Genomic DNA, 72,089 nt, shown 5'->3' with positions numbered 1-72,089 from the left:
CTAATTCTAGTTTTGCCTTCTAGGGATAAATACTATATTAAATCACTCAGATCACTCTTTTAAGTCATAGACCTTCTAATAATTGTTTGTTGTTGTTGGGTCATTTCAGTCATGGCTGACTTTCCATATCCCCATTTGGGATTTTCTTGGCAAAGATTGTGCAGTGGCTTGCCATTTCCTTCTTCAGCTCATTTTACAGATGAAGAAATGAGGCAAACAGGATTAAGTGAATCACACAGCTGGTCTATGTCTGAGGCTCCATTAGAACTCAGGTCCTCTTGACTCCAGGGCCAGTGCTCTATGTCCTGTATCACCTCAGTACTTCAAAAGAGTAATTTTGCCTCCCCTTTACTATTTAGCCGAATATCTTCAAACTCTTTGAACTGACTCTCATATGGAATGAACACAGACCTTTACCATACCATACCATATCTCTGGGTGCTCACTAGCTAATCAGTATTCTTTCTAAACTCTGATGGCCAGAAATGAGCACAATATACCATATGTTCCTCCATAAGTTCCTTATTTCTGGATGCTATACCTTTTTTAATTCAGCTTAAAATCCCATTAGCTTTTATGCTTTCCATATCATACTTTCATCTATTCATCTTGATCTAGAGTTCTATTAAAATTCCCAAATCTTTTTTTCAGATAAAATTCAATATAGGCACAAATCCATCATTTTGGATGTGTGAAGTTGATTTTCAGAACTTAGTAGATCCAGAGTAATATCTACCCTCTGAGGTAGGTAGTAGTGAGATTATTTATAAGCATTTTATAGATAAGAGAATTTAGGCTTAGTCACTTGACTAGTAAAGGTCAGAGACAGGATTCAAGCATAGGTTATTCACTTTGAATTTAGCCCTCTTTCTACTAAATGCTAAGTCAACTCCCTATGTTAAATGACTTACCCAAGATCGCATGATTAATAAGGGACAAAAATAGAACTTAAACTTGAGTCATTGACTCCCAAGTTCAATGCTCTACACAATGCATTTTAGAACTGTCCAATTCCCCATGCTGCATTTGACATGAGCCTAAATATACTATTCGGTCATAAAATTTTTCTCTCAGACAATGTTAGAAATCATACTGAAGGCATTTTGAAACTAGAAAGTCACCTTCTACACTGTGAACCCTGACTAAACTTGACTAGATAACTTATGGGACATAGAAACTAGGAAGGAAAAACTTGCAGACCAGTTTCTTTCTTCCACCTGCCCAGGTCTCTGGTACTGAAATGAAATTCACCCTTCTGTCTCACTTTTGCATATTTGTCCTGGGATAACATGAACTCTGTAGGAAGCACTGAAGCATGTATTTATTTCTCCTTTACCTTCCAGCAGCTAGATTGACACCAGGCATTGCTTGGTTCACAAGAAACTGAGTACCAAATCTCTAAATTGGCCTGTTCTTGGTGCTTGTTGTGCTACATTAAGCATATGAATGTTACATGGTGTATTTTCAGGACAACTCAAGATGGTAGGAGAGAGAGCTGAAATCTGATAAGATAATCTTCTTATCTTTAGAAGAAATGTTTAAATAATGTGAAGCGGACAAGTCTCACTTTTGAAAGATAAATTAATTTGATAACACTTTGGCTTTCCAGAGTCCTCAGGGAGTAAGTGGTTCTGAATAGCTGAATTTTCCAGATAGCTGGAGGATTTCCACTTAAAACACTCAAAGGACTTTCAAGTCATAAATATTTCTAAACTACATTACACATACCACTGAATTTTTTTTGAGGGGGTAAGGCAGGGCAATCAGGATTAAGTGACTTGCCCAAGGTCACACAGCTAGTAAGTGTGTCAAGTTTCTGAGGCTGGCTTTGAACCCAAGTCCTCCTGACTCCAGGACCAGCACTCTACTCAATGTGCCACTTAGCTGCCCCCGCCCACTGAATTTTTAAACCTATTTCATTGAACCTAATTTACCATATCCTTAATGTCTCAGGATAATTATTATAAATTCTGGGACTGTTTGAGTCCAGCTTTCTATGCATTTTGAGTTATTCTGTCTGATTTTGCTAAAGTCACCAGTGATCTCTGAATTGTAAATTTTACTGGCTTTTTCTTAGTGTTCAACCTTCTTAACCATTCTGCAGCTTCTGAACCTGTTGATCAGCCTCTTCTCGATATTCCCTCTTCTCTAGGTTTTTGTGACTGCTCTCTCCTGATTCTCTTCCTACCTTTTTAACAACTCCTCAGTCTCCTTTGCAAAATCTTCAACTAGTCGTGCTCAGTAACTATGGGGTTCCCCCAAGGCTCTGTCCTGACCCTTCTACTCTTCTCCTTCTATGGTCTTACACTTTGTGATATCATCAACTCCTATGGGTTCAATTAGCATTTTAATTCAGATGATTTCCAGATCTATTTATTCATCCCTAATCTCTTCTCTGAGTTTCACTCTTACATAACTAACTGTATTTTAGAACTGGATGTCCCCATAGGCACCTTAAACTTAACATATCCAAAACAGAACACACCATCTGTCTCCTTCAACCCTCCCCATCTCCAACTTCTCTCTTGATGTCAAGGATATTATAATCCTCCCAGTCACACAGGCTTTCATTCTTGAATCCTCTCTCAAACTTATTCCAAATATTCTATTTCCCAGTATTGTCATTTCTGCCTTCGTAACAGCTCTCACACGTACCCACTTCTCTCCAATCATACAGATACCACCCTAGTGGAGACTCTCATTACAATGTATTATTGTAAAAGACTTTTCATTTCATTCACTCTCAGTTCTCTCTTTGAGTCATCTACCTTCTATTCAGCTGCCAAAGTAATTTTTCCTAAAGCACAGCTCTTGAACATGTCTCTCCACTACTCAGTAAATTCCAGTGGTTCCCTGTTGTTTCTAGGACTAAATATAAAGTCTTCCAATTGGCATTCCCTTATATTATAAGCTCCTTGAAGGCAGGAACTGTCTTTCTTTTATTAATTGTATCCCTAGTGGTTAATACAGTGCCTGGTACATAGTAGATACTTAAACATGCTTACTGGATTAGATTAGAATGCCATTTAAATTCTTCATAACCTCACCTCTTTCATAATCTATGCTCTTTTCCCGTCCTGTCTTATTTATATTCTCACACTTTACTCCCCACCATGGACTCTATGATCTAGCGACACGCATTTGCCTTTCCTTACACATGACACTATTTCCCAATTCCATTCTGTCCCTCATACCTGAAATTTGCTCCCTCCTCACCTTCACCTACTGGCTTCCCTAGCATCCTTCAGCACTTACCTTAAATTGTACCCTATATAGGAGGACTTTCCCTGATGTCTAATGCTTTCTTTTTAAAGATTACTTCCCATCTATTCTGTATTTATTTTACAACAAGATCCTTGAGAGCTAGGACCATGTTTCTGCTTTTCTTTAGTTGGTGCTGACTGAATTTTCAATTCAACAAACACGAATTAAATGATATAATACATAAAAGATTCTGAGCTAAATATTGTGGGTGCATTGATTTACAAGTAGTATAGTTCTTGTCTTCAAAGAAGTGATAGCCTAGTGGAAAGATTCATATATTCAAATATATTCAATGTAAGACTAGTACAAAGGAAAAATCAGAGTCAGGTAGGAGGATCTATTCCAGACATTTCATGAGGAAAGCAGGTAAGGTGAGTAGTACAGATGGCTGGATTGTATAGTCTTAAGTACAAAATAAGGAATTTTTACTTTTTCAGTAGGCAAGGGGAGCCACTAAGATATTTTTCAAGTGGTAAGATTAAGAAGATTATTTTGGCAGCTATATGATTAATGATTGGAGAAGCAAGGTACTATAGTCAGGAAAACCTGTTAGAGGGATGGTTACAATAGTTCAGTAAGAAGTGATTTGTATTTAAACTAAGGTAGCTACACAAGTATTGGAGAAGAGGGAAATCAATGTGATATATACTGTGTAGTAGAATTGTCCAGACTTCTATAGGATACCTTTCCTTATCCTCACAACTGCTAGTGCTCTCCCTTGTAAGGTGTTTTATAGTTAACTACTTCCCAAGCTAAATAGTTCCCTATGTCACTTTGACTTTCTCACTCTGAAAATTCTTCTCCCTTTATGGGTCCCCTTCTCCCAATGGTGAGTTTCTCCTAGGATCTCCATTTTGAAGAAGAGCTCAGGTCAACCATCTGCAGTCCTCTCCTGGTTCTTTTTTTTTTTTGACTCTTAAAACTTTGCCACTACCCTCAGCTACCTTCTTATCCTGGAAGTTCCCCGAGCCACTTTGGTGTTCTCACCCTGGAACATCCCTCTCCCTGTGAAGCTTCCTTCTTCCATTGGTGAGTTATTCAGGGAACTTCCACTTTGAGGAACTGGGGAAGTCAATAATTGAGGTATACGTTTAGGGATTATTTCTATCAACATGATAACTGAAGTTGTGAGTTTTGATGAGATTTCCAAGGAAAGTATGGAGAGGCAAAAGAACAAGATAAGCTCCTGACAACACAAATATTTGGGGAACAGAAGGAAGATGAAGAGCTGACAAAGGGGAAAGAAGAAGCAGTCAGAGAGTATGAGATCATAAAAGTTGATTCATGGAAATCAAACAAAAGGGTATTAAAGAAAGAATGGAACACAATATAAATCATCTCAAAGAAGTAAAGGAAGAAGTAGGCAGAAAAAGGTCACTGGATTTGGCAATCAAGGGCTCATTGTTATTATGGAGTATACAGCTTATGTGGATTAGTTGTAAAGAAGGCCAAATGAAAAGGAGATAACAAATATATTTTTTCCCTTAAGTCTGGCAGTGAAGAGAAGAGGGACAAAGAATAATTTGATTACATAATAGCACCAACATGAGCTTTTTAAGATTAGGGACACCTGCATATTTTTAGGTATGTGAGAAAAAGCCAGAAAGGAAAAATTTAAGATATATGAAAAACAGAGGGAAGAGCAAGAGAATGAGTACTTACATAGATTCTACCATGCATGAGGCAGTGTATTAAGTGCTTGACAGATATCATTGCATTTGATTCTCTGTAACCTTACAAGGTAGATGTTGTTATTATTCTCATTTTCCAAAAGTGGAACCGAAGGCAAACATATCAAGTGACTTGCTCAGGGTTACACAGTTTGTAAGTGTTTGACACTAAATTTAAACTAAGGTCTTTCTAACTCAAGGCCCAGCTCTCAATCCAGAGCCACTTAGCTGCCTTTGAGAGTGGATGATTGATGGAATAAGGTGAATTAGGGAAATGGAAGACACAGGAGCAATTGCATAAGTAAAGGCATTAATCTTGTCAAACAGTCTGGTGACCACATCTTCATCAAGTGACTAAAAGCAATGAAAAGAGGATGAGTTGAGAAAATCAGGATACTGACATAAAGGAGGAAAATTGAGTTAACACTCTTAATATACACTCAGAGAGAGCTGAAATACCAATAGTGCAATTCAAGAGAACATAGCACTAACAACATTAAAGCGATTCAGCTTTTTGAGGAAAGATACTCACAAAATGGAGAGAAGTCAGAGAAAATGATAGAAGAAAGTTAGTTGGGCTCCTGCGTACACACACACACACACACACACACACACACACACACACACACATATATATATCAAGAAAGAGAAACTCAGACACAGAAAGAAACCCACACAGAAAGGAGATAGTAGAGAGAGAGAATAATCCCCTGCCGATACAAATAAAAACAGCAATATAGTCCCTGCCCACACAGAGCTTGCATTCTATTGGGGTAAAGATAATAAATTTAGAAGGAAATTGGAAAGGGAAGGAGTACCCCATGGTAGCGTGGCTAGAAGTATCCAGGAAGCATTATGTGAGTAGAATACATAGCTACTGGGAAAGGGGAGTCAGAGAGGGTTTCCTTCATCTACCTAGACAAAAATTTGATGGAGAGTTTGAAGAGACCCAATACATTTGAGAAACTGGAAAACAGACATTGAGAGATATTATAGCTATTCCCTTTAAAGATAATTTTTTGAGCAACAACTCTTGCTTAACTGCACAATCTTCTTTGATACAGAACCTTCTTCCATCATGAGAACCAAGAGGCCAACCACCACTTTTCAAAATCTAGAACTCAACCTCAAATTTGCATTGTCAATCATCCCCAACCCTGTGATCTCATCAATCATTAAGTCTTAACCACTGTAACATCTCTTGCATACATCCAAAGCCTTCTTTCTATTAACACAACCACAACTATTATTTTGGGCTTATAACCTTTAATCTAGGCTATTGTGCTAACTTTTTTATTAGTCTCCTTGAAGCCGGTATCTCCCCTTCCCAAAAGCTTTTAAATTCCTTCACAATCTAACTCCAACTGAACTTTCCAGGCTGAATAAAAATGTGCAATGCTCCCTCATACATTCTGCATTATAGCCACACTACCCTTCTTGAAGTTCCTTACACAGGATTCTCTATTTTGCATCTCATTCTGTGCATTGATATATACACATATAGAAAAAGAGGTTGGGAAGAAGAAAAATCTGGGCAGGGATAGTGTTCACTAGTGAAGTCATGCTTTAGGGCTTATATTTGCATAGACAAAAGATTCAAAACTCCACTATCTAAAGGCGTCTATAGGAGAGGCAGAATGGTGAAATGGATAGAACATTAGACTGGGAAAGAAGAGATCTTTGTCAATAATAAAACATGTGCCTTGGAGCACATCTCAATGTCAATTTCCCTCAATTTTGCATCTGAAAATGAGAGAATTAAAGTAGATTATTTGTAAGCTCCCTTCCAGCCTTCTAATATGCCATCAGAGAATGTAAAAGGGAAAATAATGATGCCTGCACTTTTTTGGTGAGCTCTTCCATTTTCGTGATATCAACTATTATCTCTATCCTAATGACTTCCAGAACTTAGTCCTGATTTCTTGCCCAGACTCTAATATTGTAGTTCCAATTTCCTACTTGTCATTTTCACTCAAATATCTCAGCATCACTTTAAATTCAACACATCTCTCTATTCATCAATACCAAGATCTTAACTTCTTACTTCTGTCAAGACATTATCAAGATTCAGAAAACCTGAAATTATCTTTCATTTATCCTTCTTCTGAATCAATAAAAAGCAAAACAAAAACAAAACACTGGACTTGTAGGGGAAAAAACCCATCCTGGGTCCAAATTCTGGCTTGAAAAGTAACCAACTGTGTGACCTTAGGCAAGTTGAGACTTAAGTTCCTCAATTGTAAAATTAAGACTTTGAATCTGATGATTCAAATGTCCCCTCCATTTCAAAATTCCATGGATTATCCATTCCTTCTCATGGCTGTTGCCCCCAACTTCATAGAATAACCATCTCAGAGTAGGAAGGAACTTCCATCATGTTCAATTTGTTATCCAGTTCAATTTATAATAGAAAATAAACACACACACACACACACACACACACACATACACACACACAGAGTAGGTATCTACCTTTTCCTTGATGATCTCTAATGATTAGGCATCCAGTATTCCCAAAGCAGCTTGATCCACTTTTGCACATTTCAGATTGGTAGGACATTCCTTCTGGATCAAGCCTTTGAATTTTTTTTAACCACTGAATAGTTCTACCTTCTGGAGTCAATAAGCACAAAGATAATACCTCTTTTACATGATAGCACTTTAAATACTCAAACTATTATCATGTATCTTCTGAGATGAGAATAAATTATAAAGAAAGATGAAAAGATAGCCAGTCACAGACAGAGAAATTATAAAGTTCTTCATCATGGAAGGTGAAAATTTATGAGTGATAGTGGGATCGAATTATGACCAATCCTGTGTGAAGCTGAGGTATAATGAAAGTGTAAGTCATGGGATTTGAGTATATTTTCTGCATAACATTTCCCTGATCAAAAAACTTCAGAAGTATAGCCAGGAGTCAAGGAGAGTACTTTGTGAAAAAGGAAATATTTATCAGCTGAAGTTTAAGAGGGGAAGAGTTCTAACTCCCTATCCTTTTCTCCTAATCTTTGGAGCGTAAACATTTACAATCCTACTCACCTTGAATTGCCACCAGGCATGATCTACCCTCTGATCTCTGCTCTTGGCTCAATCCCATAAAAAAAAATTCTTTGTATGTTTTAGTGGGGGGAAATGGAGAAAGCAACCTTACCCCCACTTTTACATAACAATGATGAATGTATCACTTTTCTGGAAGAGATTTAAAATTCCATGTTTACCTCATGATAGAATTCTCTCTCTCTCTCTCTCTCTCTCTCTCTCTCTCTCTCTCTCTCTCTTTCTGTATGCACACAAACATATGTTCAATAAGATTCTAAATCTATTTGTTATTGTTGTTCAGTCAGTCATTTTCATTCATGTCTGACTATTCATGATCCCATTTGGGGTTCTCTTCTTAAAGATACTGAAGTGGTTTCCCATTTCCTTCTCTAGCTCATTTTACAGATGAGGAAACTGAGGCAAACAAGGATAAGTGGCTTACCCAGGATCACACAGCCAGTAGTTGTCATACATTGTGGACAACTGTGAGAGAAGGGCATACCTGTATTTATTGCAATTTCAATATTGGTCCTGTCTTCACAAGTTACCTGGTTCGATGAATGATATAACTTTGTTAGTCTCCAATGTCTGACTGAATAGTTCTCTGCCACACATCACAAAATCTTTAGCTATTAGGAACTCAGAATTACATGTGCCTTACTCCCGTGCTTCCTTCATTCATTAGCCAGTTGTGTATTTGCTGTTCTCCTGAAAATAAAGATCCAGTGGGCTTCATATAGCTTTGTGTCATATAGCTATGACTCCACATTACCAAGCTCAATATTTGCCAAAGCTTTTTTTTTTCTTTTTAGGAAAACCTTCAAAGTTGAATAAAGGTGCAACCGTATTAATAAAGCAATAAGAGAGAAATAATATTCCAATGCATCAGCTTTCCAAAATATGAAGCAAATTCTTTATGCTAGAATCAAGTTTCTAAGATCCCTAGAAATTTAGAAGTGATATTTTAGTCACCGAAAGCTGCAATATTTTCCTATTAATGAAGGGAAAACGTCAAAATATTTAAAATTAAAAATCAAATAGAATATAATTGTTCTGAAGCTCAAGGTTCTCTTCCTAGTTTAAACTCATACATAATAAAATTGTAGAAGTCTTTATGATTTTAAACCAACCTTCCTTCATCATGCTGATTTTCAAGGATGACTTTTCCTGTAACCCCCTAAATTTCTCCTCTAAGAATCTGGATGCTGTAGCACTTGGCACATATATGTTTAATAATGCTATCACTTCCTTGTCTGTGGTGCCTTTTAGCAGGATGTATTTTACTTCCTTATCTCTTTTAATTAGGCCTATTTTTACTTTTGCTTTGTCTGAGATCAGGATTGCTACCCCTGTTTATTCGTTTGTTTTTTACTTCAGCTGAAGCATAATATATTCTACGCTAGCCTTTTGCCTTTACCCTCTGTGTATCCCTCTATTTCAAGTGTGTTTCTTGTAAACAACATATTGTATGTTGTTAATCCACTCTGTTCTCCACTTCCCTTTTATGGGAGAGTTCATCCCATTCACATTCACAGTCATGACTACTATCTATGTCTCTCCATCCTATTCCCCCCACGCCGTTTGTGTTTTTCTTTCTCCTTTCTCCCTTTCAGTCCTCACTAGAGTTTTGCTATTGACTACCACCTCTTTCAATCTGCCTTCCCTTTTATCAGCCTCCTCCCACCCTTTTCTTCCTCTTTTCCTTTACTACTTCCTCCCTCCCTTCTATTCCCCCTCCCTTTTCTTTCCCCTTTTCCCTTCTACTGACTATAGGGCACATTAGCTTTCTATACCTAACTGAGTATGTTTTTCCCTCCAAAGATGACCTTTAAACAAAATATTAGGTTTCAAAATGAAAGCAAACTAATGACTCTTTAGGTCCCATTTTTCATTTCTAAGCCACATCCTCTTTCTCAAAAAAATTATAATTTCTTTGCTAAATGGTATCAAATCATTACTTCTTGATAAAAAAGTATAAAATTTCAGTATTTGTTATCTTAAAGGCACTAACATGTGGTACTCATCAAAATCATTCTTCTATGTATAGTAACAGAGTTATTATTTCTAATTAAGTTTCGAGTGATTACATTGGTGTTAATATTGTTATAAAGTATGGCAAATTTATAGTTGAGTCATTAGATTCCTATATGGGAATGATGTTTGGTGGGTCTATGGAATAATGGAAACAGAGCTAAGACACTCCAGGTTGTTATAAAACTTAATATAACCGACACATTGCACATTGCTACTTCTCCCCTAGGATCCGTAAGAGCAAAACCGTTTGCCTCTCCTGAGGCCAACATTATGGAGAAAACATTTTAATGAAGAAAAACACATTCTAAAAGGCAATTTTTAAATGCAATATGAACCTAATTTTCTACACTTACAGTAAATGAAGCTATAAGAACTAAAATTCCCTTGAATTCAGATGGAAATTAAGCAATGTGTGGAGAGCTATACATTTTTAAAAAAAATAAGCAAATGACAAGTAGAAAATTTGGAGGATCAATAAAAAATATTTAAAAATAATTGGGCAAAATTTCCAGAAAAGACAATACCATGAAATGGTCTAGCCCAGCCCAGCTTCCTCTACAATCACCTCAGGATCAATGGCAAATGGCAACAAATTAAGAAGAGCATTCTTGAACAGGAAAGATAAGCTAAGGAAAAAAAAAAAACAGTGAAGCAATATTCATTAAAAAGAAGAAAGAAAGAGAGAGACAGAGACAGAGAGAGGAAGACAGAGAGACAGACAGAGAAAAGAAAATGAATCAGGTTATATGCTTTAGTTTTTAGTGCAGCAGCTGTGAAGTTCTACCTCATACACATCAGGTTGTCAAGATGGATGGAAAAGGCAAATGACAAATGTAGAAAGATTTGGGGAAACAGGAAAATTAATTCACTGAAGAGGAGCTGAAAACTGGTTTAGCCATTTTGGAGAGCAATTGACAAAAGAGAGTGACAAAACTGTTTCTACATTTTGACCCATATACTCCATGGATAGCCATAAGGTCAATGATAAAAATTAGTAAACCCATATGCACCCAAATGTTTATAGTAGTGTTTTTGTGGTAGAAAAGCACTTGAAATAAAGTAGATTCCCATCAATTCAGCAACGGTTAATAACGTGTGATTCATGGATGTAATGGAATATTACTGGACTTTTAAAACTTAAATATGAAAAAAGAGAAGCATGGGAAAGAAGACACATATGAACTGACAAAACTGAGGTAATTAGAGTAGGAAAACAACATACACATTGGTTTACGTTTATGTAAGTAAAAGAACAAAAACAAAAAGAGAGTCATTACTTAAATGTAAAATAATAATGACGAAATTTGGCCTCAATAAGAAGATCTGAGAAACCATATGACTCCCTTCCTTATAAAGATGAGGTAGCATAGGTGTAGAACATTGCATAGCATATCAGACTTTTTAGACATGTTGGTTAGTTTGGCCAAATATTAATTTTTAAATTTTATAAGTGAAAAAGGCCCCAACTAATCTAATTGATAATATACTCTATGCAATGCCATTATCAGGTAAGAATGACTCTTTTGGACAGTTAATGGATCAATCAAAAGCATAAAATATATGTCAATCATGTAGGGAAGGAATGTAGTGCTTTGCTTTTCTGATTCTGGAAAAAAGTCATTATTCATTCATCTAAACTTGTATGAACAATTAAATTATGAAACGAACCTATGCCTTGCAATTATATTCTTTGCCCCACCCCATACACACCGAAAACCTAAATAACTTGAATCTTAGCTACTATGACCTTTCAAACCAGTTTGATTTTCAAACTTAGATATTATTATTGATCCTAGATGAAAAACTCACTGCATCATTTTAGTTTATATTGTAGTAAGCTTAAGGGATACTAAATAGCCTACCTTGCTCAGCTGTGGATATTTTTTGTCAAATAAAATGTTTATTGAAATGATTAGGTATTGCTGTACATGTCAAATGTTTATTCCTTAGCCTAGAGAAGAACACATTCTCCATATAGCATAACAGTTTCTTTTCTGGAAATATGATTTTCCTTTTCATTTTGAAAGCATTCTACTCTGGATTGTCATTGCTTATTGTTTTTAAGATTTGATACCAATTCCGAAATGAAAACTACTCAGGAAAACAAATAAACCAACCCACAAACCTTGCCACATTCGTATACATTAGTATAAACTGATGTTGAGTCTTATTCTTAAATTTTAATTATGTAATGATTAGCAGCTGCCAAAAACTACTAGAAAGAAAAATGGTAAGAAAGAAACTGAAACCATGCTTTAATTCTTCATTTGTGTCTAACAATTAAGGTACTATGTTTTGACCTTGCTTTATTTAATCAAAAGCAGGTATGGCAGAGCCAAGAAAAGACAAAAATGAAAGCAAAGATGGTGTCATTAGAAAATATTTATTGAGCATGTAAGTCAGGCTCATAAAACATAACAAAGTTGCAGTGCCTTTGTCAACTAACTCATTGTTAAATAAGAATACTAAATCAGACCTGCCCCCGACTATGTTCTAATTATACCTAATGTGTCCTTATTAGTATACATATGAAGCTTAATTTTGCAGCATGATCTGTAGGATCAATAACTGCTCTCTAGTAATTTTCAACTGAATTTTGTATGCATATTCGTCTTTTCAGTTTTAGGAATATAAAGATGTAAAGCCAGGTTTTATTTTGAGAACGTCAAACATTGCTGCTTAATCAAAAACATTTTGGAAGTTAAAAATGTGAATGAATTCAACATATTGCAGCATACTGTGAACAAACACTGGTATAAATTTCCCATTGCTATTGTTGTGGTTATCCCAAAGAAAGGGAGAAAATCTGAGTCCAAACATAGTTGAGAATTCTCTTCAACTTCTTGTTCTCATTTTCTCTTAGAATGTACAAAGAAGTATTTTCCCCTGTCTATTTAAGGAAAAATAAAGCTATTCTTCAAAGGAAACCAAAAAAATTTCATGTATGAAGGCTTAAAATGACATTATAGACTTCTGAAATATATATATTTTAACATATCTCTTGTCCTTTATGCTGATATAAACATGTGCTTCAGTGGATTGGAATGAGTTTCTTCCCATGAAAGCAATTAGAATTTTACTGAAGGAAAGTTTTATGGTTCACCAGGGACCTCATAATCCTGGACTCCCTGAAAAGCACCTAACTAAGGCAAAGAGTTAGGATGATGTCTAGCTCTCATTTTTAGGAAACCTGTTTCCTATTTCTAAGTCCCCACACATAGTTTCTGAACATGAGCCTTTTTTTTTCAAGATATGTAATTTTATTAAAATAGGAAATTATCAGTAAGTTAATTTCCTCCACCAATGAAAAGCAACTCCTCAGCCACCTAAAGTCTTGGCAACGTCATTGAGAAGTTAAATAATTAGCCCAAACTCATCATACAGCCAGTATAGAGCAGAAATGGGACTTGAATCCAAGACTTTTTCACTATGCCATACTGTCTCTGTCTCTGCCTCCTCTCTCTCTCTCTCTCTCTCTCTCTCTCTCTCTCTCTCTCTCTCTTTCTCTCTCTCTCTCTCTCTCTCTTTCTCTCTCTCTCTCTTTTTCTCCCTCTCTGTCCACACGCGCGCGCGCGCGCACACACACACACACACACGAACACAAAGCTTTTTTTTTTGAGAGAGAGATTGTATGGCATATTGTCTGGAGAATCAAGAAGATCTAGATTCAAGTCCTGTCTCTACCATGTATTGGCTGTGTGTTGATGATTTTCAAGTCATTCAACCTTGCAATGCTCCAGGCAGTTATCTAAGACTAGATTGCAATAAAAAAAATAACTCTGAGATACCATCTTACTGCTATCAGATTGGCTAACACTACAGAAAAGACAAATGATGAATGTTGGAGGGGGTATAGAAAAGTAGTTACACTAGTGCCCTATTGGTAGAGTCATGAACTGATCCAACCATTCTGGAGAACAATTTGAAACTATGTCCAAAGGGCTATAAAATATGTTTTCCATTAACCCCAGAAACATCACTACCCAGTCTGGTGTCCCAAGGAGATCAAAGAAAAGGGAAAATGACCTATTTGAACAAAAATATCTATAGTTGCCCTTTTGTGATGGCAAAGAATTGGAATTGAAGGGATGTGCATCAACCGGGGAATGGTTGAACAAGTTGTGGTATATGATTGAGAGTGAATACTATTGTGCTATGAGAAACAATGAGCAGGGTGATTTCAGAAAAACCAGGGAAGTCTTATATGTACTCATGCAAAGTGAAAGAGCATAAGGTGAACATTACACATAGTAACAGGAATATTATAATGATAATCAACTGTGAAAGGCGTAGCTATTCTAAACAAGAAGATGACCCAAAATAATTTCAAAGGACTCAGGACAAAAAGTCCTATCAACCTTCAGAGAGGGAGGGAGGGAGGGAGAGAGACTGAGAGAGAGACAGAGAGAGACACACACACACAGAGACACAGAGAGAGACAGACAGAGAGAGAGAAACAGAGAGAGAGAGAGAGACAGAGAGAGAGAGAGAGAGAGACAGAGAGACAGAGAGACAGAGAGAGAGAGACAGAGCTGATGAGCTCTGAGTGCAGATTGAAGCATAATTTTTCACTTTAATTTTTCTTGGGTTGTGTGTGTGTGTGTGTGTATGTGTGTGTGTGTGTGTGTGTTTTCTTTTGCAACTTGGCTAAAATGAAAATGTGTTTCCCATGACTTTACATGTATAACTGATATCAAATTGCTTGCCTTCTCAAGGGGTGGAAGGAAGAGAGATAATCAGGAATTTTAAATTTTTAAAAAAATATTAATTTAAAATGTAATTGGGAAATACTGAACAAAATAAATAAAATACATTTTAAAAGACTTGCATTTTTTAAAAAGTTGCAATGAAAAAGCTTGTCTGCATTGTTAGAGGAATTATCTCTCTCTCTCTATCTGTCTATCTATCTATCTATCTATCTATCTATCTACCTATCTATCTATCAGTTCAGTCCTCCCTTTGCTAACAAATAAACATTTGAATTGAACAGCAATAATTAGGCATTTATCAATAGTTATCTCTCTAATAATGCCATATTGTGCTGCCTATTAGGGAAAAATTGGAATAAATGACTTTCATATAGAGACCCCACCAGTGTAGAATATTTGTCTCCTTGTTTCTGCTCACACATTATTACCTAAGATTTGAAATAATTAGACTCCTAAAAGGCTTCTTTGGTCAAAGTTCAAGTATGCTTCACATATACATCAATGATTTCCTGATGAATATTTTATGCTACATTCTTTATGTGTATTGATCAGCATGAAGAGACGAATTTTCATTTCTAACAACTTCAATCAATCAGTCAAGAAGTATTTACAAAGTAGTTTCTTTGTCTGTACCAAATATTTAGGTCTTAACTGGACTTGTAAGAAGGAAAAAATATGACAATGGTGTGGGGATGGGTATGATACTGTTGGGAGGGGTGGGGTGGACTTTTAACAAAATAGGAGACTTCCTAAAATTCTTGATGATAAGACAGGAGCTGGAGAGAGTGAAGATGAAGAGAACCATAAAAAGGTAAAATAAATGAACAAAGATAAAGGGCTAAACAGGGATAAACTGCTTATATTCAAATATGGGGAGATGATACATGGTGTCCCACCTAGTCACTATCATCATCAAAGTTCATAGAGTGATTTCAGTTAGACAAGACCTGGAAATGACTTGACAATCTTAAGAAAATAATGGAAAAGGAAGAAGAATAAACCTGAGATAGAACATGGAGGAAGATTAGATAAAATTACCTGACATAATGAGGCTACACAGATAGACATGTGTACAAAGAATGAGAAGAAGGTGGGAGAAGAAGCTAACACTTGAACCTCGCTCTTATCAAAAGAAGGAAACATACACACAGAGTTAGGTACGTGAATCCATTCATTTTACTCAACAGTGAAATAAGAGGGAAAGGGGAAAAGCAGGGAGTGGGAATTAGACGGAGGTTAGATTAAGGGAGTGCTAAGCAAATATATATATATATATATATATATATATATATATATATATATATATATATATATATATATATACACATATGTGTGTGTGTGTGTGTGTGTGTGTGTATTCTAAAGATGTAAAAATATTTATGGCTGTTTTTGAGGTTGCGAAGAATAGGAATCTGAGGAGGTACCCATAAATTGGGGAATGGATAAACAAGTTATAGTATATAAATGTCTTGTAATACTATTATGCTGAACTCATATCAGTGTAATTCCAGAGGACTAACAATGAAAAGTGTTACCTATGTCCTGATAAAGAGGTGACAGACTCTTTAAATATGTGGAAATTTGTTTTGTCTGACTATACATGTATATGATGTTTGGTTTTTTTATCTTCTCAAAGAGGGGAAAGGGTTGAAGTAGGAGAGAGAGGTGGATCTTGGCTGATTGAAACTGTCTATCTATCTATCCACGAAAACTTGGATTGTACAACATACCACAATTCTTTAGGATTGATGAGGAAATAAACTTCCCACCTGCTTAAATAGAGGTGATGGACTTAGAAGAATGGGATGTATTTTTCATTTCTGAGGTATGGGTAATGAGAATTTTTGTTTTGCTTTACTATACACGTTTGTATCAAGGGTTTTATTTTTCTTGCTTTCTCAGTAGGGTGGAAAAGGAGAGAGAGACAGAGACAGAGAGTCAGACAGAAGGAGGATTAGTCTTTAAAAATAAAATAAAATTTTTAAAGGTAGATTAATCTGTAGATTTTATTTTGCATGTAATGTGCACTTATGACACAGTAGAAACAGCAATTACAGTAAGAGAATTTGAGATCACAACTTGAGAAATAATTTAATTACTTGGTGCCTCAGTTTCTTCATCTGGGAGATCGAGATTTGAACTATGCATTCTTAAAGGTGCTTTATAGCTCTAAGCTCTCCAAATCTATGATTATGGCTTAGATAAAGTCTACTGTTTTGCATAAGATTTTTAGCTATTCCTTATTACATTCATTAAAAACACTTAGTATCTACAATTTATGCCCTCACTGGCACACATAACAAACTCTCATAACCAAGAAGAAATATTTGACACATTTTATATCTAATTATTTTAAGTAAAACATATGTCTGTTCAGCTGGATCATTCTGCAAGAGGCTTGGTAGTTTACAAATGGATTCTAAGCCTCTGTTGTGATATAATTAGATTAGTTTTATTTGTGGCATTATTTATAGCTTTATAATCTTTCCTTCCCATAATGTATTAAGGTTTAAAATGTTTCAGTGACTGGAAAATCATGGATTATTACAGTAGGTTAGGAGAAAAGTATAGTGGGAATTAAGCATCATTTTCAAGGTGTATTAAAAATCACTTCAGTTTAACATTTGCCTTGGCATTTTCGTTACCTTTTAATAATTGTTCAGTTTGTACAACTTCTTATGCAGTAGTTTACGCATTTGTAGTAGAAAAAAATACTAGCAATGAAAGTCTTCCAAACCTACCTTCTTCTATAAAGCCTTCCATACTGTTCAGTCTTTTGTGATCACTCCCTTCTGAACTCATCAAAATTATTATCTATACCAAGGGTCTCCAAATTTTTTGATAATACCCTCCTATGGGAAGAATATTTTGAGCCCACACTCAATATGTACATTCATGCCTTATATGTGTGGACTATTATACTAATATTAATTCATGTTATAAAGCTTACACAAAATAGAGGGGTTTTTTAAATGACATAATTGAGGGGCTTGATATATTACTTGATGCTAAAGTCAATAGAAAGGCACAAAAGTTTAATGAATGTGGAATAAGGGAGTACTGCATTTGTCCAGCCATTGTAATCATTCCAACAAGAAGTGAAGAGACGCTAAGGGTGATGGCAGAGTGAGTAGAAAAAATGAGATATATGTGAAATGAGATAGGTTGTGAAATGAGAGATAAAAAGCTTGGGCAGCTGATTAGATATGGGATCAATTGACAATAAGGAGTTGAAAGTAACAATTGGGTGATTTGAAGGATATTGGTGCTTACAACAGTAATAGGGAAGTTCAGAAGGGTAACCTTAAGAAAAGAAATAATGAAATGAGATCTGAGATGCTGACTACCCTCTATCCATGCATATTTATTCTGTAAAATTTACTCTTCCTACGAAAATATGATGGGGCAAGAGTAACAGAAAAGACTTATATTTGCCCATCACCAGCCCAGAGTACAACACTGCTGAGAGTTGCCTGGTATAGCCACAAGGTGATCTGGGAGGAAAGATGCAAACATGCTTGACAAAGAAAAGTAGGTATGAAATTTTCTAATGGCACCTGCATAGCTGCTAATGTGAATGATTACATTGAGATTAAGTTATAGCTCCCCAAGGGAACCATGTTGGAATAGAAGGATAGAGATTTTGAGGTTGATCAGAGAAGGGAGGGGTCAGAATGAGGAAATATGATTGTGCTGGAGACCAGGCCCACAATTAGTTATGACAAGGAAGGTGAGATCTTAGCCCAAATGGTATGTGATTGACCAGAAAGTGGGAACCCATATTTCTAGCCTCTGACTACTTTATCACATACAATTTGGACTACTTACACAGATACACAGACTCTAAGGGAGTAAATGTCCTAACTTTGGAAACCATTGGCCTTGCTACTCATTGGGTACTTATGTTACCATCAATTATTAATGACATATTCTATTTACATCCAATCTTCTTCAAGTAATCTATGCCCCCTGCAAAAAAAAAGGTTGTCATACTTCTTTTTTTTCTTTATTGCCAGCACCCTAGCAAGTTTAGTGATGAAGAATTTGATTTTCTGTTTTATTCTTCTAGTGTGAGGATATTTCTACATCTATCAATAAAGCAGTCCATTATTGAATGAATTCACTATATTTATGATCACCTTTCTTCTCTCTTTTTTTCTCTTTTTTTGGAAGGGAGAAGGGAGGGAAATTGGGGTTAAGTGACTTGCCCAAGGTCACACAGCTAGTAACTATGTCAAATGTCTGAGGCCAGATTTGAACTCAAGTCCTCCTTACTCCACTGCCGGTGCTGCACTCACTATACCACCTAGCTGCCCCTGGCCACTTTTCTTGAAGTGGATTTCACAATGGCTGATTTTCACTTTTCTTCTTCTGATGTCTCCATTTTCTTTTTAAATGGACTTCAACTTCACAGGATGTCCTGTATAGGAGTCTTAGGTCATTCTCCTTAAGAATCATTCCATTATTGCCCATAAGACTTTTTAGTGCACTATTGTTGGAGCTCTGAACTGGTCCAATCATTCTAGAAAGGAATTGGAACCTATACTCAAAAAAGCTATTAAACAGGGCATGGCCTTTGACCCAGGGATACCTCTACTAAGTCCATACAACAAAGATGAAGGAAAGAGGGAAAGGATACATGTGCACAAAAACATTTATAGCAGCTTTTCTGTGGTGGCAAAGAATCGGAAACTTGGGGGATGCCCATCAATTGGGGAATGAGTGAACAAGTTATAGTACATGCATGTGATGGAATACTATTGTGCTGAAGAGATTGACTTCAGAAAAATATGGGAAAACTTCTATGAACTAATGCAAATGGAAGTGAAAAGAATCAGGGTAATAATTTATACAATAGCACCAAGATTATAAAGATAATCAATTTTGAAAAAATAAGAACTCTAATAAATACACTGACCAATCATAATTCTAAAGGACTAATAATGAAACATGGTATTGACCTCCAGAGAGAAAGCTTATGATCTTAAAGTAGTGATTGAAGCATATTTTCTTTTCTTTCCTTTTCTCTTCTCTTTTTTCCTTCCCTTTCTTTTCCTTCTGCTTATACCTAGATTTGGTTCATCTTGCCTTCTCAATGTGTGGGGAGACGGGAGGAAGAAGGGAGAGAATTTGGAACAGAAAATAAAATGTTATACAATAAAATATAAGTTGGTTGGTAACTTCTTTCAATATCCACATGAATTTCTTGATGTTTTTTTTTTTTTACTTTTTCTCCTCAATGGTATTGTTGCTTTTCATGTCTTCAAAATTCCATTCTTCATCATGCTTTTTTATTCATGGGTTGACTTACTCCATGGAATTCTACTTGTCTTTCTCTGAACCCTTTGAAATATGCCTTCTTAACATTCTAGGGTATATGGCAGACTGTGCCCAGTTTTACTCTCCTTTATCATAAGTTTTTGGATGGAGCGATTACTTGCTTAAAAGATTCCTATCATTTTCACTCCAGCAACAAATCCTCCTCCCCTAGTCATGACAATCATATCCATAATGGAATTTCTTTTTTTGTTTCTTCTACATTTTAGAGATAGAATTATCCCTAAGATAACTCAAGAGCTTACTAGATTATCCACCATTTCCAGAGAGACAGACAAAGACAAACACAGACACACACACACAGACATACACACACATAGACACACACAGACAGAAAGAGAGAGACAGACAGAGAGAGAGAGAGAGACAGAGAGAGAGAGAGACTCAGCAGATGTTTGGAAATTAAAGATCCCCATTAGAGTTATGCAGTTCCCCTGTGTCAGGTTTGTATTCTATTTCCCAGACACCTCATTTATTTCCCATTTCTGTCCAGGTAATCTGTAGTGTATATAAATGACAAATTTCATATTTATTTCTACCTTCCTCATTCCCCTCCCCCAGTTTCCTGGATTTTTATCTCATGAGTATACCTTCTTGATATACAGTCCTCTCCCTTCTGTTTTTTCCTGTAATGTTTCTTTTGTATGTGATGTATCCATCAAGAGCCACAGTCTAATCATGAGTTTTATCCAACCAAGACTCAGCAATGCCTCTAAGGTCAAATCTCCTTCCTTGTTTTGGGATGTCTCCTTATATTTGTTGCCTTAACATGGAATATTTGCATATAGCCATTTGAAACTATGACTTTTACTCCCTCTTCCTTTCTTGGGTTTTATATTCTGGATATTTCTGATATCTCAATCATTGTTTTCTTTGAAAGTCTTCTTCTTCTGAATTTCTAAATTTAGAGATAAGCACAGGCATTCTCTAGATATCCTGCATTATTTAAAGATTCAATTTGCAAGCGCCTGGAAAATATCTTCTTACCAACCTTTCTTAGGCACCCTCTATGCCTTGTCAAGAAACTGTCAACCCCTTACTGTAAACCCTACAATCCAGAAATCTAAATCCCATTATCAGACACCACCTTCTTTTTAACAGGTTTTTCTTTCACTTACCAAATAATTTTTTTTATCTCTTCTGCATCCCTTTCCTTCAAGGGAAAGAAGTAGGAAAAAAACAAAACCTGTGCCCCTATCATCTTCAGTTTTCATATCCAGAAAAAGAATTCTGGGAAGATAGCTGAACAAGACAGGAAACACCAGGCTCTCCAAATTTCTTCAACAAACAAGATTTAAAAAATACACATCAAAGTGAATTTTAAGTAGCAGAGACAATTAAAAGTTGGGATAAAGCAGTGGTCCTCCTGAGACAACTTGAGAGGACTGTAGGAAAGACCCAACCTCGAGGGGAGGAGATTTCATTCCAATTTAAATACAAACATTTACAGCCAGACTCTACAGAATTGACAAAAAACAAGCCTGAGGGGAGTTGGGTCAGGTGATAGTCTGGCTTCAAAATTTTCAACTCACAGTGTCGGGGCCAGACAGCTGAATAGGGAGATATTGAAGGTCCCTCCACTGCTGCAGGATGCCATGTACAGTTGTGTTGACCATATTCGGCCCTGGGCTAAGGCTGTGAGGGAGGAGGAATGAGCTCATGTCTGATGAGTGTGGTTGCAGAGGGGCAACATGGCTGGGATCTGTAACAACAATGTTGCTACTTGCTGCTACTACAATTGTGTAAGGCCAATAACACCAGCACACAGGAGGGCTGCTAGAACAAGTTCTTTGATCTGCTTTTCTAAGGAAAGCAACTTTAAGGGGTTTATAATCTCACTTTAATTAAACACACATATAACGTTCACTTAGTTCAAGGGGAAAAGTCAGCACCCTGAACTTCAGACCAAATACAAACAGAAATTACAAGCTGAAATTATATAAAGAGAGCAAATAACACAAATCAACAGTAAGGCTTCTAGCTGCCTAACCAAAGCTAGACATACATAGTTACCAGAGAGAAGCACCAACATCTGGGGTTTTCAAAGCCAAGGGCCTCCTTAACAGCTACCCAGAATCTCCACACCAATATTCTTCCAATGAGTGTGCCCCCAAAGCAAAACCTCTTCTTCCACAGTTCTGAGAGTTCTAGCTTAATGGCTACCCTCAGAGTATACATACCCTTTTTCAGGGCCCGAGGGCTTCACACCTTTCATGACCTAATTAGCAAAAGGGTATGGGCCTTCCTACAAACAAAGGCAAGACTCAGTCAAAGGCACTTGATTGCCTTAGTGCTGAGAAGCACTCCAAAAGAAAAAAAAAACAGGAAAAAGTCCCACTTTGCTTGCCCTTCCAGGGACCTGGTCATGGCTCAGGGTCATAGAGGAGTGTCAGAAGTTAAGCCCCCAGGCAGTGCTGAGAAAACTATAGTACAAAAAACTTGAACCCTGAGTCATCACCCTTCAAACTTCAAGACTAGAATTTCACTATAATAATATGCCACCATAAAAAAAGTACTAAGTACAAAAAGGAGAAAGAACCCAACCCTAGATAGCTACTACAGGGATAGAAAAAATCTCAGTTCATACCCAGAAGATAGGAAGTTAAAAATCCTCTACTACTTCAGGGAAAATGTCAAATGGGCACAAGTACAAAAAGAGTTGTTGGAAGAGCTTAAAAAGGACTTTAAAAATCAGATGTCATTGAGGAAAAAAATAAGACAAATAAGAGTAATATAAGAAAATCAAGAAAATAATAAAAAGTCCACCAATTAGAAAAAAGTGGTCCAAAAACTTTAGGAAGAAAATAACTCCTAAAAAGCTAGAATGGGGAAGGAAAAGCTAATGACTTTATAAGAAACACACACACACACAAATAATAAAACCAAATCAAAAGAATGAAAAAAAATAGAAAAAAGTGAAACATGTCATTACAAAAACAAGTGATCTAGAGAACAGATTAAGGAGAGACAATATGAGAACTGTTGGACTAAATTAATATTGTGAATTCAAAAGATTCTAGAGATGATATTACAAGAAATCAATAAGGAAAATTGCCCTGAAGTTCTAGAATGAGAGGGTAAAACAGAAATAGAAAAATATCCATCAATCATCATCTGAAAGAGATCTCAGGATTAAAACTCACATGAATATCATAGCCAAGTTTTGAAGCTCCCCAGTCAAGAAGAAAATACTACATACAACAAGAAACATAAATAAATACTACAGAGGTACAGTCAGGATAACACAAGATCTAACAGCTTCTACATTAAAAAAAGTGAAAGACTTGGAACATTATATTTCAAAGAGCAAAGGAACTGGGTTTGCAAACTAAGAATCACTTACTCCACAAAGCTAAATATAATACTGAATGGGAAAAAATGGATATTTAATAAATTGAAAGACTTTCAGGTATTTGTCAGAAAAAGACCAGAACTCAACGGAAAATTTGACATATAACATCCAGGAAAATTGTAAGGTAAACATCAAAGACCAATTACAAGGGATTCATTAAGGTCAAACTGTTTACTCACATGGGCAAATATTATCTAAACACTTAAAACATTCCCATTACTTGGGTAGTTTGGAAGAGGATACATACACAGGGTTGAGTTGGGTATGATGGGATGATTCTAAAAAAAATAAAATTGGGTAGGGAGAGGACAAATGGAGCAATTATCTCATACAAATGAGGTGTGAATGGAAGAACTGATGCAGTGGAAGCAAGTAGAGATGGAGGGCTGCTAGGGCTGGAAGTTTATTATCATTGGAAGTTGGTTAAAGAGAGAATAACATATACATCTAGAAGGTTATAAAAGTCTTCTAAATTAAAAAAAATAGGAAGGTGACAGGGAAGGATAAGGGATAGCCTTTTAGAATGCTGTGTAAATCAAGAAGTAGGAGGGTGGGGGAGAGCATAAAGGAGGGATTCATAACGAGGTGGTAGATTAAGGATTAAGAGGGTAAAAGGGGAGAATAGGGAGGGATTCTTTAAAAGGGTATGGATTAGGAAGGTAGTGGTTAGAAGTAAATCAGACCTGTGAAGAGGGATGGTGTAAAGAGAGAGAGTGAGAAGGATGATAAGAAGGAAAAATGGAATGGAGGAAAATGGACAACTAGTCATTAAAACTTTGAATATGAAAGTTTTTGCATGCAACTGGAAAATAAGATACACAGGCAATGGGGCATAGAAATTTATCTTGCCCTATAAGAAAGGAAGGGAAAAGGGGATGGGAGACGAGTGGGGTGACAGAAGGGAGGGCTGACTGGGGAACAGGGCAACCAGAATATACACCATCTTGGAGTGGGGGGGAGGGTAGAAATGGGGAGAAAATTTATAATTCAAACTCTTGTGAAAATCAATGCTGAAAACCAAATACATTAAATTTAAAAAAAGAGAAAAAAAATCTCATTTCTAGACCTCTTTTTCTTTTCTTTTTTTTTTGCATTAGCTTCATGACACATCCTCTTTGCAAATGTGTATTGTGGTATACTGTGTATGTGTATGAAAGTCCCAGTACAAAAATAAATTGAACTGTTTTGTTTTCCAAAAAAAAAAAAACTTTGAATATGAAAGGGATAGTGGAATGGCTTAAAAATCAGAATCTGACAAAATGTTGTTTATAAGAAACATTTAAAAATAAGAGATGGATACAGAGTTAAAATAAAAGGCTGGAGTAGAATGTATTATTTCAGTTGAGGTTAAAAAAAGCAGTGGTAGCAATCATGATCTCTGACAAAGTCAAAGGCAAAATAGATTTAACTAAAAAAAATAAACAAAGAAACTACATTATTGTAAAAGGTGCCACAGAAGATGAACCAATATCAGTACTAAACCTTTAAGCACCAAATGCTATAACATCTAAAGTTTTGAAAGAAAAGTCAAATGAATTGCAGTTGGAAATAGATATTAATACCATAATAGTGTGGAAATTTTAATCTTCCTGTTTGAGAATTAGATAAATTTAACTAAAAATTTTTTTTAAAAAAAAAGAAGTTAAGGAGATAAATAGAATCTCAGATAGGCTAGATATGATATATAGTTGGATAAAATTGAATGGGAATAGAAAGGAATACACTTTTTTCTCAGTGGTTTATGGCACCTATACAGAAATTGTCCATGTATCATGGTATGAAAATTTTGCAGTTAATTGCAGAAAAGTAGAAATATTAAATGCTTCCTTTTCAGATCACAAAACAATAAAAATTATATTCAACAAGGGACCATGGAAACACAGATTAAAATTAATTGGCGACTAAAGAATGAGTGGATTAAAAATCAAATCATAGAAACAATCCTTAGTTTCATTAAAGAAAATGACAATAATTAGAAAATATATCAAAACATATGGGATGAAGCAAAAGCATTAATCAGAGGAAAATTTATATCTCTAAATGCTTATATCAATAAAATAAAAAGCTGACCAATGAATTAAATATACATATTTTTAAAAAAGGACGAATTTAAAATCCTGAATTAAACACCAAATTAGAAAGCTAATCTATTCAATGCAATTCCAATTAAATTACCAAAAATTATTTTATTGAGCTAGAAAAATAATAACAAAATTCATTTGGAACCAAAAAAGATCAAGACTATCAAAGAAATTAATGAAAAAAATGCAAAGGAAATGGGGTTAGTGGCACCAGGTCTTAAACGATAATGTAAGGCAGAAATTATCAAAACTAACTGATACTGGCTAAGAAATATAAAGGTAGATCAATGAAGCAGAGTAGGCATAGAATACACAGGAGCAAATGATTATGGTAACCTTGTGTTTTACAAATGTAAAAAAATAAGCTTTTGGGATAAGAATTCATTATTTGGTAAAAAAAAAATTGTTTAAAATCTGGAAAGTAGTCTGGCAGAATTTAGGCATAGACCAATATCTTACATCATTTACAAGATGAGGTCAAAATGCATACCTGACCCAGATTTATACCTGGGGAGATATCATAGGAAAATTAGAAGAATATAAAACATATTACCTATCAGACTTATGGATGGGCGAATAGTTTGTGATAAACAAGACATAGAGAACATTCTAAAGTATAAAATGGATAATTTTCATTATGTTAAATTAAAAAGTTTTTCTGTGTATATATGTGTGTGTGTATATCATTATATGTAGGTAGAATTCTCTAGGGCAGGGTGGGGGGTGAGGAGAAAAAAATATTAAAAAGTACACAGGAGAGAACAAAAGAAAATTTAGAAATAAGTACGGAAAAGCAGAATACATTCGAAAATGATATGCATTATATATTACATAGTTTTTCAACAAAAATAAACAGTCTGAAATAGAAATATATGGTTTTATATTGAGTCTTCTTTTTATTTTGTGCTGTGTACATGGAAATTTTGGAGGTTTGTGGAGTTTTTTGCATTCAGGTTCAAAAAGAATATATTAAAAAAACAAATTGTCATGCCAAGACTGCATAATTATTCAAAATACATTTTAGATTCCTTACAGCAGTGTCACCTGTGCCCATGTAAGGCATCAAAATTGAGTAGTTGATATCCATCACCATAAGTTTGGGAAGGTTCTTTTTGGTGTCTTGTGAGATATACACCAGGAAAACAAGAGACATCTATATTGCTATCAGGCTAACACATAATTGCCTTACTATTCCTAAATGTGGAATCACTAAGCAGTGTAAGGGGTTGGGGCCGACCCTGGGGCTGTTGGGACCACTAGCACTTGGCCTGTTTCCTGGGTAAACCAGACAGGCTTAGTAAGAGTGGAACAACACGGTGCCCGGAGGAAGGGCCTCTGCCCTTGGGAAGCCCCTATGGTCTACCTATACATACAGGCAGAGCCTGTCCATGAGGGAGACATGAGCACAGAAGGAGAGACTCAGTTGGCCATTACCTAATGCTTCTGAACCATTACCTAACGCAGTGCCTTGTTACTTTACTTACTAGGACATCTTTGATACTTTATGGGGACATCCTGCCTTGTGTCTCACATAGCCCATGTAGCTCTGATACAGAGAAGCAGATACCATATTGCAACATGCCCAAGCATTCCCATGCCCCTGAAGATACTGCATTGCAACAGTCCTGATCCTTCCCATGCCCGGGCAGATACTGCAACATTTCTGTTCTTTCCCATGCTGTCATCCTTATGCTTATTGGCCTCCTGCTTATGATCACGCATTGCAAACCCTATAAAACTGAATGATTTCCCCCAACAAATCGGAGTTGCTTCCATCTTAACTCCCGCCTCATTCATCACGTACCAAGACAGGTCCTTGCCGATCAAGGACCCCCAGAGGAGACCGTAACAAAGCAGTATATCCATTTCCTATTTGCTGAGTCTCATAATACGGCTCTCTTATAACATCTAACTCTTCCTTATAAATTTGTAAAAGTACACAAACTTGTAAAAGTTTGTAAAAGTAAAAAGTATATTGAAAGATATTCATAGGTAGTATTATTGCTTTTATTTCTAGAGGTTATGGCATAAGGATTTTTTTTAAGGATGACTTTTTTAATATCATCTAAATATTTCCTGATATCTGTTGCCTTTTCTGAGTGTCACTCAATATAACAAATATTTTTAGACAATAAAGGAAAATAAAAGCAAAACTGATCAAGATGTTTCAAATGTATGAAGATATATTTAATTACTACCCTTGTGTACATCACAGCAGTGCCAAGGGCTGAAGGTGAGGGTTTCTTACGTATTTCTTTTCTTTTGGATCCGTGCAGTTTTCGTTTCTGTTTTTGTTCTCTGTAATTTCACAATATTCACTTGTAACTTTTTTGTGGTTATCTTTTCCATTTGTATTGTTGTAGCCATTGTTTTCTTAGTTCTCCTGATTTTGTTCAGATTGATTTCAAACAAATTTTCCCATGATCCTCTGTATATATCATATTTGTTATTACTTATAGCGTAGTAATATCCCATTATATTAATGTACCAAAACTTCTTTATCCATTCCCAAAATCATGGTTGTCTACTCTGTTTCTCAACCTTTGCTCTCTCAAAGAGTGCTGCTGTAAATATTTTCATATATATGCTGACTTATCAATGGCCTCCACAGAGTGTATCTAATTGTGGATTCTTTGTGGCTCCATGGGTCTTTTTATGTAAAATTGGAGATTTTATTACTATCATTTTTCCTTTAAAAATCTAATCTACCAGAAGAAAAACTTGGAAACTCACTTAGCCAGTGTAGAGTTGGGAGAAGCTGGTCAGCCTCATGTTTTAATCACATAAGTCCTGTTTGTGATAGCAAAATTCAATCTTATTTGTTCCACAAAGACTTTGAGTACATAAGTGTCAGTTAGATGGCAACCTTTCAATATCTACTGCTTTTCAAAATATAGTTCTTACATTTTTGAAAGCTGCTTAAGTGTGGTAATTATTTTCAAAAGGAAAAGTTTCAAATTTACATAATTAGAACCTGAGCTTAAGGGAAATCAAAAGGTTAAATAAAATTCAAATTTGAGTATATGTTCTCATCCTTCTTTCTTGTATCTGACATTACTTTGAAAAGCAAAATTTTCATTCAACAGGATTTGAAATCAGAGAAAAATGTCAATTGGATTAATTTTTGTCCAATCATATAGTTACCATCTGTCAACTTACCAAGACATTAGGAAAGGTCTGGCACAAAAGACCTGGTAAGTATTCTGTGCTCTGCATTTCAGTGTCACTTTTGGCTTGGTGACTCACTCTTCCTTCTGCTCTGTCTAATGACAGAGTATTCTGGAAAAATTATATTGGTGCAAATTTCTATAAAGGCAAAAGCTAATAGCTGTAAGTATTAAATATCTTTTTTTAGCTTGCTTTCCATTTTAGATATTTGTCTTCTGAAATAATGACTCTTCTGCACTAATGTTTCATCTCCAAATCGCATTATATTGTAGCGTTGAAATTGGTTCCCTCAGTACTGTCCTAGTAGATCACAAATCCAGAAACCTCTCTCAAAAGCTTTAAAATTTTTCATATGAGCCTGGTGAAAAAGTGATTGCCTATTGTCAGACATCAGCCTGTCAGAGAGATTTATTGGCAGAAAGTTAACTGCAAGATGATGAATATTTGTGACCATAGGTACCCATAAAACCAACTACTATGGTGAGGAAGGATTGCAATCTACATGAATGAGAGGAAAAATCACATTAATAAAATCACCGAGTTTTTGAAACATCACAGTGTTATTGCTAACACTAAAAGAATACTTTATAAGGGTTTATCTACAAGAGGAACTATGAACATGTAATATAGTACATGCTCAGTGATCATGAATCAGATTTATGATTAGGTGATATAGGTGATAAAATATTTTTAAAATTACATAATATATAAACATTATATAAATATATACATATGCATGTATGTGTGTATATAGTGCTTTCATTTTTGTATATGTATGTGTGTTGTATGTATGTATTATGAGTGTGAAAAATTTAAATACCACATCATAGTCAAGTCAATCAACAAGCATTTATTAAGCACTTAATTTGTGCCAGGCATTGTGCTGATTACTGGGAATATAAATATGGTTGTCTATTCTGTTTCTGATTCTTTGCTATCTCAAAGAGTGCTACTATAAATATTTTCATATACAGGTTGACTTATCAAAGGCCTCCGTAGAGTATATCTAATAGTGCATTTTTTATATCATCTAAATATTTCCTGATTTCTGTTGCCTCTTCTGAGTGTCACCCAATATAACAAATATTTTTAGACAATAAAGGAAAACAAAAGCAAAACTTATCAAGATCTTTCAAATGTCTGAAGATGTGTTTGATAACTACCCTTGTGTACCCCAGCAGTGCAAAAATAGGAAGATAATCCCCATCCTTACAGAGATTACATTCTAATGGGAGAAGATAGCACATACAAGGAAGGGAGAGAGAGCGCCTGCATAGGGACATGGTGAAGAAAAAAGCCTAGAGACACAGAGGAGGAGTCCAGAGAGCAATGAAGGAGTGAACCTGACTAGTCTGAAACTTTCCTTAAAATGGAGGTTCCAGAAGGAACTTGCCAATCAGGGGAATGGACCACAGGGGTATAGAGATCTTGCAAAATGAGAAAGTTACTGGAATATGGTGGAGAAAGAAGTCCAGAAAGTCAGGTGTGTAGACTGGAGAGAAATGAAGGAGTAAATAAATGGTATAACATGAGGTAAGAAACTTTGTTTCACAGAGGACTTGGGTTTGTATCTCAACTCTTTTACCTTGAGTTTAACCTCTCTGACTCTTTTTTTTAATCTTTTGAGAGTATTATCAAATTCCTAGTCATTCAATCAGCATCCTACCTCATCTACCTCTCTCATTATGTTTGTCTATTATAATGCCCTCCTGTTTGGTTTCCTTACCTCTAGTCTTTCACTTCTCTGATTCAATCTACTTTTAAAAAAAGTAACCCTAAGTCACAAGGATGGCTATTCTTCCCCCACTCAAAAACCTTTCATTTTGTTTCATTTTGTTTTTGCTTTTGCCTCTAGGTAGAAAACTATTATCTCTAAGCTAGTAAAGAAATAAATGAATAAAATAGATGAGTGAATGAATGAATGAACTCTTATCTAGCACAGTGGCTAGCCTGGCACCATTAGGCTAAGATACCAGAGTCTAGAGACAATCTGTCCTTCTACTTTATCTGCCCAGAATTAAATATTCGTTATTTAAGTTGCCTGACTCTTCAAAAGGGCTCCTTAGCTGAAGCCCCTAGCTGGACTATACTCAGAAAATTTGCAGCTTATTAGAGTTGCTAATTATAAAATATAGTTATGAATTCAAAATCTAAGGGGTTTTCCCCAGTAGAGTTTAAAAAACTGCCCAGGGGACAAATAAGAATCAAGTGCAAAACCTGCATTTTATCTCCACACAGAAAAGGAAATGCTAAGGAAACAAACCAAAAAAACTAACAACAACAAAAAAAAACCTCTCTAATCATAAAAGATTCGTCTAATTTTTCTTTCCAGGCCTTATTGGGATAGAGTTTAATTATCAAAATTTACATTTCTCCTCCACTGAACACAATACACAATATCAAGCAGGATCTTTCTTCTAAGGGGTCTCCCTCCATGAATCCTTTTGGCCTGTCTACGTTTAGTACTGTAGTCAGTGTAACCCATCACCCTATAGCCTCAATATTTTCAACGGGGAAAGTGAGAGCTTACTTTGAATATCACAAAAGGTCCTCTGCAAAGGAAATGTGACACAGAGCTCCCTGGCCCTGAGGAATAAAATGGGGGCTGGCTTCCTTGTGTCACTCCATCCCCCACCTCCTCCAAATTACCCACACGAAGTCTTTAGTGTATCTATCAAGTTCATCACAAAATAGTATAAACTTCAGGATTGTCATGTCTGATGATGTCAGGATATATCAGGAAATCTAGTGAAGTGTGCAGTAGGAATGGAATTGGATGGCCAAAGGGAAGCCCACCCCAAGCTTTCAAGCACTTGCCTGGAATGCTGACTTTGAATGCTCTAATGGTGAGGAGGAGATAACTGACTAAAAAGGAGCCACTATGACTGGAATTTAAAGTCCTTAATAATCTGAATCCAATGTACCTCAAAACCTTTATTCCCCCCTTCACACACTCAGTATTCCTCCCAAATTTAACTATTAGCTATTCTTTAAAACCAATATTTCATTTAATACCTGTGTAGAATTGTACATGATGTACCCATGTCAGGAATGTGTTTGTTCTTTATTTCTGTCCTTTAAAATCTTTATCTTCCTCCAAAGCCTAGCTTAGGTATCACTTCCTTGATGAAGTCTTCTCTGATGACCCTCATCCGTGCTCTACTGAACCAGGTTTCATTTAATATTCTCCTTCATATTTTCTTTCTTTTTTTCTTTTCATAAAATGTTGTTGATGCTTTTGGAATTTTTTGAACACCAAAACTCCCCCAATATTTCTCCCATTTTCCCCTCTCAGTAAGCCATCATATATAACAAATAATATTTTTAAGACAAAAATAGAAAAAAAATCAGCAAAGTTGATGTATACATTGTAAATATCTGAAAATATGGGCAACATGCCATATTCATAGACCACTTAATTCTGCAAAAGGGGACAGAGGACATGTCTTTTCATATCTCTTCTTTGGAACCAGGCTTGATCTTTGAAATTTTGGAACATTCACTTTTTTGTGATTGTTTTCTGTTTAATGCATTGTACTCATTGTATATGTATATTGCTTTCTTGCCTTTGCATCACCTTGCATGTGTTCATGTGACCTTTTGATGCTTCTCTGTATTTGCTCTTTTCACTAGAACATAATGATATTCTATTTCTGTCATGTAAAATAATTTGTTTACTACTTTGTTTCTAAAATACATGTTTCCAAAGAAGTACTGCCATGGATATTTTGGTGACTTTTTTTCTTATCAATTGACCTCTTTGGGACACATGTGCAGTAGTAGAATCTCTGGGTCAAAGAGCACAGATATTTTACTCACTTTATCTGCATTTTTTGAAGTCTAGTAGAAAATGGATTTGTATAATTCTTAGTAGGATGGGAACATAGAATTTAGATTTCACAGCTCAGCATCTCACCGACTGCTTGATTTTGATGATTTTTATAATTTTCCAAAATGATTTCATATTTGATGATTAAGTAAATAAGCCTTCTTTTGTTTTATCTTCTGAGTTAGTGAATTAACCATTCTGATGAATCTTGCAGCAGATGATGCATGGATGGAGAACTGGATGTGGATTCAGGAAGACCAGGATTCAAATACTGCCTTAGATACTAGCTCTGAGGCCCTGGGAAAATCATTTAACCTCTGTCTTCCTCAATTCCCCATCTGTACAATTGTTACCATAATAATAACAATAATTATTATTATTTCACAGACTTGTTTTGAGGTCATAATGAGATAATAATAAAGCACTTTGCAAACTTTAAAGCATATAAATGCTGTTGAATTGTTCTTTCTAGACACATCTTCACTTCTTTTATGCATTTTTTCATATACTCTCCCACTTTTTCGGTTGATTTTTCAGTTTTGTGGATTGACTTTCCTCCTTAAGGATTTCTTTCTTCTTTTTCCTTCTTGCTGTTGTTGTTGCTGTCATTTTATTTGATAAATCCTTTTGGCTGATGATACAATGTAATAGAAAGAGCCAGGATTAGTCACTCTTACTACAATACCTTACTTGAACTCTTATGGCATACATACAATTTACCAGATATTAGGTTGTTCACTCTTTGTAACTCCAACACCTAGCAGAATGACCTGTATATAGTAGGCAATCAATGTTTATTGAACTGAATTAGCTATGACTGTTTAATATGCTTTCCATGATATAACTTATTTTAGTAATTAAAGAATCTATGGTTTCATTGGTAATCTCTCCTTTGATACAGTTTACAAGTTTTCCAAATTACTTGGTACATGACCTGTAGGAGGTACAGTGGCCAAAAAGTCATCGTCCTGTGACAAATGTGATAGTGACCTGTCACTGAACTGAAATAGACTTATTCTTGGCCAATAGATATATAATCCACCACTGAGCCTTTACTCAAAAGTCTTTTCAGTTTGCAAGGAAATGCCAGAGGTTGGGTTTCGCTGGCATAATCTTGAGAATGAAGGCTTACCTCCACATCAAAGGGAATTATTTGGTAGGACTTTAGTGAAGGTTATACTGCCTATGAAAGCCATAGTGTCCAGGAGACAGAAGGCTATAGCTCCAGTCCCATCGAAATTACCCCAGTCTGAATTCATCTGTATTGTTGCACTACATTTTGGATACCACACTGTGCAGGAAGAAAACATTGATATACTAAAGATTTTCTGTAGAAGCTCACCCAGGATGATGAAAGGCTTTGATGTCATTTGAGGATCAGTTGAAAGAAGTAGGGATGTTAAGCCTGAAAACTAGTACATGTGCAAAAGACATAACTGATATATTTTCATATATTTGAAGGATTGCCATGCAGAATCGGGTCTTGGCCCCAGAGAACAAAACTAAGATGAATAAGTTGTAAAGAGATTGATTTGCTTCACCATAAGTAAAGAAAGCCTTCCTGACAATTAGAGCTATACAAAAGTACAAAGCTGTTTTGGGAGTTTTATTTTTTCTTCTTCCTAGAGATCTTCAAGTGAAGGACAAATGACAACTTGTCTAGCATTTAATATGTCTCTGGGGTGTATGGAGTGTTGAGGGAAGACTAGCACCTCTGGTGTGAGGTATCGCCAAGCCCTTTTCAAGGCTGTTCATCCACCATTGGTGTTGACCTAAAGTTAACCCTCATCTGTGGCTCCAAAAAGCTGTAGTATTCACCATAGCCATACCCAGGCAAAATTATCTCAGCAGACAGGCTAAATTCATATAAGAGTAACTGACAAGTCTGTTAATTAGCCTCAAACCCACCAGTGAGTAGGAGAATATCTACCCCAAACATATGAAGACATTCCCCCAGAAGAAGGGGTAGATGAGAACAATTTGCACCAACAGTCATGAAAGTGGATGAAACAGGCATTGTGCCACACTTAGAATTTAGTCAGCCATTGAAGATGCCAAGATGATACCCTGTATCATGGGCCATCATCAGTCATCTTGATTTTCATCTTGCCACTGGCCTTTGGTGACTTTGGAAGAAAGAGTGAGGCTGACAACTTTGTGCAATTCTGCCTTACTTAAACCAATCAACTTGACTCATGAGTCAATGATCATGATATCATGGGTCCTCTTTGAAATGAAAGACAAACAATGTAGAGAAAATTGTGTAGAGAAAATTCTTGTTCAGGTTAATGTAAATGGTCTCTGAGGTCCTTTCTAATTCTGTGATCTGCGTGATTCTTGTATAAAGCCATTTCAACACTAGATAGACATGAGGCTAGACTATTGTATATATTTTCATTGTAGACTGAAGCCTCACTGGAGACCTTGAGACATCCGATGATGAGGTCCAATGAAAATGGAGCTCCAGAGGACATAACTCATATACATAGTCCATTATTATATTTTTGTCCCAACTAGTGTGCTTTCCCTTTGGAGTAAGACTCTGAATTAATGGCACTGAATATCTTCACTTTTATCTGAAGTTGCGGTCCTATAGTCAAAGAATAGAATGACAGTCATGAAATGTATCACATATAGTAGTGTTTCCCCATTATGGAATACTTCTTAGGTGTCCTGACTCCAGAGCATATACTTTTTGTCCTGGTTAGTTGCATCATAGAACATAAGCCCACTCAAAATAGGCAATAGGAGAGCTGAAAGTAAAAGTAGAAGCAGAATTAGAATTTTTTAATGAATCCATAATAATTGGCCTAAATGGAGCTTCCTTCAGCATTATTTTGATGTATCTTTAAAGTAGTTGACATAAATTTATTATAAAGTTGCCTTTAGTGGCATTCATAATACTAGTACCCAGAACAGTAAGCACCTAATAAAGAGCTGCATTAGATAAAATGCTAAAAATAAGGTTTAAATAAGCTTGTTTTCGGAAATTTTTTGTTGTGTTATTCTGGCTGCCAAAGAAGGTAACTTTAAAGTCAAAATCACATATGTTTAGCTATGATATCATATGAGGTAGAAACGTTCTCCCTAATATAGTGATAATGGAGTCACTTTCTCAGCCTCTTGAAAGCATGAACCAAGTTAGCTTTATTTGGACATGTATGTCAGCAAACAGTGATTAGTATGTAGTAGATGCCGATAAATACCAGTTGTTAAATCAAGTTAAATAAAAATAGTATTTCCTTATAAATATTGATTTGAATCCCCCAAATCAAGTTAAATAAAAATAGTATTTCCTTATAAATATTGATTTGAATCCCCCAGAAACTATAGTGGTCATAAGCCCATAGCAGTATATAATAAATGATGGTTTACATACAAGAAGGGGTATAAAATATATTGTGGAGAGACTATATGATCAGAAAAGGAGGTAGACTGGTCACACAGTGAATATGACAACAATGTTGGTACCATCTGAGATATTTTGGGCAGAGAAACTTACGGAGATTTTTTTTAAATAGACAAAACTCACATATGACAGAGTAAATAATTCAGGGGTTTTAATCTGTATTGATATATGAAATATAGATCCATCAAACTACAAAAATTTCCCAGTTGAAACTAGAATAGACTATCTATTTTCATTACAGTGGGACCATGTCCTTTCATGATGTTTTCTTTAAAACCTTCCTGTAACTTTTTCAGTAATGACTCCATCATTGAAGGTTACCTCTAAATTGCACAGCTAATACTAGTGCATTTTATCATTTACAGTTACGTTTTATAACAATTTAAAACTACGGCATGACTTTTTATTGAAACTACACTAAGCTAGTCATAAATAGTGAATTTTCAATTAGACATATTAAATTGGTTATCTATTTTAAACAATTCTAGAGACATGTCTAATAGAATATAACACTGAAGCACAAGAACTTTACAAATGTGATTTATTTTTTAATTTGAATTGCCATTGCTATTTGAAATGGCCATATGATCAGTAAGAGAAGAGAACTCATTGACAAATATTCAAGTCAGGCATTGGCTTGTTCCAGCTTGTATCACCTTCTTGATAAAATGACCCTCCCTCCCCCATCAAGGTCTGTCATTTCTACATCCTCTACGAAGCAGCAGGTTTGACTGAGCAAGACTAATTAGCAATAAATCTGCCACAACCCACTCAAAATATTCTCCTAATTAATCAGAACAGAAACAGATGAATTGAACATTTTATTACCCCTTGTAAGAAGACAGCATCAATCTCTAAAATTACTTAACTGATTTTTCTTAGCTTTCTCCTAGCAGACCCAGAAGCCTTTGCACTTCATACCAGTTTGAAATTTTCTGATCACCTGGGAGGAAGTAATTGTAAAATGCTTTCTAGAGGCACCAAATAATTGTGCTTCTCAGCTGGCTTATGGTTATTCAAGTATACTTTATTCTAGCAATTTGGCTTCTGCTCTCTGTTCATGGAGTATAATAGCTACCTCCCTTTTATTATCATGAGTAGTTCTTTACTCTTTAAATGAAATTATTTCTTTCAGGTATCTTTCATTTGCTTTTAACTGTTTGGGCTTCATGTACCTTATTTTTTCTTGATTGCATCCTTAATAATTGCCAATCCAATAATTGCCAATATCCAAAATAAAATATTTATTTTCCTCTGAAATTTAAAACAGAACTAAAGGATGATTTGCTATGCTTATTTAAAGTGTAGCTCACCAAATTCTAATATTAACACCAAAAAAACACTTAAAATAACAATGGTAGTTGCCATATGAGGATGAAAATCATTTCTGTCTTACAGGCATTCTAGCCTCGCTTCCTTTTAATGTATGAACCTTTATTTAACTATTTATTTCATGTACTTTTATAGTATCTGATTAGCTCTCATGTTCTTTCTTTAATCCCAGTTACTGAAGCATATGAATTTCCATGATAGAAATTCTGTGTTCCAACCTTCCTAATTTAAAAAGAAAAGTAAAAAAAAAGTTCTATAGATTTTGCTTCTTTCAAGCACAAAAAGACCTTTTTTTCTTCCACAATGCCCTAAAAAGTTCTCTCTCACCTATTCTTAAAGAATTTCTCTAATTTCACTTCTGAATAGCACAGGTGTGACTCTGAGGCAGATTCCTCTTACGTGATCACTTGGGAACGGTTAAATAAAGGAATTAATCACAGGCTTTCACCTAGATATAAGCAATGGTGGTTTGAGCTTTAAAAGCTGTAGCTTCCATATAGGTCCTCGCACGTGGTGGACTATTTATAACTTCAACATTTTGAATCAGCTTTGTCGGTGGTAGGCTTCCATTTTCAGAACAAATATCCCAAGTAGGATTTAGAAGAATAAAAATGGCAGTTCACATTTCTATACAGCTTTAAGATTCACAAAACATTTTCCCAACAACAGAGCTGTTAGATAAGTAGTGCAAGTATTATCTGAAATTGGAATTAAAAATGGACTATTTGATTTTTTAAATGGTATTAAATATTTATTGTATTAAGCATTGTGCTAAGTGCTAGAGATATAAATATAAAAGAGAGATAGTCTTTGCTATCCAGCTGTCAAGGAGCACACATTCCAATTAGATTCAGGTAAAGAAAAGATAGAAATGCCTGGGGGTCCTTAGGGCTCATTTTGAAGTCAGCTGCTAAAATAAAGCAGTCTGGAGAATATACCACAGGGTAAATGTTGAAGTTCAGTGATCTTTGATCTTACTCTTTGGTTGCCTTCAATTGGACATTCTCCTGCTTCTCTATCTTCTTCCTAAATTGTGGTACCCAGAATTGAAATATTTCTCCTTACATGGTATGGTCAGAACAGAGTGCAGAGGAACAAACATTCCCTTACTCCTCAAAGCTATGTTTCTCTTAATAAGTCCAATATTACATTGACTTTTGATCCTACTATATAAAACTATTGATTCATATACAGCCTGCATCCTACTAAAACCTTCAGATCTTTTTTCAGGCAAACAGTTGTTTAACAGTGAATCCTTCATCTTTTATGTGTGGATTATTTGAAACAATGAAAGTCTTTACAATTATCATTATTAAATTTCACTTTTAAGCTCAGTATTCTAGCTTGTCAACACCTTTTGGTGACAGCATCATAGACAATATAATGTTATCAAAATCAAAAAGAAGAAAAGGTAAGATAGAAATATTGGATATCAATATGCAAGTAGGAAAATAAGGACAACATTTTCATATGTTTTATGGCATGTATCCTTTGTTTTTTCTTATGTGCTATAACAGCTTGTAAAGAAGCATTTATTGAGAGTTCTCTACGTGTGAGGCACTGTGCACAAAGAAAGACAAAAGGATACAAAGGAAGATTTTTAAAAAAAAGCAAACAGGCCATTCCATCAGGAACTCATTTTCCAATGAGGAGGAGACAATATGTAAGAATTTCTGATTTATGTGGTTTAAGTTCTATAAGAATGATTTATTAATGATTGTTCATTTTATGTGCTGTTCACATGACTTTCATATGTCATATTCAATTTAAGTTCTGCATAAAAGTTGACTTTTATAGCACCTGACCCAGTACCTTACATAAATTGTAGTATGTGCTGAATAAAGATTTTTTTAAAAAATGAATAAACTTATTGACATCTTCTTATCATATAAAATATCATGTTCAATTTAAATTACAAATTCATAAATATTGAACTTATTTTAAAAGAAATATATTCTTCCACTCACCTCTCCTGTTGAAAATCAATTTAAAGGTTTGGTGACTTTAAAAATCATTCTTGAATTTTCCTTCACATTCACACATCCAATCAGTGATATGTCTTTGATTTTTGCCTCCAAACATCTCTTACATCTATCCCTTTTTCTCTATTCACCTAGCTACCTCTCTAGTTAAGACTTGCATAACCTCTTATCTGAACTACTATAATATCCTTCTTACTCACCTCCTGCTGCTGGTCTCTCACCTATACAATCCAAATGTGATAGAGTTTCAAAAATTATCTTCCTAATGTATGTCTGAAGAGACCACTCCCTTGCTCAAAGACTTTCAGTAGTTCCTCAAAGGATAATAGGTTAAAATAAACCTACTTAGCCTAAAATTCAAGGTGTTCCAAGGTCAGGCTCCCAACTTTTCCCCCTGACTCCATACTTCTCCCTTTCTTAATTTCTACATTTGAGCCAAATGGGAGCATTAGCAACTCAAATGGCCTTAACTCCATCTCATGCCTTAGGGTATTTCTGAAATGTACTCCCTCCTCAAGTCTCAGTTCAAGTACTGCCTCTTCAAGAGGTTTTTCCTAGTTTCTTCAGTCATTAGTGTTCTTTTTTAATGACTATCTATTTTGCATACATAAGGCAGTTATAGGTCTGTGAAAATGTAGTATATTGCTAGGTCCAGTATAATGTAATGGCTCCATTTTGAACTTATCATCCCAGAACATTACACAGTGTCTGACATATAGTAAGTATACAATAGGTGCTTATTGATGAATTGGTTAGTTAACTTAAATTCATGAAGGGCAGCTAAGTGGTCTCTTAGCATCCCTATACTTGACTTTGCTGTTGCTGTTGTTTAGTTGTGTCTGACTCTTTAGGGGTTTCTTGGCAAAGATCCTGGAGTAGTTTGCCATTTCCTTCTCCAGATCATTTTATAAATGAGGAAACTGAGGCAAACATAGTCAAATGACTTGCAAAAGTTCACATAGTTGGTGTCTGAGGCTGGATTCGAACTCTGTTTTTCCTGACTCTGGTACTCTATCCACTGTGCCAACTAGATGCCCAGACTTAATTTGACTAATTACCCCCATTGCCTTATTTTTGTTTTGCTGCTTGTTAATTCAATGTTCGTTGTCTTTGACAGATAAAAGAGTAGGAAAATAACAGTTGAACATTTTTTCTTTCTTTTGTAATTTATCCTGATATCTACCTCTATCCTAATCACCCTTTAATTCTATTCTTTCAGCAAATATAGCTTAAATAAAACTCAGTTTTCTTTAGCTTTCCTCACTAGATCCAGCTCATTGTCAACTATTCTTAAAATGTGTCACCCTCTGTTATTTGCCCTTGATTCCATGTTCAGCACAGACAATGTTAAATGTATTCCTGTGTCTTCCTCCTCTTTGTATCCACAGTGTTTTTGTTTTAGGCAACTTCTGTTTTGTTTTGTTTCTTCCTAGCTAGAACTGTTTGTCTTTATGTCTCCAGAACCTAATTTTGAGCATCACCCATCTATCCTGGGCTGACTTCTCCTGTATAATTTCATAGAATTTCATAGAATTCCATCCTAGTCATCAATCTTGAAATCTGCTCTCTCATAAATATAAGGTACGTAATAGGTGATACCCCGTATTCCTCTGCTCAATCACATAGTGCATGAGGAAGCTACTTCCCCCCATGATTCCAATCATTTCAGCTTCAATAAACAACTCTTCTTTTATATTGAGATTATTATCCAAATTAGAATTTCTCCTTACTGATTCTTCTACCTTTTGAAAGATGAAAGTATGATTAAGGTACCTAATCTTCAACTTACTTTAAATTTTAACTTTAAATTTACCAGAAAAAAACAGGTAGGGATAGAAAGAGAAGAGTAGGGGTTTTGAGATGATAGAAAGAGTCAGTTAGAGAATAGTCATAAGCAAAACAAACCTTAGCTTAGGAAGGTGTCTCATATAGAGCCAAAAGGAGAGAAAGAACATGCAAGAAACAATGATGAGGATCTTCACTACTGCAGAAAAGAAAGGAGAGATGGGGAATTGGGATCACACTTTTTTAATTGTAGATTGCCAGTGTTGATTGAATTCCTTTCTTTCACTACCTTTTCTTCTATATAAAGAGGAGGAAGTAAAGAGGGGAAAGAAGAATGAGAGGATATGACGGGAGAAAATGCACAATCATTACCAAAAACATCACAGGGATGAATTCATCTGTAAAATGGAGGAAGGTATCAAAATGAATTAGGAAACAGAAGTGTTACAAGAAATATACTTGAAACAAAAAAATCAGATTTTCATTCAAAAATCATGCTTTTCATTATTTCATGCAATTCTATCAATGTTTTTCTAAGATTATTGAACTCAGCATTTCCTATACCACAGTACTTTTTCATCACAATCATATACAACTTGCTCAGACATTCCCCAATTAACAGGTGTGCCCACAATTTCCAGTTCTTTGCCACCAGGCAGTTTATTAACTCTTTGGGCATAATTCCTGATTATTCTCCAAAATGTCTGGATCAGCCAATTCCACCAACAGTGAATTAGTGCCCCAAGTTTTCTACATCTGTCCCATTTTTCTACCATAAACTTTCTACCATGTGTCAATTTCCTCTTCAATCATTTTAGCCTATCTCAATATAGATCCTGAACTAATTGAGAAACTATGTGTGACAGATGCATACACACACACACACAGGCATAAATATAAGTTTTGGAAGGAGCAAAGAGAGAAGGAAGGGCAAAAGGAAAAGAAGGAACAAGAGGACTAAAATAAATGCCAAAGGAAATGGAGGAAGTGGGTAAAAGGAGGAGAATAGTAGCAGAGAAAGATAAGGACCAGAGTGGGAGAAGAGAGAAGGAGCATAGTGAAGAATATCAATGATAAGTTGGAGATCAACCACAAGGAGACAGTTGAAAAAGAAGTTATGATAAAAAAGTGGCAATGATTTTTAAAAAGTGAGAGATGAAAAGAGGAAAGGGAAAGAAGGTGATAAACAGGTACTTCTGCTTCTCTGGTGACATTTTCGTTTGTTTTGTTTTAGCTCCCTTAACTAGATTGTAAGTTCCTTACTGGCAAGAATCATTAATTTTTAAAGAAAAATTACATTTGTTTGTGTATTTTTTCATTTGCCATTATTAATCTCTTGCAACTCAGAGAGAGGTATCCCAGATTCTGCAGAATTATAAAGATAGTGAAGACATTTCCCCTGCCCTTCTGGAGCGGTAAATCTTAATATCCAGTTCCATTAAATTATATATCATATCTCCCCCATAAATGCCCAACTGAGGGTTGAAAGATTGATAAGTCCAGACACAGATAATAAATGAGATAGAACACTCCTAAATTTAATCACAAATTAAAAGATAACATAAACATATGTATTTTTAAAAAGGAATTGAGAACTTACGATTAAGAATGGGTTTAAATAGTATATTTTAGCTGATTTAATCAAGGGTTAAAATTAAACCTTTAAAGAGTTAAGATTGTCAGCTTCATTCAATTTTATGCAAGGCTTAACTAATTAGATAAAATAATTCATCTTATAAAGCAGTAACACTTTCAAAGGCTTTTGACAATATTGGCATATATGGTTAAGTATCATAATGCATACAACGTTCAGGATGTCAAGCTAGTGACTTTATGACTGGTGGTAGCTTTTAAAAATTGAATAATTAGTCTTTGAATAGTTGATGGAAATAGAATATAGCAAATGAATATGAAATAGCAGAGTACCTTGTGCACTGTCTGAGTATGCAATGTATGACCTTAATCTGTTCTTGCTTCACTTTTTTCCTGCTAATTCCCCCCAGGAGAGTTTTACATGAATTCTGATGTTGAAAAATTTGAATTCCTACTTCCCTTTTTTTAGTCTTTTTTTTTTTTACCAGTCACTAACAGGGATGATTTCACAATGTATCAATGCTTATGGCTCAATACATTGGATACACAGCCTTAAGCCTCTTTGGAAAAATAATAATGGTCAGATTTTGCAAGATGAACATCTTCTAAATGTTGGTTTAAAGAGATGGGCTCATTCTAAAACTTTGTCCTAGTATGTAAAGGCCACCAGCCCATTTTCCAGGACTTAAACATAAAAAGGCCATTGTAGCCTACCAATTCCCTACTAAACTTTTTTTGCTTAAAGGCCCAGACAATTAAACTCTGTGTGTGTGTGTGTGTGTGTGTGTGTGTGTGTGTGTGTATGTGTGTAATATATGTATATGTATGTGTGTGCACATGTATATATACACATACATATACAAAATATATACACTAAATATACACATATACATACATACACATATACAAATATGCACATATACATATACATACCGCATTTCCCCACATATGACACACCTTAATTTTGGGTCCTGAAATTTGAAAAAAAATGTATTATATAAAGTTATAGAACTCAAGTTTTATTCATCATAAAATTCATACAACTCCTTATCACTGTCAAAACTCCCATCCATTAGTTGGTCTTCATCTGTGTTTGATGACGAATCACTGTCTTCATATATTGCTTCGTCCTCAGTTCCATCTATGGCATTTGAAATGCCACACTTCTTAAATGACTTGACAATGGTCTCAATCTTGATATTATCCCAGGATCTTTTCACCCCGGTACAAACTTCTCCTATAGTTGGTTTCTTCACTCTTGCCTCTCATGGCCTTCTTCTACTGTGGCGTTTTCAGTAGGGTTTCTTCTTCCCGTAGCCATTCTCGGATTGTTTTCTGAGTTGGAAGAGGACCAAACTGATTTCCATTCTCTTTTGCAAACTGGATCACTTTTAACTTGAATTCAACACTGTACGAAAATCTTTTCTGGGCCATTTCTGGGCAGAACGTGACAAAATGTAACCTAATATGCTGGTAACAAATGCAAAACAATGAGTGCAAAGACAACAAGCACAAAAAAGTGGGAAATAGAAGTAAAAAAATCTACAACCACTGTATAAGACGCACACAGTTTTTAGACCCCAAATTTTTTGAAGAAGGGTGCATCTTATGCATGGGGAAATATGGTATATACACACCCATATGTGTGAATATATGTATATATAACCACATATATTTCTTTTTATTTAACATTTTTATACCCTCACCACAGCAACTAGATTATAAAATATTAAACATTTATCAGAAACTCATCTAGGAGTCATTTTCTACTATATTTCACCATGCATGATGGTTATTGACTTAAAAATTCTGTGGTGTTCTCTTACATTCCCACTGCCTCATGCTCCAAAAGAGCCAGAGCAGGGTCTGAGTAGAGTGGGATATGTGTGTGTGTGTGTGTGTGTGTGTGTGTGTGTGTGTGTGTGTGTACATATATATATATATATATATATATATATATATGTATGTATGTATGTATGTATCTGGAATTTCAATCTTAAGAGTTTCCTATGGCACTGAGAGGCTAAATAACTTGCCTATGGCTATACAATCAGTACACTACAGAGACAGGACTTAAATACAAGCCTTCTCTACTCCCAAGACAACTCTCTAACCATAAAACATGTTGCTTTTTTGGCCTATTTGCCTCAGTCATAGAGAAATAATTCATAAATTTTTCAGGTTAGGCAAATCTTTAGTTATACTCTGATTAGGGAAAGAGATAGATTGTGATTATTGTAATATTTTAGAAAAGCTATTTTAAATTTAAGGTGGAAAAGACAGTATTAATTTATTTTCAAATGTAATATTAATATATCTCATGAGAAGTACATTTATTTTTTTTATTTACATAATAAAATCTAGATAGGATTAATTGTTGTTATTCAAACTGTAGTAATACCTTAAAATACCAACCACAATGAAAATAATTTCAAATTCCAAGAAAAATACTAATTTTAAAAATAATTGTGTTTTCAGTCATTTTTTCTGGCTATTTTCAAAGGTGAACAAAAGTTAGATAATGCTAAAGAAAAGATTGCTGCACTTATCACTGGGGCAATCTAGGTGAGAATCCCATTTAGTCTAGGGCTATTCATAATTACTGAGGAACAGAGTTATTGATTTATATCAACCATTACTTGTCAGTCTACACATATTTTTTGTATCTGATAAAGTACTAATTCAATTGAAATAATTGCATGTTATATTAATGTACAATTTTTTTCTTCCTAAGAAAATACTAGGGGTAACCCAGTCTCACTTTACCATGAGGTTTAAGGTTCTTCCAATTGTAAGATCTCAGAACTGGAAAAGACCCAAAGCCCATCCACTCAAACTCTTATCTGATCAGAAATCTCCTCCATGACGTGGTGACACATCCAATAAATGTCCATTTATCCTTTGCTTGAAGACATCCACTAAAGGGCAGTCTACAACTTCATGAAGCAAGCTGATTTACCTTTGGAAAGTTATAAATGTTAAGATATTTTCATTTTTCAGTACAAATACAGAAATTTTTATTTCATAGATATAGACACTCTCTTCAAAGATATAGACTGTCAACCCTATCCTCTATGACCCTTGTCTGTATCCTTCCATGATTTGCCAAGAGAGGTTGTAACTAATATACAAGGTACCTTCCCTTATTGTGAGGCTTCATCTTAAGATGGAGATGAGAGTGATGCTGATTCTTGAAGATTATGCTAGCAGAGTGCAAACTCCAGAATTTTTTTCAGTCTAGAAAGATTTAAAATATAGTACTGGTAAGAAATTGTGTCTATTTTCTTTTTTTAAAATAGTATTTTACTTTTTTCCCAATTACATGTCAAGACAATTTTTAACATTCATTTTTATAAGATTTTTAGTGTCAAGTTTTTTTCCTTCCTTCCACCCCTCTCCTTTTCCAAAAAAGGTAGTCAATTGAAATAGGTTATACATGTGCTATCCTGTAGAACATATTTCCATTTCCATCACAGTTCTGTAAGAAGAAACAGATCAAAAAGGAAAAAAACCACTAAAAAGATTAAGTGAAAAAGTATGCTTTGATCTACATTCAGAGTCCATCAGTTCATTATCTGGATGTGGAAAGCATTTTCTTCCTGAATTCTTTGTACTTGTCTTAGATCATTGTACTGCTGAGAAGAGTTGAGTCATTTCTTGTTGATCATCATACAATATTGCTGATACTGTGAACAATGTTTTCCTGGTTCTGCTCATTTCACTTTGCATCAGTTTGTACAAGTCTTTCCAAGTTTTTTTTTTTTCCTGAAATCTGTCTTTTCATCATTTCTTATTGGACAATAGTATTCTATAACATTCATATACCACACCTTGCTCAGCCATTCCCCAATTGATGGGCATCTGTAACCAGAATGGCCTTTGTTTTCTCTGAGTGACTCAATTTATCTCAGTGAGCTTTACTAGGTGCTAAGTCCCAGGCCCAAACCCCATTAGGTGTTTACCTAATCCATGTGGATGTGAACCTCCCAGGGTCCAAAGGGGAGGGGCCAACTCAAGAACCAATCACCAGAGCCCGAGCTCTGGTGATTCAGATGATGTTTGATAATGTCTGAAGCCCTATAAGAAGAGAGGACAGAGCCATTTGTGTGGGGCTCTGGAGATGGTGTTGATGAGGAGACTCCGGGCAGCTGTAGCTAAGGAGCCCTCCAGCTTGTAAACCCAGATGTTGAGACTCTGTTGAACTCTGGTAACTATGTGTTGGGATTGAATCAGACAAAGTCTGTTGAAGTTTGTAATTTGTTTGCATTTTGTTTTGAAGTTCAGGGTGCTGTTTTTTTCCCCTGAACTACCTGAATGATATTTGAATTAAAAGTAAGCTTGTCAACCCCTTCACCTTGCTTTCCTTAATTAAGCAGATCGAAAGAACCTGTGCTGTTGGCAGCTTTCTGGGTGCTGGCTGTGGGTGAATCTTATACCCCCACAGAAGCTGCCAGCAAGATTGTTGAAACAGAATCCCCTCAGTTTTCAACATTCTGTTACCATGAAAAGCTTGCTATAAATATTTTTTGCACATGTACATCCTTTTCCATTTTTTATGATCTCTATGAGATAAAGACCTAGTGGTGGTATTGCTGGATTAAAGGGTATGCACAATTTGGTTGGCCTTTGGGCATAGTTCCAAATTGTTCTACAGAATAGCTGGATCAGTTCAAATTCCACCAGCAGTGCATTAGTGCTCCAATTTTCTCACATCCTCTTCAACATTTATCACTTTCTTTTTTTGTTATATTAGACAATCCAGTATGTTTGAGGCAATATCTCAGAGCTCGTTTTAATTTGCATTTCTCTAATCCAAAAGTGACTTAGAGGACTTCTTCATATGCCTACAAACAGTTTTGATTTATTCATCTGAAAACTGCCTTTTCAGATCCTTCAACCATTTATCAATTGGGAAATAGTTTGAATTCTAATAAATTTCATTTTCTATGAATTGAGAAATGAGGCCTTTATTTGAGAAACTTGATATAAAATCTTTCCCAGTTTTCTGTTTTTCTCCTAATCATGGCTCCACTATTTTTTTCCAAAATCTTTTAAATTTAATATAATTCAAATTATCTGTTTTGTATTTTGTAATGCTCTCTATCTCTTGTTTGGTCATGAACTGTATCTCACTTAACTTCTCCTTTAAGAATCTGGATGCTAAAAACTGTGCATACTCTGACTCAGCAAAATCACTTTTAGGGTATTCTAACGAGATCATAAAATCAAGAAAAGGACCCCTACATACAAAAATATTTATAGCAGTTATTTTGTGGTGGCCAAGAACTAGAAAATGAGGGGATGCCCATCAATTGAGGAATGGCTGAACAAGTTATGGTATATGAATGTAACGGAATTTTATTGTTCAATAAGAAATGATGAGCAGGCAGACTTCAGAAAAACATGGAAAGACTTACATGAACATAGCCCACTGCCTGTATGTCATATTTCCCAGTTGCATGTAAAACAATTTTTTTTAACATTTGTTTTTAGAACTCTGAGTTCCAAATTCTCTCCCTTCTTCCCTCCCCACCTACCCTCCTTGATAAGGCAAGCAAATGAATATAGGTCATACATGTATCATTATGCAAAACACTTCCATAATAGTCATGTTGTAAAAGACTAAATATATTTCTTTCCATCCTATCCCATCCCCCGTTTATTCAATTTTCTCCTTTGACCCTGTCCCTTTCCAAAAGTGTTTGCTTTTAACTACCTCCTCCCCCAATATGCCCTCCCTTCTATCATCCCCCCCTCTTATCCCCTTCCTCCCTACTTTCCTGTAGGGTAAGATACCCAACTGAATGTGTGTGTTAATTCCTCCTTAAGCCAAATGACAGCAGGTTTCACTCATTCCCTTTCACCTCCCCCTGCTTCCCTTCTATTGTAACAGTTTTTTCTTGCCTTTTTTATGGGAGATAATTTACCCCATTCTATCTCCCCCTTTCTCCTTCTCCCAATATATTCCCCTCTCACCTCTTAATTTTATTTTTTAGGTATCATCCCTTCATATTCAACTTGCCCTGTATCCTCTGTCTATATACATATACATATACATATACATATACATATATATATATATATATATATATATATATATATATATATATATATATATATATATGTATATTCCCTTCAACTACCCTAATACTGAGAAAGGTCTCATTAGTTACAAATATCATCATTCCACTTAGGAATGTAAACAGTTCAACTTTAGTAAGTCACTTAAGATTTCTTTTTGCTGTTTACCTTTTCATGCTTCTCTTGATTCTTGTATTGGAAAGTCAAATTTCTATTCAGTTTTGGTCTTTTCATCAAGGGTACTTGAAAGTCCTCTATTTCATTGAAAATCTATTTTTTCCCTGAAGTATTATACTCAATTTTGCTGGGTAGGTGATTCTTGGTTTTAATCCTAGCTCCTTTGACCTCTGGAATATCATATTCTAAGCTCTTCAATCCTTTAATGTAGAAGCTGCTAAATCTTGTGTTGTCCTTATTGTGGTTTCCACAATACTTGAATTGTTCCTTTTTGCTGCTTGCAATATTTTCTCCCTGATCTGGGGTGGAATTTGGTTACAATTTTCCTAGGAATTCTCCTTTCTGGGATCTTTTTCTAGAGGCAATGGGTGGAATGTTTCTATTTCTATTTTACCCTCTGGTTCTAGAATATTAGGACAGTTTTCCCTAATAATTTCTTGAAAGATGATGTCTAGGCTCTTTTTTTGATCATGGCTTTCAGGTAGTCCAATAATTTTTAAGTTATGTCTTCTGGGTCTGTTTTCCAGGTCAGTGGCTTTTCCAGTGAGATATTTCATGTTGTCTTCTAATTTTTCATTCTTTTGGTTCTGTTTTATAATTTCTTGATTTCTCATAAAGTCATTAGTTTCCATTTGCTCCATTCTAATTGTTAAGGCATTATTTTCTTCAGTGAGCTTTTGGACCTCCTTTTCCATTTGCCAATTTGGCTTTTTAAGACAATGCTCTCCTCATTGGCTTTTTGGACCTCTTTTGCCATTTGGGTTAGTCGGTTTTTTAAGGTACTATTTTCTTCAGTATTTTGGGGATCTCCTTTAGCAAGTTGTTGACTTCTTTTTCATGATTTTCTTGCATCCCTTTCATTTCTCTTCCCAATTTTTCCTCTACTTCTCTTACTGAATTTTCCAAATCCTTTTGAGCTCTTCCATGACCTGAGAACAATTCATATTTTTCTTGGAGGCTTTTGATGTTGGATCTATGACTTCGTTGTCACCTTCTGGCTGTATGTTTTGATCTTCTTTATCACTAAAGTAAAATTCTATAGTGTCTGGGCCCTGGTTTGAACTCAGGTCCTACTGACTAGTGCCACTGCTCTATTGACTGTGCCACCTAGCTGCCCCACCTTAACCCCTTGTTATAGCCCTTCAAATACTTGAACATAGATCTCATGTGCTTCCTAAGTCTTTTCTTTTTTAGATTAAAAATTCTCCAGGGCCTTCAATAACTACTGATTAAAGAAATACAAATTAAAAACAACTCTGAAGTACCACCTATCATATTGGCTAACAGAATAGCAAAATAGCAAATGTTGTCAGGGAAGTGGAAAAATTGGTACCGTAATGAACTATTGGTGGATTTGTGAATTAGTCCAACCATTCTGGAGAGTAATTTATGGAATTATGTAATAATTAAAGAATTATGTCCAAAGGGCTCCAAAAGCATGCATACCCTTTCACTCAGCAATACTATCACTAGGTTTGTATCACAAAAGTTCAAAGAAAAGGGAAAAGGATCTATTTGTACAAAAAATATTTATAGCAGTGCTTTTTGATGAGGCAAAGGATTGAAATTTTAGGGGTGCTCATTCACTGGGGAATGGCAAAAGAAATTGTAGTAAACTTTTGTACTATAAGAAATGACATCCAGGAAGGTTTCAGAAAAACCTGGAAAGACTTATATGAACTCATGCAAAGTAAAGCAAGCAAAACCAGGAGACACTGTACACAGTAACAGCAATATTTTAAGGATGATCATCAGTGAAAGACTTAAATACTCTAATCAAGGCAATGATCCAAGACAATACTAAAGGAACCCATGATGAAAAATGTTATCTCCAGAGCAAGAACTGATGAACTCTTGATGTAGATTGGAGCTTACTTTTTTTTTAAACTTTCTCTTTTTTACATTTTTTTTGTCTGCCTTTTCTTTTGCTGCTTGGCTAATATGGAAATGTTTTGCACAAGGTCACCATATAATTTCTATCAAATTGCTTGCCTTCTCAAGGAGGTGGGAAAGAATAGGAGGGAGAGAATTTGAAACTCAAAATATTAAAAAATGAATGTCGAAAAATGTACATGTAGTTGGGATATGTGTGTGCGTATACATACATATATGTATATATATAAACATACACATACATATATATTCTCTAGTATTGAACTATGATAGAAGCAACATTTATGAAGGTCCCTGATGTATAGACTGGGCTGGATTAAACCTCCCTTTCCCATGGAAATAAAATGGATAGAAATAAGATGGAAATCTTATATGAAAATCTTCTGGTCTTAATCTTCTTGACCAACTAAGTCACAAAGATAGTTTCAGTCTTGACCTACAATGAAGACCAGAACATATGATCAAAGCGTCATCTGCACTGTGACTCTACAATTCCTGGTGCTGCTTTTGCTCGTGATCCCCATATTGCTTCAGTATACCCACTATGAACTGCAAAAACTAGATGTCACCATTAAATGGACCAGATCATTAAGATTAGGACAGATCCTTCTGAAAAAGGGAGGTAAGACCTGGGATTTCCAGGATTCATTCTTCTGATTATTTGGTCACTACTTCAGGGATTGTATTTTTAAATATCCTTTTATTTTTGTTATTCTTTTCCTTCTGTTAGTTCTTCTCTCAGAGTTGCCTATGCCAGGGTTCTTAAATCCCTGAGGTGAAGGTTGTCTAATAATGATCTCAAGGCCATTTAAGTCCTAGCAGGTCTTGTAGAAAACATTTAGGACTTTGCTACTAAAAGGTTAATGCGAAAGAAGCAGCATGTATTAAGGTTCCTGTCACAAAAGGAAGGCTATTTTTTCCCCTAAAATGTATTGAAACTGGGGCATAGCTTCCTGTTAACTAAGTCTGAAAGCCAAGTGCAAGAAGAACTCTTCAGGCTTGTCACACCCTTTTGACCTAATATACCTTGGTGAGTCACCTTGGAAAATTCAGAGGCAGAAGAGATAAACCCAACTGCATTAATATTGGAGCTTTGCTGAATTTTTTTCATGTTATTGTGAAATAAGCTTTTATTTAATGTGGAAAGGTCTAACAAAGTCTCTTCATTCAATTGTGAGTACAAACCACCAGTTCAGCTTCGTTCAGACCTGGTCCTGAACATCAGCTGATGCTCTTATCAAACTCCTTTGTCAGTTTCATGGTTTTCTTCAAAACTCTGCAATACATCTTTGTCCTCTATTTCTCTGATGGTGGATTACATCTTCCTTCATAAGTCCAAGTCTTTCCATATTTTTCTAAGTCCACCAATTCATCATTTCCTACACCACAGCAACAATCCAACCTTATGCTGTCTAATTATTTTAAATAATCTGAAACACCTCCTTCATCATTTGCCTCAAAATTTCCTTCCTGAGTGGGGGCCATCACCAGGCACCCTGATCTATACCTTGCCACTGGACCCAGGTGGCTCTGGAAGAGAAAATGAGGCTGGTGACTTTGTACAGCCTTTCCTCACTTAAATCCAATTCACTTGCAAGTCATGCTATCACCTTTCTAATGCCATGATTGAGAATGAAGGACAAGCAACAACCTGTGAGTAATAAGAGATGCCCCAGTGGGGAGCCAACTGTCCAGTCCCAGTTGGGCAATGCAGCTCCCCTCCTCTCCTTTCCTTTCTTCTTCTCTCTTGTCCTCTCCTCTTCTCCTTCCTCACCTTCTGTCCACATAAGGTAAAATATCCTTACCTTAAGGTGCTCTGCCCAAAGGAATGTAAATTTTGATCACTGAAACCTTGCAAGATCTCTTGGGCTTTACAGGCTAGATTTCTTTCTTAAGGACTATGCCTTAATATCGGTCTGGCTCTCATTGATTCACTAACAATAGGTCCCAGTCCAAGCCCCACCTTGTCATTGTTTGGGTCCTGATGGCTCAGAGTGAATGCAAATAGCAACTTTTTCTGTTTTGGCCAGAATGTCTCCCACTCCCAGAGTGATGCATTTTGACTGATTTCTTACCTAGCCTTAATCACTGAATGGGCATCACCTCAGTCAAACTGAGGCCTGGGAAAGACCTGAGTTTAAAAAAGCCAAGGTGGCCCACTGCATCTGGGGCCACCTCCAGTCATTCTGATCTACATCTTGCTCCTAGGCTCATATGGCACTTTCTTCAGAGGATAAAATGAGGCTGGTGATTTTGCACAGCCCTCCCTCCCTTAAATCCAATTCACCTGCAAGTCATGGCATCACTTTCCTGATGTCATTATCCTCTTTAAGAAAGAAGGATAAACAAATCCAGGTAGAGCCAAGATGGTGGAACAAAGGCCAAGGACTCACCTGAGTGTTCTCCCAAACCCCTCCAAATATCTTTAAACAATAATTTTAAACAAATTCTAAAACAGAAAAACCCACTAAAAGATGGAATGAAACAAATTTCCAGCCCAAGACCACTTGGAAGGTTGGCAGGAAACATCTGTTTCACTGTAGTGAAGAGGAACACAGTCCAAAGCAGATTGTGCCAGCAAGCGCAGACTGGGCACCAACAAACCTGGAGCAGGCCACGGGGCCACTGAATCACCAGCAACAGTGGTGGTTTCCAGATCTCTCAGCTTACAGACACTAAAAACAACTTGAAATGTCAGCAGGAAGGGTCTATTGCACCTGGGTGAGAATGGAGCAGAGTCCAGCACAGACCACACCAGCACAGCCCCAGCCCCAGAAAACCAGGAGCAGGCCTTAAGAGTGACTAAATCAGTAGTGGCAGCAGCTGTAGCTGATTCCAGAGCTCTCAGCCAACAGACAGAAGGGGGGCACATCAAACAACTGGTCAGAAGGACATTATAAGAGTCTTTTTGTAGGCACTGAGGCAGGACTCTGTTAGTTTGCCCATACTCAGATCTGTGTCGCAGGCCTGGGTAGCAGTCCCAGGGGGAGGAGGAGCACTAGCATAGCAGAACTTGTGACATCAGTGAAGGGGGGGACCCTCCTCACAGTTCCAGGGCAGAAAAGAGTGCTTGTGGTCCATCACAGAAAGAGATCTGGGCAGGAGAGAAGTAATCACTTCTCCTCAGATCATATCACCTTGGAAAAACTGAAAACTTACAGGTCCCTAGAATTTTGTGAAGGTCCCTGAAGTTTACCATATAGCCATATAAAAAAATGCTCTAACTCACTATTGATTGAAGAAATGCAAGTTAAAACAATTCTGAGGCAGTACCTCATATCTATTAGAAAGGCTAATAGGACAGAAAAAGAAAATGACTAATGTTGGAGGGGATATGAGAAAAATCAGATATTAAAGCACTTTTGGTGGAGTTGTGAACTGATTCAACCATTCTGAAGAGCAATTTGGAACTATGCCCAAAGGGCTATAATACCACGTATGCCCTTTGACCTAGCAATACCACTACTAGGTCTACATCCCAAAAAAAGATTCAAAAAAACCAAAAAGATAAAGGACCTACATGTAGAAAAATATTTATAGCAGCTGTTTTCAGGGGGCCAAGAATTAGAAATTTAAGGGATGCTCATCAGTTTGGAATGGCTGAACAAGTTGTGGTATGTGATTATGATGGAATACTATCTTACAATATAAGAAATGATGATCAGGATGCTCTCAGAAAAACCTGGAAAGACTTGCATGGACTGATGCAAAGCGAAATGTACTGCGTACAAAGCAACAGCAATATTGGGAAATGATTGGCTGTGAATGACTTAGCTATTCTCAGCAATACAATGATGCAAGACACCTCTGGAGGACTTACGATGAAAAATAGTATCTATCCCCAGAGAAAGAACTGATGATGTCTGAATACAGATTAAAGCATAATTTTTTTTACTTTATTTTTGTTGAGGACTTTTTTTGTTTATGTTTTCTTTTGAACATGACTATTATAGAAATGTTTTTCATGACTACACTTATATAATCCATATAGAATCGCTTGCCTTCTCAGTGGGTGAGGGGGAGGAAGAAAGAGAATTTGGAACTCAAAGTTTACAAAAATAATGTTGAAAATTGTTTTTCATAATTAACTAGGGAAAATTAAATACTAAATTAAAAAAAATAAAAAGGTGAAGGAAAAACAACAACAGCAACAAAAATCATTTCTGGGCTCATTCCCACTGACTTCCATAGGTGACAGTTACCCCCAGGAGTACAGATACTTCCCTGTTTTGTTTTTTTGTTTTTTGTTTTTTGCACACATACCAATTACTTTATGTACAATAAAGGAATGGGGGAAAGGAATCAAAGAAGAGAGAAAACTATACTGCAGTAGTCAGGATGAGGATGAACCAAATCTTGGTTTTCTAACTGTGAATGTATTATTTTCCTTGGGAGCACAGTTCTAGAGTAGAGGTGTAGGTTCTCTTTACATCGTCTGCTGCTGGAATACATCAATTGTATCTTCATCCTCCATTTTCAACTGTGCAGGTATATCTGTTTCATTGATTGGCTGCCCATCAAATAGGAATCTGACCCGCCTCATTGACAAACCGGTTGAAGACCTAGAGGGGCACATGTGGCTTCCAGGTCGCAGGTTCCCCATCCCTGGTTTAGGAGAAGGAGAACTAAAATGTACAGTCAAAAGACCTGGGGCAGCATGCTGCATCAGACAATATTTGTATGATGATGTCAGTCAGTCAATGAATAAGCACTTATTAAACAACTATTATATGACAAGCACTGTGGGAGCTGTGAGAAGGAAAGAGAAGGAAGGAAGGAAGGAAGGAAGGAAGGGAGGAGAGGAGGGAGGAGGGAGGGAAAGGAGAGAGAAAAGGAGGGAGGGAGGGAGGAAGGAAGCAAGGAAGCAAGGAAGGGAGGGAGGAATAAAAGGAAAGGAAAGAATAAGTTCAAAACAAAAATAGTCCCAGCTCTCAAGTGAGCCTTCAGTGGGGAAGAAACATGTAAACAACTATGTAGCAAACAGGATATATATATATATATATATATATAATATAGTCATATATATATATATATATATATATATATATAGTAAACTGGAGATAATCTCAGAGGAAAAGCACTAAGATTAAGAAGAACTACAGAATGTTTCTTGTAGAAGGTAGGACATTAGCTGAGATTTGAAGGAAGCCAGGACATAAAAATAAGGAGAGAGAGAGTTCCAAACATGAAGGACAATCAGTGAAAATGTCCTGAATCAGAAGATAGTGTTGTATTAAAGGAACATCAAGGAGGTCGTTGGATCATAAGACTAGCAAAGTAGGAATGGGCCAGGTTATGGAGGGCTGTGAAGCCAAAATGAAAATGAATAATTTTCTTAACCTCTCTGAGCTGAAATTTCCTCACCAACAAGATAAGATAATACTAACACTATCTCACAGTGTTGTTATGAGTAAAATGCTTTTAAAATGGTTCTGTGCTATATAAATATAATCTATTTTACTGCCTCCAGAAACAGGTTATTTCCATTAGGAGACCTCTAATTGTTAGAAAGTTGCTTGCCATCTCCTCCCTCCCTTATTTTACTAAGTTGAAATCTACTTCTATGAAATTTCCAGAGAGAATGTTCTTCTTACTCCTATTACATTTAATAAATCTGCCCAGCTTTGTTCTACCAAGGACAAACATTTGTATTACTTTTGGAAATCAGTGATATCTAAATGTCTCATCTGGTCAAAATTATCCTTATTCTCTGTTTCTTTCCTTGCTGCATTCCACAGCATGGGGAAATTTTTATATTTGATGTTGATTTACCTGAAAGGAATTTGCCCTCATGTGTAATTCCTTAATATAGACCACAAATATCCATTCATCTAGTACAGAAAATATGAGATATCCATAACAGGCAACGTTTATTGCCCACTTAGATTGAAATCATATCTCTATGAGCAAGTCAGTACTAATTCCATTCCTTCTAATTATCTAATGGTGAATACATTTTTAATGATTACATGCTTTCCTCTGAGCAGATGTTTCCTGAACAGTCTTCTACTTGTTTTTCTGGTGCTAGACCATTTAAATAAGTTGGCACTAATTTGCTGAGTTATAAAACTGGGTAGTTTTCTGGAACCAATTTTATATTAGCATAAAACTTTAGCACACTTGGCCCTGAGTGTTTTCCCCATGGAAAGGAAGTAGCTTTCCTTACAATTTTATTGCTTCATTCATCAGTATTTTATTTGCAGATTGAAGTTTCTTTCCTTGACTCTGTATGTGGGATTTTTTTCCCCCCTGTGCTAAGCAACAAGAGCCAGAGTGGCCCTAGAATTGCATAGCCCTTCAGGGTTAATTTCAATGGCAAAGTAATTCAATTCCCAGGCCATTGTTTGTGAAAGATAAGTCAGTACATAATGTTGCAGTCATAAGAACAGATCTTAAATCTTCCTTCCAAGAGAGTCACTTGCACATTTATCTCCACCCTTAAATCTTAATTACTAAGAATGTTAGAAATAATGACTATATCAGTTCTTATCACTTGTTGTGGCATAGTGTGAAGGCTGACTAAATAAGCAAAGAGATGTAAGATTTCCCAAATTGGGTTTCCTCACCCCACAGATGAATGTTACTACATTTGTGACCAGAAGAGAAAGCCACAGGCTCAATGTAAAATGTTCTAATCAGTTACTATACAGTATTTGTTGCATGACAAAAATGCAGAGTGATTCCAGCATCCTGAATTATTAATGAATTGCTCAGAGACATGCACCTAAACTCTGAATCCTAATCTCTTGACTCTATAATATCAATTAAGTTGGGCGTCTTTGATTGAGTCTTACTAGGTGCTAAACCCCAGGCCCAAACCCCTATCTACTAGGTGCTAAGCCTACGTGAAGCCCTCAGTGTCCTAAGGGGAGTTGCTAAGAACAGAGCCAATAGTAGGAGCCGGAGTTCTGGTCACTCCAGATGATGTCTGATGATGGCTAAAGAGGGTATAAAAAGAGAGAACAGAGCTATTTGCTTGGGGGCTCTCACTCTTGGAGGTGTGTTGATGTGGAAACTCTGCGCAGCTGTAGTTAAGAGCCCTCCAGCTTGTAACCCAGATGTTGGGACTTTGTTAAACCCTGGTAACTATGCACTGAGATTTGCATCAGACAAGGTCTGTCTGTTGATGTTTGCAACTTGTTTGTATTTGCTCTGAAGTCCAGGGTGCTGTTTTTTTTCCCCTGAGCTAAGTGAATGATTGTATGTTGGATTGAAATAAGGTTGTTATCCCCTTTATGTTACTTTCCTTAGTAAAACAGATCAAAAGAACCTGTGTTGGCAGCTTTCTGCATGCTGGTTGTTGGTGGGTCTTACACCCCTACAGCAGCTGCTAGCAGATTATTGAAACAGACTCCCTCTCATAGTATCTCTTCTCTCTCCTCTTTCCATCCTTTTTAGGAAAACTGAGAGATGACTGAAGTAAAACAGAAACTATATTCTTTCACTACTTCATAGACGAAATGAGGAGGCATTTGGATCATTACTTAGAGCTCACAAAAGCAATGGCCACATTATTGTTGGAGGCATTATTTAAAAGACAAAATCGTTATTTTTTTTTAAATTACTGCTCATAGATTAGACTATCATACTTTTAAACTAAAGGATGGCTGAAATAAGACTATTACTTTAAGCCATAATTTCATTTCTACTGCAAATTAGTGCTAGATTTGTGGTAAGTTATAACTATATTATTTCCAAGTAGGCCATAGACATTTCTCTTTTTAGATGAAGAAAACAGAATACAAAGAGAGTGATCTTATCTTGCTTTTTAAAAGGAACATCTGTCTAATAGGAAACTTACATGAAAAGCAAATTTATAAAAATAGGTGCTGTGCTGGGTTGCTTCACTCACCTCCCTTAACCATTCTTTCATCTCACATCCATCATCAGAAAGGATGACAAATTATCTTCCAAAAAAAAATCAGATATGAGCTTCTTAGAAATTCCAGGCAAATTAAATCTTTCTAAGTTATTCATTTTACAATATATGCAATAAATCAAAACTAACTTCATTTCCTATGTTGCCAGTGGCTCCATGTGAAGTGTGACTAGAAAGTAAATAATAATAATAATAATAACAATTTGTATATGTTATGGAGCTCTGCTCATTACCATGTAGTCACACTTTGTTAACATAGGAGGCTACAGACCTTTGTTCAAGTTTTCATCTACAAACCTCTATGTGTTCATTATTTGATGTAACAATCACTGTTTCAATGGCTAGAAGATAGGAAGTGATTGGTAAGAGTCTCCCAAACAATGTAGTGGTCTGTAACATCAGAGCCCAACTATATTTTGATTTATTATTTAAAATTTCCTAGTAAAAGATAAACAATCTTAGATTATGATGTTTAGACTTTTGGGGATTCATATTATGAACCAAGAACTGTGAGAGCTAAGGAAAAAGAAAAAAAGAAAGAAAGGAAGAAAGAAAGGACGGACAAAAGAAAGAGAGGGGGGAAGGAGGAAGGGAGAAAGAAAGGAGGAAGGGAGAGAGGGAGGAAGGAAGGAATGAAGGAAGGTAAGAAAGAAAAACCTGGTTCCAGACATGGAAAGGGAGAGGGAGGAGAAGATTTTAAGAGATATGGAAGATGTGGGGAAGGAAGAATTCTATGCAAGTAAAAAAAGAAAAGAGAAAAAGTACATGGTCCATTCATCTGAATCTAGTGTGTTCTGAATTGAAGGAGGAAGAAAAAGAATTAGGATCAAGATATTATAATGATAGATGATTTGTGTTGATTCTATTAATTCTCCACTTGTTCTCCTCACCTTTTCCTTTCAAGGAGCAGGGCAGGGGCCTACAAGATAGGTAGGTGCAGTGTGTCCAGAAGAAAAATGTTAATAATCATGAACATAAATATAAATGAGGATGAAAAGGGTAATAGAATGTGTTCGAAGGTAAAACCCAATAATCCATTGTTTGCCAAAAAAAAAACCTTAAAATATGAAAGTACTAGATAAAAAGATTATAGAACTTATGCCTTAGCTAAATCCCTAAAAGCAGTCATGATAACTCTTGTCTAGGACAAGGTAACAGTCAAAATTCTTGTGGCTAAGAGAGATAAATATGAGAACTACATTATGTTTTATGATCCCATTAATAATAAAAGAACTGTATGTTAATGAATATAATTGAATAAATATAATATAATAAATATAATTGAATAAAATAAGTTGTTATAGGATCTCTTTCTAATAGGGTACTGCCACAAATAGTGAAGTTCTATTTCCCTAGAGGGAGACAAATCTGGGACTTGACTGGCCTGTAAGTGTTTAAGGCTCAAGTTATGCTTTTCTAGACAATGCCTCCTAGTAGCCTTAGAACATATTAGCATGGCTTCCTTGTCACGTAATGGCATAAAAATGGCCCAGCTATGTGGGATTGGTGGCCTTCAGACTTCACTGATACCACAAGACTAATGCTCTGCACTGCTGACTGTGTATATTTTCTTTTGAAGACAAAGGAAGTGTGGGACACTAAGTCCTACTGTATTCTTGTTATGTATTCTTTTTTATGATACAATTAGGTAAACCTTCTTTTGTGACTTGTTCAATGGTCTACAAAGGCTCTATTTCATTCCAATATTGAACCTGAAGAGAATACTAGCCTGAGTGTGACTCATCTTTTCTCTCACTATTAGATAAATTTGCATCAAATCACAAGGCAACTTTCTTTTTGTATCAAGATTCTTTATCATAACTTTCAGTTAGTTCAATTATTTTTATATTTTCTCTTCTTGATCTATTCTCCAAATCTGTTGTTTTTCTTATAAGATGTTTCACTTTCTCTTCTATTTTTCATTATTTATATTTTGTTTAATTATTTCTTAATCTCTTATAATTTCACTGGCTTCACTTTGCCCAATTCTAATTTTCAAGGTGTCATTTTCCTCGAGATTCTGGATCTCCTTTTCTAATTGGTTGACTTTCCTTTCATAACCTTCCTGTTTTTCTTGGATTATATATATATATATATATTAGTTTTTCCTCCATCTCTATCACTTGATTTTTAAAGTGTTTTTTTAAGATCTTTTATAAATTCTTTTTGGGCAGGTGACTATTGGCATTACTCTTTAGGGGTTTCTTTACTTCAATATGCTCCTCTGAATATGAACCCCAGTCCTCTCTATTTCCATAATAGGTCTCTACAATTGGATTCTTTCTCCTTTGCCTGTGCATTTTTTTTTTGGTAATAATTTGATTTTTGTAATCACCTCTAGCCCTGGGGTATGGGAAATGGAGCCTCTTGCCCTAGATCTTCAGTTCTCCCCTCTAGCCTGGAACCAAAGCCAAACCTCCAACCTCCTGTAAGTGCCCACAGTCAGGGACTTTCTGCCCCACTGCTTCTGCACTCACCAGGCATGTGCTGGTTCCTTTTGGCCCCCCATTGCTTTTCACCACACAGCTGGATCTGGTGTACCTCATCAGCAGAGGTTCCCTCAATCTTTCTGGGCTCAAATGCATGACTCCCTCACTATCCCAGGGTGAAAAGTTCCAGTGGCTGAGGCCAAGGCAGCCTCTCAAATCAACTAACCCCAGGGCTAGCTGCTTGTTGTTTAAGCAGCTTGTTGCTTGTTATTAAAATGGAACCTAGACTGGAGGTGTTTACTCCTCCCGGGGACCAAACCTGTCTTGGGATTTTTCTTCAGATCTTCTCAAATTGTCCCAGGAAGATCCTAGTTGTGCCCATATTCTTCTTTGTCTCCATTCACATTTTGTTTGCCCTAAGGTGCTATTTTAACTCTTTTGTGGGGGAAAATCTTGAGAGCTTGGAATTTTCTGATGTATTCCACCATCTTCCCTGAATCCTCTCTCAAGTAACTTTCTTAAAGGAAAAGCTAGCTATAATATACAGAGAACTAGATAGTAAAGAAATAATCATTGTGGACTTCAACATAACTCTTTTAGACTTTGAAAAATATAAAAGAAAGAGAAACAGAAATGATTTAAGGGCTTGAAATGTTTTAATAAGTCTTTGGTTATTACTGAATGAAAATCATAAAATGTGTACATATTTGTCAACTTTCCATGGAAGCTTTCCAAAAATTGACCATGTGCTAGGGCATAAAAATTAACCTCAGAAGCAAAATCAGAAATGAATATTATATAATAAATGTGATCAATAGGGGCAATTTTGGAAAAAAATATGATTCAGACTTGAGTGGAGACTAAATAATTTAGTTACAAAAGTGAATGAGTCAAATAAAAAAAATAATTATATAAAATACAATGTTTAATTCTCAAAACTTATGCAAGAAGCTTCAGTTGCCCTTATAAGAAACTATATCTCTATGTACAGAAAAAAAAAAATAGAGAGAAATAAGAGATCAATTAATTGGTCATGGAACTAAAAAAAAAGCTAATATAATAAAATTAATTGTTCCCAGATAAATAAACAACATAAAAATTTAACAGCAAAAACTAGGGGGTATATGCCCCAAAGGAAGTTAAAGTCATAAAGAATGGTTCCATATATACCAAATTATTTATAACAGCAATTATGGAGTAGCACAAAAACTATAATTAAATTGGATGTCAACCAAAAGGTAAATGCCTGAACCAATCATATTAAATGAAATAGGCTTTAACAAATGACAGAAAAGAGGAATTCAGAGAGACATAGAAAAGCTTCTATAAACTAATGTAGATGGAACTGAGTAGGGCCAGCTGATGAATATGAACCATGAGTATAATTATTTAAATAAAAGGAAAACTAAAAGAATTGCTGAACACTGCATGATTGTGATGACCGAATTTGCCCTGGAGAAGTGACAGGGAAATTCACCTCCTTCATGATCTCTGATTAGTGGGACTATTAGGATACAGAATATTGTATACGTTGTCATGCATCTTTAGTGGGTTAGTGAGATTTACTTAATAGACTTTCTTCAAAACAAAAGAAGCTTAATTGGATTACTTGCTGATAGCGAATGAAATTATGAGTTTAAAGAATTTAGAGGAGTTTAGGAAGATCCGTATGAACTCATGTCACACATAGTGAAAAAAGCCTAAACAATGGAATAATTCATACAAAGGCCACAATAATTTAAAGGTTAATGACATTGGGAAACATCAGAACTCTGATTAATGAAGTGACTTATTGATTTAAGAAAACTTTTATCGAAACATGCTTCCTTCCTCTCAGCACAAAGGTTATGGACCCTATAGGTAGAAGGAGGAATACTTTGTCAGACAAAGTTAATATGTTTATGATTATTCCTTTATTTCTTAGTTATAAGGATAGGTTCCATCAGAATGGGTGGAGGCATTGGAAAGTAAACACCAGTGTAAAAATATTTTTAAATGCATTTTAAAGATCAAATCAAATTGCATCCTTTGGGTTATTCCTTAGCTCCAAAGAAATCACTATCATCAAAAGCAACTTTGACCCTAAAATAATCAATATCTTAGCTATTAATATTTAACTATAATAACCGAAATACTATTTTTTTTCTCTTTTTCAAAAGAAGTACAGTTATTTAAATCTTAGTTTTCTCAGCTATTGTCATCCAATCTGTGTACCTTCCTTTAGCCCTTAGGATTAGAATCAGTTTCTTTACCTCTTACATGACATGTTCATTTAATTGTTTCTAGTAACTGTTGAAATTTGGTTAAATGAAGATACGTATTTCAAATGTTCTTCTAAAACCTCTTGCTTTCACTTCCTGCTTGCATTTTCTACCTAGAGAATCTTTTAAGGTTAATAGATATTTTTTTTTCATAAATTCTTCCACCTTTTTCTATCCCTAACATTTTATTGAAAGGAAAAAAAATTTCTAACGTCTCTTCTAATTGTTTTCTTCTCATGAATTTTTTCCACGTTATTCATGTTGAATTTTACATGCAGCCTTTGATTGGGAATGTTTTCTGCTTTTGTCGTGGTTCAGTTTTCCCTTACATTTTGCTTTTGTTTAAAATATTTTCCTTAAGTGAATTAGAATTGGAAGGTGAGATTTAAACTACAAGGTTCTTTTATCTAATTCACAAACTGTATCTAAAGAGCATCAGTTGCCTAACTACCCTGAGAAACCAAGGCTGTTGTAAACAAAGTATAAAGACACAGAAATTTTAATGCATAGGAAACAAGGCACCTAGAAAAATAGGGAGTGACTTTGCTGAGCCATAAATGGAGGTATTACTTGGTGAGTCTTTCAAGAGAAGAATAAATTCATTTCCAGAATATGTTATCACCTCTTGCTTTCCCTTCCTCCTTTTTTTCAAACTGTTTAACAAGCATGTGACTCACTTAGATGGAATCATGGATGCTATATGGCAAAAAATATGTTTTCACTACTAACCAGATCCATGAATAAATATTTCTCATGCCCTTAAAAGCACCCTAAAGAAAATGTGCATGCAACCCAACTCCACCCCAACATTAGTCATAAACAATGTGGTTTTCACAAAATTAAAAGTTTTGGGTTATTTTAGTTTCACTCAATTGTATCTGTTAGTATATCACTGTGAGTATTCTCTTGAATAGTTTTATTTTTATTTCATGATGTGTATTTTCCTAATTATTTTATTCTTCTATTTTTGAACAATTAAAGAAAATGTTCTAACAAGGCAGTGTTGTGACATTACAAAGAAAGCTAATTCAGGAACAACCACACATCAGTAATGAATACTATCTGGTCTGTCAAATATAATCAGTTTCTTTTGTTGTATGTGATGTTACCCTGATCACAGGGTACTGAAATTCAATTATAGCATTTAAAATTGTTTTTTAAAACGACTTACACATGATTTTCAATATTTGAACTGTTATAAAAAGGTGACGTGTGTAAATTGTCTATGTAATAGGATATATGTGTACATATATGTCCATATATAAATATATATATATATATATAACTATATATATATCTTATATATGATACATACAATAAAATTTTAATCTTGTACTAGCTTCTCCACCAACCATGCAGTATTGAACATGCTTTAACTCTAACCTCTTCCACTGAACTTATGCCTTTTTTAAAGGAATGCAATGTTAAGGACTAGGGAGAAACTAAACCTGTGGTTTCACTGGTACAGGGAACTTCCAGGTTAGGAAATTCAGATCATCAATTACTCTGAAACTTATAGTCTTACAGAGTTTCCTGTGGAACTGAAGTAAAATAACTTGCCAAGAGTTACACAGGATGTATTAGAGGCAATACTATACTATAGGTCTTCCTGATTCCAAGGTTTCTCTATCCATTAGGAAGATAAACATATTGTAAAAAGAGTTTTTTTTGTATATTTTTAAATGGCTTTTGGGTTATGTGTTCTTTGAAATAATTCATATCAGATATTCATGAGACCCTGTCCCCCAATATTCTTTTCTGAATAGTATAGTTTAGTGTTTTATTTTTCCCCAGTTACATGTAAAAACAATTTTTAACATTCATTTTTAAAACTTTGAGTTCCAAATTTTCCCCCTTTCTCCCTCCCCACCCACTCCCTCTTGAGAAGGCAAGCAATTTGATATAGGCTATACATGTGTAGTCATGCAAAGCATATCCATAATAGTCAGGTTGTAAAAGAAAACATGAAAAACTCAAGAAAAATAAAGTTTAAAAAAAAGTATGCTCCAAACTTTATTCAGACACCATCAGTTCTTTCTCTGGGGATAGGTAGCATTTTTCATCATAAGTCCTTCAGAGTTGTCTTGGGTTGTTGCATTACTAAGAGGAGCTATGTCCTTCACAGCTGATCATTTTACAATATTGCCGTTACTTTGTACACAGTACATTTCACTTTGCATCAGCCCATGCAAGTCTTTCCAGGTTTTTCTGAGAGCATCCTGCTCATCATTTCTTATGGAACAATAGTATTCCATCACAGTTACATACCAAATTTTGTTCAGCTGTTCCCAAATTGATGGGCATCTCTTAAATTTCTAATTCTTTGCAAACAGAAAAGACCTACAAAAATATTTTTTGTGCAAATAGAGCTTTTTCTCTTTTCAAAAAAAATCTCTTTTATGATACAGACCTAGTCGTGGTATTGCTAGGTCAAAAGGCATGCATGGTTTTATAGCCCTTTGAGCATAGTTCCAAATTGCTCTACAGAGTGGTTGAATCAATTCACAACTCCACCAAGTGTGCATAAATATCTGATTTTTCTGACATCCCCTCCAACATTCATCATTCTCCTTTTCTGTCCTATTGGCCAATCTATTAGGTATTTCTATTAGTATTTCAGAATTGTTTTAATTTGCATTTCTTCAACCAATAGTGACTTAGAATATTTTTTGTATGTCTGTAGATAGCTTTGATTACTTCATCTGAAAACTGACCATATCTTTTAATCATTTATCAATCAGAGAATGGATCTTTCAAAATAAAAACAAATTTGACTCAGTTCTCTATAAGTCTGAGAAATGAGACCTTTATCAGAAAAACTTGCTTCAACATTTTTTCACATTTACTATTGCTAACTGTATTTTCCTCTATAATATCTCCCCCTTTTAATCTATTCTCTCTCCAGCCCTCCCTCCTATCTCCCCCCTTTCTCTTATTCCCTATCCCTCCTACTTTCCTGTAGGGTAAGATAGATTTGATAGATAATTGCTCGTGTACATTATTCTCTCTTTGAGCCAAATCTGATGAAAGTAAGGTTCACTCACTCCCCTTTCCAACCCCACTTCTTCCCCTCCACTGTAAAAGCTTTTTCTTGCCTATTTTATGTGGGGTAATTTACCCCATTCTATATCTCCCTTTCTCTTTCTCCCAGTACATTCTCTATCACCATTTAACTTTATTTTTTAGATATTATCCCTTCTTATCCAACTCACATCTTCCCTCCATCTATATATACACCTTCTAATTGCCCTAATAATGAGAAAGGTCTTTTGAGGTACAAATATCCTCTTCCAACATAGGAATGTAAACAGCTCAACCTTATTAAGTCCCTTATGATTTCCCTTTCCTGTTTACCTTTTTATGCTTATCTTGAATCTTGTATTTTGAAGTCAAATTTTCTCTTCAATTATGTTCTTTTCATCAAGAATGCTTAAAAGTCCTCTATTTCATTAAATATCTATTCATTTTCCCTTGAAGGAGTATACTCAGTTTTGCTGGGTAGGTGAGTCTTGGTTGTAATCCAAGCTCCTTTGACCTCCAGAATATCATATTCCAAGCCCTTCAATTCTTTAATGTAGAAGCTATTAAATCTTGTGTTATCCTGACTATGGCTCTCTGATACTTGAATTGTTTCTTTCTAACTGCTGCTTGCAATATTTTCTCCTTTGCCTGGGAACTCGGGAATTTGGCTATAATATTCCTAGGAGTTTTCATTTTGGGATCTTTTTCAGGAAATGATTGGTGATTTTTTTCAATTTCTATTTTACCTCTGGTTCTAGAATATCAGGACAGTTTTCCTTGATAACTTCTTGAAAGATGATATCTAGACTCATTTTTTGATCATGGCTTCAGGTAATCCAGTAATTTTTAAATTATCTCTCCTGTGTCTATTTTCCAGGTCAGTTGCTTTCCCAATAAGATATTTCACATTTTCTATTTTTTCATTCTTTTGGTTTTGCTTTATTTTTTTTATTTCTCATAAAGTCATTAGCTTTCATTTGCTCCATCCTAATGTTTAAAGAAATATTTTCTTCAGTGAGCTTTTGGATATCCTTTTCCATTTGACCAGTTCTGCTTTTTAAGGCATTCTTCTCCTTATTCCCTTTTTGGACCTCTTTTCCCACTTGGCCTAGTCAACTTTTTTTTAAATTTATTTTTAGTTTTCAGCATTCATTTCCACAAGATTTTGAGTTACCAATTTTCTCCCCATCTCTACCCCTCCCACCCCAAGATGGCACGTATTCTGATTACTCCTTTCCCCAGTCTGCCCTTCCTTCTATCACCCCTCTCCCTCCCACTCCTCCTTCCCTTTCCCTTTACTTTCTTGTAGGGCAAGATAGATTTCTATACCCCATTTCCTGTATATCTTATTTCTCAGTTGCATGTAAAAACATTTTAACACTTGTTTTTAGAACTTTGAGTTCCAAATTCTCTCTCTTCTTTCCTCCCAACCCACCCTCTTTGAGAAGGCAAGAAATTCAACATAGGTTATACATGTATCATTATGCAAAACCCTTCCATAATAGTCATGTTGTGAAAGACTAACTAGATTTCCCTTGCTCTTATACTGTCCCCAATTTATTCAATTTTCTCCTTTGGCCCCGTCTCTTTTCAAGTGTTTTCTTTTGACTATTTCCTCCCCCAATCTGCCCTCCCTTCTATCATCCCTCCCTCTTATCCCTTTCCCCCTATTTTCCTGTAGGATACAATATCCAATTGGGTGTGTATGTTATTCCCTCCTTAAGCCAAATGCAATGAGAGCAAGATTCACTCATTCCATTTCACCTACCCCCTCTTCCCTTCCATTACAATAGCTTTTCCTTGCCACTTTTATATGAGATAGTTTGCCCCATTCTATCTCTCCCTTCCAGCAAGGCCCATGCTGAGCAGTGCTCCAGAGACCATCCAAGCCATCTTGGGCTAGAGACTTGTTTCAGTGTCATTTCATGGGTTCTATAGTTCTCGAATTTGTTTAGAGTCATTTTTACAGATGTTTAGAAGGATTTAGGGGATAACTCAAGTGAGTCCCTGTTTGGCTCCACCCCTAGTCAACTTTTTAAGGCACTGTTTTTGTCAGAATTTTTTTTGTCTCCTTTACCAAGTTATTAACTCATTTTTTCTTGATTTTCTTACATCACTCTCATTTCTTTTTCCAATTTTTCCCCTACCTTACTTTCTTGATTTTCAAAATCCTTTTTAGCTCTTCCATGGCCTGAGACCAATGCATATTTTTCTTGGAGGCTTTGGATGTAGGAACTTCGACTTTGTTGGCTTCTTCTTGCTTGTCACCACAGTAACTTTCCATAATCAGAGGGTTTTTACAATGTTTACTCATTTTCTCAGCCTAATAGTCTACTTCTCACTCTCTATTAAAGTAGGGCTCTGCTTCTAGGGTTGAGGGCACAATGTCCCAAGCTTCTGGGGTTTTCTGCCCCTGTTTTCAGAGATACTTCTAGGGACCTGTAAGTTTTCACTTCTTCCAAGGTGGTATGATCTAAGGAGAAGTGTTTACTCCTCTCCTGAACTGTGATCTGGTCTGTGAAGGACCACAAGCACTCTTTTCTGCCCTGGAACTATGAGGAGGATCCTCCCTCTACTGTAGCTACAAACTCCATTATACTAGTACTCCTCCTCCCCCTGGGACTGCCACCCAGGCCTGCAATCTGGATCTGAGTATGGGCAAAGCAACTGAGGCCTGCCTCACTGCTAGCAAAACAACTCCTATAATCTCCATCTGACCAGTTGTTTGACCTGCTTACCATCTCTGTGGGCTGAGCTCCAGAAGCAGCCACTGCTGATTCAGTCAATCCCAAGGCCTCCTCCTGGTTTGCTGGGGCCAGGGCTATGCTGACATGCTTTGCCTGGACTGAGCTCTTCTCTCACCTTCGTGAGACCTTTCCAGTCAACCCTCCAAAGTGTCTTAGTCTTGAAATTTGTTTCATTCCATCATTTTATGGGTTCTGCTAGAGTCATTTTTTGAGAGTATTTGGAGGGGTCTGAGGTAGGGCTCAGGCAAATCCCTACTTTTACTCCATCTTGTCTTGACCCTTACCAATATTCTCTAGATATAATGATTCCATGTTACACAATTTCAAATAATGCATTTTTTTCAGAAATTTATTTTCTATGTGACTTCATATTTCATTATATATTTAAAAATATGTAGACATATGTGTGTATAATATATATGTATATATAAAACTACAATTTTAAGCTCTTATCAACTTCATATTTATCTTCCTTTTTCATTGATCTGTCAATGTCACACTTTTGCTGAAAAATCTTTAGAATCTCCTAACCAACTACTCTGCCACTCATTTCAGATTATCTACAATCTGATACTATCCAATCATTTCAGCCTTTTTTCATATTATTCTGCTCTACATACTTTATGGCTTAACCAAAACAGATTATTCTCTGTTCCTCCTCCTTCCTCTAAAAAAAACACTAGCTTCTTCACCTTTGAGCTTTTACTCAAACGATTCTGCTCTCTATGTCAAAAATGCTCTACCTTCTCATTTTTGTTTATTGAATATTTTAAAGTTCAATTCAGGTGCTAGCTCTTCCCTCAAGCCTTTCAAGAGCTAGTGAGTAACAAACCCCCTCTTTCAAACTTCCCTATACACTTGTTTTCCCTAATGTACTCGTAATTTATAGAAGCTGCACACTGTTAGATTAGTCTCCTATTTAACTATAAGCCCCTTAAATGAAGGGAATGTGTCTTATCTATATTCCTCATTTTCTTAGCTCCTACAACGGTGCTGTGTACATAATACACATAATAATTATTTGTTTTCTTGCATATGGGAGGTAGAATAAAGGGGTGATGGGGCATAGGATAAGGATCAGAAAAGACTGGGGGGAAAGGACAAATAATATTACTTGGCAAATTGTTATTACAAATAATACTACTTGCAGTTTTGTATGCAAAGATCATATCTAAACCAGGTGTAGCCTACAGAAATTGTGACCCAAGAATAAGTATCATGGCATTTGATCCATCTTATTGCCATACTTTGAAGAGCTTATGAAAAAGGCAGAAGAGTCTCAAATCTGTGCTCCTAAATCAACTATAAATTAATGTGGATTAAATTATTCAATGTACTATACAGTAATGTTATTAACCCTATCCATCAGTCATAATCTTATGTTTGTAAAAGTGCTTGGTTCTTGTTTTTTTTTTTCTCTGCTATTATGAAAACCTTCTCTCAGTAAAGAATTTTAAACTTTTTAATATGAAGATGTAAATGAGATATATTCTCATACAGAGGTATCCATATTTTAATATGCTGAAAAAAGAAATCCAAAAACTAGATGTCAATCAAGTGGGGATGGAGGAGGTAGGAGAATGATAGACCTTGTTACTATAAACTGAAATCATACAACAGAGGCATGATTTCCTCTCATTCAGCCTGTTCTATGGTCAGCTCTTCCAAGTGTTCCATAAGTATCATTCTTTGCTCTGCCTAGGACAGACATGAATAAACACACTTTGACATGATCATAGAGTGTTAAAAACTGAAGAGGACCGTATAGTATTTTCCCCAAAGCCTTACTTGAATGACTACTGCACTATACTCTGCAGGGAATCAATTCAAATCAGCAATTGCATATTAAACCTTTACTATGTACAAGTCAATATGCTATATTGCAAGGCACAAAAAAGGAGAAAAAAAAGATGAATTGCTTGACTTTAATAAGTTCCTTGAATGCAGAGACTATATCTTAATACTTTTTGTATCATTTCTCTGCCACCTTACATAATGTTTTACAGAAGTAAACACTTAAAAAGACCTATGGAATGAATACACAAATGAATCAGTAAAAGAATGAATGAACAAGCTTATAGTCTAGCAGAGGCAATAAGACATGTACACAAGGATTTTATAATGCAATCATGCAAACAGTATTCCTTCCTCTGAATTCAGAATCTAAAATAAGTATTAAGAGGGGATAATAACGAACTCAAAAGTATATTATCACAGTTATATTCCATAACAAATACCATTTCACATCTTCCCCCATAGTTGATCCTTGGCAGGCACTGATCATCTTTTCCCTTCACTCCCTCTCCAGAATCCCTTCACTGCTCTCTGGTCAAAATGAATGAATGAATGATAGGTAGGTTGGTAGGTAGAAAAATAAATATGGATGGATAGATAGATGGATAGATGGATGGATGGATAGGTAGAAAGACAGATAGATAGATCTTAAAATATGCTTAGGACCTACAAAAAAGAGTGGTGGACAAGGAGAGACACCATGAAAGTAACATAATTGAGGCAATGGATTGTGGGTTGACACAACCCTTCAAGAAGCAGTAGAAGCATTAGTTTGATCATGATTCCAGAAGTAGAGGTGGGAGTGGGAGGTAAGGGAAGGGAATTAATAGTAAAGCAGCTGTGAAGACTTTACAGAGGATAGCCAGGAGTAGAAAGTAAAGTATGGCTGTGACCTGCCTGAAATATTGAGCCAAATGAGAAAGTCACCAGTCTAAACAATGGAACCCCAGGGTGGAAGTTTTAGACATGTTAAGGTTAAGAAATCCTCTACTACCACCAATTTCTTCCTACAGTGTTTTTCGGTTTGTTTGTTTGATTTTTTTTTTTTTTTTGCTTCAGATAGAAACAATTTTAGTTAAGGTTCAAAGGAAATCAAGATGTAGGTCAAGGTCTTACAGAAAGTAATAAGATGTTTCTTCATGTTGCCTTTGTATGTGCCTGACCTTATCAGTTTCTTTGCAGTTATGCTACTTTTGGTGGACTAAATAACAAGCTATAAA

This window comes from Trichosurus vulpecula, chromosome 1 (genome assembly GCF_011100635.1).
Source record: "Trichosurus vulpecula isolate mTriVul1 chromosome 1, mTriVul1.pri, whole genome shotgun sequence".
Taxonomy (NCBI): Eukaryota; Metazoa; Chordata; class Mammalia; order Diprotodontia; family Phalangeridae; genus Trichosurus; species Trichosurus vulpecula.
Note: the sequence above shows the minus strand (reverse complement) of the source record.